Source organism: Helianthus annuus, chromosome 11 (genome assembly GCF_002127325.2).
Source record: "Helianthus annuus cultivar XRQ/B chromosome 11, HanXRQr2.0-SUNRISE, whole genome shotgun sequence".
Taxonomy (NCBI): Eukaryota; Viridiplantae; Streptophyta; class Magnoliopsida; order Asterales; family Asteraceae; genus Helianthus; species Helianthus annuus.
Genome location: NC_035443.2, coordinates 58,845,956 through 58,918,044, shown reverse-complemented (window position 1 = coordinate 58,918,044; position 72,089 = coordinate 58,845,956). Strand labels below are relative to the sequence as shown.

General features: G+C 37.4%; 2 protein-coding genes, 1 long non-coding RNA gene and 1 pseudogene across 19 annotated transcripts; 2 read left to right on the top strand and 2 right to left on the bottom strand.

Moving 5' to 3' along the window:
- Positions 1-37,554: 37,554 nt before the first annotated feature.
- LOC118483753 lies at positions 37,555-49,949 on the bottom strand. Of its 4 annotated transcripts, none has more exons than XR_004871352.1 (3): positions 49,843-49,949; positions 38,375-38,440; positions 37,555-37,762 (listed from the first exon to the last, which is right to left on the bottom strand). It is a non-coding gene; the product is annotated as an uncharacterized LOC118483753 (long non-coding RNA). The 4 variants fall into 4 exon arrangements; XR_004871354.1 differs by lacking the exon at positions 38,375-38,440 and adding an exon at positions 39,751-40,080 and having other exon boundaries at positions 49,843-49,943; XR_004871353.1 differs by lacking the exons at positions 37,555-37,762; positions 38,375-38,440 and adding an exon at positions 39,473-40,074.
- On the top strand, positions 39,880-43,661 carry LOC110918987 (annotated as a pseudogene).
- Positions 43,909-48,093, top strand: LOC110918985 (peroxisome biogenesis protein 6). Of its 12 annotated transcripts, none has more exons than XM_035979309.1 (9): positions 43,909-44,147; positions 44,240-44,364; positions 45,438-45,513; positions 45,575-45,650; positions 46,172-46,293; positions 46,488-46,629; positions 46,708-47,126; positions 47,442-47,554; positions 47,662-48,093. In XM_035979309.1, exons 2-7 carry the CDS (start codon positions 44,292-44,294, stop codon positions 46,798-46,800), a joined length of 582 nt encoding a protein of 193 aa, XP_035835202.1. In that variant the 5' UTR covers positions 43,909-44,147; positions 44,240-44,291; the 3' UTR covers positions 46,801-47,126; positions 47,442-47,554; positions 47,662-48,093. The 12 variants fall into 12 exon arrangements, 11 of the variants coding, with proteins under 11 accessions (XP_035835202.1, XP_035835205.1, XP_035835201.1 ...); XM_035979317.1 differs by adding an exon at positions 45,314-45,356 and having other exon boundaries at positions 43,911-44,147; positions 44,240-45,118; positions 46,708-47,554; XM_035979312.1 differs by lacking the exon at positions 47,442-47,554.
- A 13,195-nt stretch (positions 49,950-63,144) lies between the features above and the next one.
- On the bottom strand, positions 63,145-65,604 carry LOC110918398. 3 transcript variants are annotated; one of them, XM_035979306.1, is made up of 4 exons: positions 65,331-65,604; positions 64,496-64,830; positions 64,310-64,402; positions 63,145-63,387 (listed from the first exon to the last, which is right to left on the bottom strand). In XM_035979306.1, exons 1-3 carry the CDS (start codon positions 65,519-65,521, stop codon positions 64,311-64,313), a joined length of 618 nt encoding a protein of 205 aa, XP_035835199.1. In that variant the 5' UTR covers positions 65,522-65,604; the 3' UTR covers positions 63,145-63,387; position 64,310. The 3 variants fall into 3 exon arrangements, 2 of the variants coding, with proteins under 2 accessions (XP_035835199.1, XP_035835200.1); XR_002581275.2 differs by having other exon boundaries at positions 63,184-63,305; positions 64,205-64,402; positions 65,331-65,602; XM_035979307.1 differs by lacking the exon at positions 63,145-63,387 and adding an exon at positions 63,861-63,879.
- Between the last annotated feature and the right edge of the window lie 6,485 nt (positions 65,605-72,089).

Below are 72,089 nucleotides of genomic sequence, written 5' to 3'. Positions count from 1 at the left end.
GGTAATCGTCTTGGACTGCTTTTCACGTAAAATTAAAATAAGAATTATCTAATTGTGTGAAACAGTTTGATTGTGTTGATATGATCTTCTTACCAGTGATTCTCACAAAAATAGAGTGTTTATTGCTTTTGTCTTTACTTGCTTTCAGAAAATATAAAAATCCAAAAATAGTGTCTTTTTCTGTTTAAAATTCTTAACGTACGGAAAACTGTTATTCTTGGAGGAATTGTTACTAATAGGGGGAGACGGTGTTAGAAAGTGAGTTCAAACTTTCAAAATCAGACAGGTTCTTGTGTGTTGAACAAAAAGTTTTGCGTGTTGGTGATGAAATTGAAAATGCTTAATCTGTGATACAATTTAACTATCTCTTGAAAAATAATAATTTATTTAACTATGTTGAAAAATTCTTATGGTTTCTCGAGATGTTTGTTTTATAGTACACAGATTGAAGCAGTTTGTTGCTGAGAAGTTGCTGTGAAGATGAGAGTTTGATTGGATGCATGGTAGAACCTCCTTTCTACATTGCCGACAAAGTTGAAGAGTTTGAAGATTGCTGTGCAAATGCTGAACTGGAGTTTACTCAAGTGCTAACGTGTTGAAGATTTGGTGATTGGATGCATCAGCTTAGGGGGAGTCATCTTTTGCTGACAGAAGCTATTGAAGCTGAAGCTATCCAAAGACCAAAGACAGTGCAAGATTACTTGAAGATTGCAAGAAGACTGAAGACAAAAAACTGAAGACAAAGTTTTTATGAAGCTATTGTCAAGGGGGAGTTTGTTGCTGCATATTCTGTGACAACAACTTAGATTTGGTCTTTGGATATCTTGTAATTAGTTAAACGATAAACGGTTAGCGGGTTTAGCTTTGTATTAGTGAGATAATTGAGTTTGGGCTAAACTAAACCCAGTTTGGGTCTACGGGGACGAATTGGGCTTGTCCATGTAGGAAACCTTAGTCCAACTTGTAAACCTTGTGTTATATAAACAAGGTAAGACATTACGGTTTAGGTTAATCAGCCAAAAAACAGTTGCAAGAGATAATTCGTGAGAGCCTATACAGCTTGGACGAATTTGAGAGAGGATTAGGGTTTTAATTGATTGTAATACTTTGGTTTGATAATCAATAGAAAACCCGGATTGAAAGTGATTTGCTGTTTCTGTTCATCTACTTGTTTCTATTATATTCTGATCAAAAGGATTCCGCACTCTTGATTGGAAAGACAATTCTGTGAAGATCCATACATCAAGGGGACCTACACCTTTTTCTTCCGGGTACGACACATGGGAAGTTGTATAGACGCAACTTGAGAATGGAAGCGAAGTTGTTGTTGACTTTGTGCATGTACAATGTCATTCCGAGGCGGGGAGACAAGATGGAAGTTAGGTTTCAAGAGGTGCCGATCTTGTACATGATGATGCATGGTTCTCCCAAGGTTCCCTTCCGATTTCTAGTGTTGAACAACATCTGGTTGAGCAGAAATAGTGGAGAAAGAAAGATTGTGCCTCATTGCCGGTTGATCACGGCGTTGCTAAAGAAATATAGGGCAATTAAAGGTGATGAAAAAGGTTCTTACAAGAGGTTTAAACCATTTGACCTCAAGAATCTAGGGCCAGGTTGGATTTACACGGAATCGGAGAGGTATCATAAGTTGAAAACAAACGGGAGAAGGTGGAGGGCGTTGAAGGTGGATGCGAGACCGTTACGACCGGGCGAGGCCGATGAGCCCGAAACATCGGATGAAGAAGTGAGTGGTGATGACGACTACCGTGAAGACACATTCATGGTGGATGCTCAAATAGGGGGCGCTGGTCAGGCGGGAGTTCACGGAGCTGGTGTACAATCTGGTTATGTGGGGAGTGCATTTAATTATGCACAACAGGCCTATGATCCTTATTGGGCCCATTCGGGGAATATGGGCCAGATTATTGAACAGAGGCGGCCACCCACTTTTGGCGGATGGAGTGAACAAAACCAAATGCTCTTTGATCAACAAACTTTTATGGGTGCTAGCGTGGAAAGAGCTATCAAACGGAGCTATGAAAGAAATGAGCAATGGAACCGTGCTCATATGTATGCCCATGAGGAAGAAGTGAACAATCGCTACCTAGATGATCGCCAGAGACGCGTGCATGATCAGTGGCATGCGGGCCAACCACTTGAAGCGGATCCGCCTGTTGTGGACTATACCACATTGCCACCGTATAATGGTAGTGTGTCAGGCCCCACCCCACCATTGCATCATTCTTAGTGGGTGGATCCACACGCCATGAGTTATCAGCAGGCGCATCCAAGTAGTGATCAAGGTGGTAGCAGTAGCAGTGGAGCATTTGGTTTTGGCGAGTGGAATGATACGATGACATCCATCTTCGGGCCTCCACAGCCGAAGTACTACTAGCCAGGTCGTATCTTGCTCCTTTGTACATTTTTGTATATGTTATACTAGTATGTTTATGTCACGGTTGGGAGGTCGGGTGGTGTTTGATGTTGATATGTTTGCTGGGTTGTGAAAGTTGGTGGTGTTTTTAGTTATAAAATAAAATAAATAAATAAATAAATAAATAAATAAAATACAAAAAGAAACTTGGGATTTGAGAGTATTAGCGGAAGCTAATGTTGATTGGGTAAAAGCGATCCTTCCCTCAAAACCATACATTGGGACAATGTATCCCAAGTGTGGTGATGAGGGGAAAATTTTGAGAAATTTAAAAATTGTAAATCCAAGCGAAAATTGTCAAAATTTGAAAACTTGATGTTGTTCCACTTGACACACCAACACCCATTCCTAGTCTTTTCTTGGTGAGAATTTGAGCCACATATGATTGTTATTGATATTTCTTTGTTTGAGTGGCGGTGTGTGTAGTGTGTTAATAGAACTTGTGTGCGAATCCTTGTTAAATCCTAAAATTAGCATGCTTTTGAAAATGATAGGGGACTTTTAGGAAGCCTCGTCTAGATGTGTGAGAGTGCGGGATTGGTGGGTTGGACCTCATACTTTACATATATGAGCTTGGTATTGTGAGGGGTGGGGGTTTGGTCCTTAGGAAGCCATGTTTGAGCCTTAGACCATTCGGTTGTGACCCAAGCCTACTTCCTATTAAATTTTACCTATTGAGATGACCCGGTTTACGAAATTTAGTATGTAGTGTTGATGTTCTTGTATATATTATTGAAGTTTGATGTACTGAAAAAAAAAATTAGAAAAATACAAAAAGAAGAATTTAGTGTGTTAGTAGTTGAAAAGTGGATGATGTTTTGTATATAGTTGATGTTGCTTTGTTTAGTAGTAAAAATAAAAACCCGGTCAAATCAATTAGCTCTTTCATATGTATTCCACCATTTCCTACCGTTGCACCTAGCCCCGTTACAACCCGCAAGTCCCTTTGATTCATAAGCATGTTAGATGTTTGATAGGAGGAAACTTGATTTTTATACAAGCCTATTGTCGCGCACACACACACATGCATTGAGTGGTTTAGCATTATGTGTTAATATTTCTTGTCACCGAGAGTTTTGAAAGGGGTGTGTCTTGTGGTATGATTGAAAGTTAGTAGAAGGACGACAGATTTTAGTTTGGGTTGCATGATTGATCGCTTGTGTTTGTGAATAGTTTTTGAATGAGTTGCTTGGGACAAGCAATGGGTAAGTGTGGGGATGTGACGGGTGGTCCGTAGCACAACCCTTAAGTGCCTTTAAATGATTAAAATCCCATGCTATACACGGTTAATTGCTTGAACTTGATAACCACTAGATGTTTGGATATGCAGGTGTTAAAGTGTGCTAGATGCGGGTTTTAGGTGGTTTGGATGGATGCTAGAAGTTGGGGAGTCGAAGATTGGAAGAAAACAAGTTTTAATAGAGAAACAAGAAAGATAATATTACTCAGCGCCGTAACCTACGGCTACTGCCGTAGGCTACGGCACCCAACATATGCATGTGTACCCGTCGTAGATCAAAAGCAAGTCACCGTAAAGAAATGATAGGCGCCGTAAGTTACGGTGCCTGACGTAGCTTACGGCACCCTGTTGACTTTCTGGAACCTATTGACCGCCGTAAGCTACGGCACTTGGCGTAGCTTACAGCGTCGACCATTCCCAAATTGTAACTTACTCATTTAATGGTCATTTCATGAAGATTTATGGGGTCTTATCATTGTCAGTCGGTTACACCTGCATTGTGAATGAAAGTTGGAGCATTCTTGGAGACTTGGGATTGAAAAACACTATCTTAATCATTAGTTTGTATGCCTTGATCTTTATGAAAAATAGAACTTTTGTTATGATGTTGCTTCAAGCCATGAGTGGCTAAACACTTGATGATTGTCTTGGATTGAAGGTTTGATTCAGACATTTCATGTTTGATTTTTCTAATTTCTAGAATAACAATCTTTATCTTTATGATTTGTGTTTATGGTGTGTGATTGTTTGTTAGTAACTTGTTAATTCTTACGTTGAACTAATTAGAAACCATACGTTCTTGGTGCCGTTGGCAATCGAGATATCATGGGTATAGTTAGGCTTGGGTAAGGGTTGATTCATCATCAGGTAACAACCTCACGTTCTAGGAATCTGAGTACTTAGTTCCCTTTCATCACTGCAAGTAATCACACATGAGCTATGTCTATGTAGTTCTTTCTAGTGAAATGATAATATGAATGTCGCAGCAAACAGGAAATCTAGGATGGTCAATTGTCTCTAATTTTCTTACAACCAAAACTTCTCTTTTGCAATTTATTTAGTTAAATTTAGTTCTGAAACCAATTCTGTCACACCCCCAAAATCCACCTGCGGAGTATCACCGCTTAGGAGCGTGACTGACCAGGATCAAGCCACCAATCATATAGAACAATATATAGTAAAAGTAATTGCCATTAAACCAAACCAAATCCATATGAAAGGTGTTCCAAAACATAGGTAAGTTATCACTGTTTAGCGGAAGCGTATAAATAAAACCCATCATAATAAAGTATCAAATGTCATAAGTGTTTAACAAGACAATCATGATCCAAGCCCACAACGACCAGCTCCTCCCTGTGCAAGCTCCATGTATCTAACGACCTGCAAGGCATGTAACAGAGGATCAACAACTAGTTGAGCGAGTTCACAGAAAGTAAGCGCGTAATAGTAAGTTCGTGGGTAACATGTGGCTCTACTGGGCCGATAGTACGTTCTATTGGTGGGGGCTTCCCATGTTGTATAACCACTAGACTATTCGTAACCATAAGTGTTCTACATATCCCGAGAACAGTAATACGTACAAGTTTACGTAGGTTTTACGTAAGCAATCCTTCACAACCGAGGATAGGGGTACGCGGGGGTTTACGTAGGTTTTACGTAAGTTCCTGACCCAACAGAGGCAGTAGTGAGTATAAGTTCACGTAGGTTTTACGTGAGTGTCCTTCGCAACCTGAGGACAGTGAATAGCACAAGTATACGTAGGTTTTACGTATGTGTCCTGCACAACCGAGGACGATGGTATGGTAGTCTAGTAACAGTGTATGTACGAATCTAGTCAATCTCATTCCTTCAATCCCATTCCCAAGCCCTTGGGAATCCCATGCCTTAGTAAGGGTGTGAACTCACCTTGGTTTGCTTGGTATGCTATGTTATGTGTTCACAAGTAATCAGTCAAATCCTATTGCATGCACATGTAATAAATCAGTTCATGTTCGTAATGATACGCATGCAATCTATGTCATAACATGTACTTAAGCCATTATCACGTATCACGTAAGCAGATAAACAAAGTCGTGCAATTCATGTTTCATGTAAGTGTCATTTACCATTCGCACTATCATGGTTTTTCATATTATACTTGACGGGGTTAACATATGTAACGGAAGTGATAAACGAACAGGGTTAGTTAGGTAACAACGTTCACAACACATTAGAGTTACCTGCTTAACGAATTTACATCAATTTAACACAGTTAGAAAGGTTGACAGAGTTAAAACACTGATAGTGTTGCACACTTAACAACTTAACAACTTAACAGGCAACCACAAGTATTTAAAAGTTCGGATATAGGCCTTAACACTTAAAAAGTCGGACTAAGGGGCTCCCCCCCTTTAAATTCGGACAGGGGAGGCCCCCCTCAAATACTCGGACAACCTTGTCCTATGTCAAAAGTCGGAACATGGGGGGGTGGGGGTTAAAACTCGGACTAACTGACCAAAGGGTCACAAGGTCGGACAAGAGAGGGGGAGGGGCTCTAAAGTCGGACCACATGTGATGTTAACAAAACTCGGACCACATGTGGTGTTAGCAAAGCTCGGACTCCCTAACTCGGACCCTTTCTGTTGTTTAAAGGTCGGACAAAGTGGCATGGGTGAAAGCTCGGACCATAACCCCTAATAAAGGTCGGACTTAGGCTTCTCATTAAAGAAATTCGGACCATAACACATGTTTAAAAGTCGGACTTATATGCTTGTTATTTAAAAGTCGGGTTATGAGTCTCATGCATAGAGTTCGGACTTAATGTTTTCATTACAAAACTCAGACAAACATTTAAACAAATCTTCGGACTTTGAATCATTCTAAAACTCAGACATCAATCATGTGTGAATTCCATGAGACATTGCACAGAATCAATAGAATCAAATCAGTTACGTTCTTGATTTCATACGAACAGAAAACCCTAATAACAAACACTGGCAACCATTGTAATCCAATTATCAATCACAATTTTAGCATATCATGTACCTTGACAACAATCAAACCATTACACAACTAATCACCATCATATTTCAATAATCAGAATCAAATTAAAGCACAGAACCATCAAATCAAAGCTAGGGTTTACAAGTGTTCTAATAATCAAGAATTGATATAATCAAGCAATCAGGAACAACAACAAATCATTAATAATTACCTTGGATTGATTCTAGACAGAAAGAGGATAATCAAGCGTGATTAAGAACTTGTGATGATGAAGATTGATTTCCAGAGAGAACCAAAGAGAATGAAACTACGTGCTTTGCTTTGTGTGCAAATGATTAGTGAAAAGGGATTAGGGTTAAGTATCTCTAGGATTTCACTAATTACCCTCTACCTCCCTAAGTATCATATTTTACACATGTACACCATCTCATAACAATTTCATATTTTCACCACCAAGTTTATGCATTTAACAAATTTATCACAATTACACATAACCATGCATAATCACACAATGCACTTTATTGTATCAAAACGTTACAGTTCCATAGCCAATTAATTGTACAATTAAACAACTAGACAATACATGAACGTGCAATAAATGCGAAATAGGAACCTTGGAAGTTCGAGTTGTCACATTATCCCCAACTTAAAAGAAATTTCGTCCCGAAATTTGGTACGCACTCACTGTGGAAGCTAGGTAAGCTGTATTGTTCACTGGTTTTCCTGGGGTGTCACATCATCCCCCCGTTGATTTGGAATTTCGTCCCGAAATTCCGCAGTAGGAGCTTCAGCCTCAGTAGTAGTTGCATTGGTTTCGAATAACTGGGGGTACTTTTCTGTCATCTGGTCTTCGCGTTCCCAGGTGTACTCTGGGCCACGTTTGGAGTTCCAACGAACTCGAACAAGAGGAATTCTCTTGTTTTTGAGGACCTTAACATCCCGGTCCGTGATTTCAACTGGCTCCTCGACGAACTGCAACCGCTCGTCGATAGTGAGTTCCTTAAAAGGAATTATGAGGGTCTCATCTGACAGGCACTTCTTCAGATTCAACACGTGAAATACATTGTGAACTACACCGAGTTCAGCTGGTAGGTTTAGCTTGTAGGCCACTTTGCCTATTTTCTCAATGACCTCGAACGGTCCGACATACCGCGGATTTAGTTTGCCCCGTTTGCCAAAACGAACCACACCCTTCCAGGGTGAGACTTTAAGTAAAACCCGGTCCCCGACCTGAAATTCCAAAGGCTTCCTACGCTTGTCCGCGTAGGCTTTCTGACGGTCGCGTGCTGCCGCCATGCGTTGTCGTATCTGTGCAATCTTTTCCGTGGCGTCCACTACAATCTCTGGACCCGTGATCTGACTATCCCCCACCTCTGCCCAACAGAGAGGTGACCGGCATTTACGTCCGTACAATGCCTCGAATGGAGCGGCTTGTATGCTGGTGTGATAACTGTTATTATACGAAAACTCCACCAAAGGGAGATACTTTTCCCAGCCGTTGCCGAAATCAATAACACTTGCCCGAAGCATGTCTTCAAGAGTTTGGATCGTTCGCTCAGACTGCCCATCCGTCTGAGGGTGATACGCTGTGCTCATGTCTAACCGTGAGCCGAAAGATTTATGCATCGCTTGCCATAGCTCTGACGTGAATCGTGCATCCCGATCCGAAATGATGGAGGTGGGCACCCCGTGCCTCGAAACAACTTCTTTAAGATAGACGTCTGCGAGAGTGGAGAACTTATCCGTTTCCTTTATGGCCAGGAAGTGTGCAGACTTGGTGAGTCGATCCACGATCACCCATATGGTATCATTCCCACGCTGGGATCTGGGTAGGCCTGTAACAAAATCCATGGAAATTTCTTCCCATTTCCATTGCGGTATCTTGGGCTGCTGAAGTAGGCCCGCTGGCTTCTGATACTCCACTTTGACTTTTGCACACGTCAAACATTTGCCGACGTAAGTTGCTATGTGGGCCTTCATGCTAGGCCACCAATATGTAGTTCTGATGTCGTGATACATTTTATCCGAACCTGGATGTATCGAGTAGCGAGACTTATGAGCTTCATCCATCACAAGTTCTCGTAAACCGCCGTATAGTGGGACCCAAATGCGTCCTGTTACATAGTAGGCGCCGTCTTCCTTTTGTTCTAATTGTTGCCTTGAGCCGCGTAAGGCTTCAGCCTTTACGTTTTCTGGTTTCAATGCTCCCACCTGAGCATCTCGTATTTGTGCAGGAAGATCAGACTGAATAGTGAGCTGCAAAGCTCGTACCCGCCTAGGTAAAGTATCTTTTCGACTGAGAGCGTCAGCCACAACATTGGCTTTGCCTGGATGGTACTTGATGGTGCATTCGTAATCATTAAGCAGCTCGACCCATCGTCGTTGACGCATATTCAATTCCTTCTGCTTGAAGATATGCTCGAGACTCCTGTGATCGGTGTAAATTGTGCACTTGGTACCGTACAGGTAATGTCGCCATATCTTAAGCGCGAAAACAACAGCTCCCAGCTCTAAATCGTGCGTCGTGTAGTTCCGTTCATGAACTTTGAGTTGACGAGAAGCGTAGGCAATAACTTTATCCCGCTGCATCAATACACAACCAAGCCCCTGTATCGATGCGTCACAATAGACCACAAAATCATCTGTGCCCTCTGGCAATGAGAGAATAGGTGCGCTGCATAACCTATCCTTTAGGTACTGGAAAGCGGTTTCCTGGGAATCTCCCCAACGGTAGGTGACACCTTTCTGTGTCAGTAGCGTAAGCGGCTGTGCGATCTTAGAAAAGTCTTTGATGAATCGTCTGTATTACCCCGCCAAACCCAAGAATTGGCGTATTTCCGTTGGTGTACGCGGTGCAGGCCAGTTCCTGATCGAATCTACCTTGGATGGATCGACATGAATCCCATCCATGTTCACCACATGGCCTAAGAAGTGGACTTCACGAAGCCAGAAGTCGCATTTTGAAAACTTGGCGTACAATTGTTCCTTTCGAAGAAGTTCCAAGATAAGACGTAAATGCTGCTCGTGTTCCTCCTGACTCTTGGAGTAGATCAGAATGTCGTCAATGAAAACAATGACGAACTTGTCAAGATAGGGTTTGCACACCCTGTTCATAAGATCCATGAAAACTGCAGGCGCGTTCGTAAGCCCAAATGGCATGACTAGAAACTCGTAGTGACCGTAGCGAGTTCTGAATGCTGTTTTGGAGACGTCCTCATCCCGGACTCTCAGCTGATGATACCCTGACCTTAGATCAATCTTGGAGTAGTAACTCGACCCTTGCAACTGGTCGAATAAGTCGTCAATGCGTGGAAGAGGATAACGGTTCTTCACTGTGACCTTGTTCAGTTCGCGGTAGTCTATGCACATCCTGAAAGTGCCATCCTTCTTTTTCACGAATAATACTGGAGCTCCCCAAGGCGAAGAGCTTGGTCGAATAAAGCCCTTATCCAAGAGCTCTTGTAGTTGCTTAGACAGTTCCTCCAGTTCAGTTGGAGCTAAACGATACGGTGCGCGGGCTATTGGTGCTGCTCCTGGAGCTAGTTCAACTTGAAACTCGACCTGGCGATGAGGCGGTAGACCAGGTAAATCTTCAGGAAACACTTGAGGGAATTCGCGTACAACTGGAATATCCTCTATTCTTTTCTCTGTCGTCGATGCATCAGTAACAAGTGCCAAAATGGCAGTATGCCCCTTTCGTAAACATTTCTGAGCCTTCAAGAAAGAGATAATGCCAACCACTGCACCACTCTTGTCGCCTTGAACTTCAAGAGGTTCTTTACCCGAACGAGGAATACGAATGATCTTCTCCTTACATAAGATCTCTGCTTGCTGCTTGGACAACCAATCCATGCCGATGACGATGTCGAAACTACCCAGAACTATTGGAATAAGATCAATTGAGAAGGCCTGACCCGCTAGAACGATGTTACAACCCTTGACTACATGCGTGGCTTCTACACTTTTACCATTTGCTAGTTCTACGACATGTTTGGTGTTTAGGGGTGTTGGTGTACGTTTTAACAATTTACTCATTTTCAAAGACATATAACTCGTATCCGCACCCGAATCAAACAAAACAGTAACATAAATATCGTCGAGAAGAAACTTACCCATAACTGCGTTGGGATCATTTCTGGCATCACCCTACCCCAACACAAATGCACGACCCCTTGCTTCATTGCCGTTGTTGTTCCCACCGTTGTTGTTGTTGTTGCCATTTCCCTGATTGTTATTATTGTTGTTGTTCTGGTTCCTGTTTAGCTGAGGACAGTGCCTTTTGAAGTGCCCTTCTGCGCCGCAATGAAAACACCCCTTGTTGCCCTGTTGCTGATTCTGCTGTGCTTGTGGCTGCTGCTGATTCTGGTTCGCAGGCCGAGGGCTTCTACAATCTTTGGCCTCATGACCCATCTTGAGGCATCTTTGACAGCGACCCTTGTTACACTGGCCACTGTGGTGTCTGTTGCAGTTGTTACACTTTGGGAGGTTCCCTCGATATCCGCCCTGCCTGTGGCTACCTGAAGAGTGCTGACTGGGACTCTGATAACTGTCAGTCTTTCGCTGCTGAACCTGTGACTGAACTAAAGCTGATCCCTTGCTAGAATCCCCATCCCATTTTCTCTTGTTGTCACTGGGAGTAGCAAGTGTAGCAGAAGTAGTAACGGTAGCAGCAGCGCTGATACGTTTAGGCAGTCTGTTCTGATCCACTGCCTGATCTGTGATGCGATGAGCGAGGCGTTGAATAGCCTGGATGTTGTCAAGATTAGCCGATGTCACATGGCTCTGAATCTCTGGCGCCAAACCTTTGAGATACAACTCAATGCGCTTGATTAGAGGGTCCACCATAGTTGGGCACAGCACAGCCAACTCGTTTGACCTCTTGGTATAAGCTTCAATTTCTGACCCAGTCATTTTCAAATGATAAAGTTCATCTTCCAGCTTATGAATGTCTTCCCGAGTGCAGTATTCCCTTTTGATCAGTTCCTTGAAATCATTCCAAGGGGTGGCGTTAGCAGCTGCCAACCCTAAGATCTGCACTTGTGCGTTCCACCAAGTTAGAGCGATCCCCTTTAAAGTACCAGTGGCATATTTCACCCTGCGAGCCTCAGGGCATTCACACATCTCGAACACCGACTCGAGCTTTTCAAACCAGTGGAGGAGTCCAACCGCTCCCTCCGTGCCACTAAACGTGCTAGGATGACAATCCATGAAGTTCTTGAAGGTACACACAGGTTGCTGAACGTGTTGACCTAATGTGTAAGAACAGAATGAGGTTAAACATAAGAGTTGGTTAGGAACATAGGATCTAAAGATCCTACGTTGAGTTACGACTGCAGGGTATACCTCCTGCGTTTGCAGCTGCAAGTGCCGCAGCAACTTGTTCATTGATAAGAGTCGTCAACTGGGCTTGGGTCAAATTAATTCGTCCGGCCATTGATCTTCACATCAAAGGCAACATAAGTGAGAAAGGTTCGCGAATAATGCGATGACAGAAGAGTGTAAGCACACAGGTGTTCTCATGCAATAACAAGTAGTGAGCAATGTAATCTAAGCATACTACGAGCAAAGTTCTATGCAATTCTAGCATGTAGGCAATAAACATAAACCTTATTACCTAGGATGTTGAGTCTTGCACGTGGAGCAAAGCGTCGTTGTGGATCGTTGAGAGCACTGTTCTGGTTATAGTCTGGTTTTAATAAAAACGTTTTCCCATATTAAAACCAAGTTCTCTATAACCAATGGCTCTGATACCAATCTGTCACACCCCCAAAATCCACCTGCGGAGTATCACCGCTTAGGAGCGTGACTGACCAGGATCAAGCCACCAATCATATAGAACAATATATAGTAAAAGTAATTGCCATTAAACCAAACCAAATCCATATGAAAGGTGTTCCAAAACATAGGTAAGTTATCACTGTTTAGCGGAAGCGTATAAATAAAACCCATCATAATAAAGTATCAAATGTCATAAGTGTTTAACAAGACAATCACGATCCAAGCCCACAACGACCAGCTCCTCCCTGTGCAAGCTCCATGTATCTAATGACCTGCAAGGCATGTAACAGAGGATCAACAACTAGTTGAGCGAGTTCACAGAAAGTAAGCGCGTAATAGTAAGTTCGTGGGTAACATGTGGCTCTACTGGGCCGATAGTACGTTCTATTGGTGGGGGCTTCCCATGTTGTATAACCACTAGACTATTCGTAACCATAAGTGTTCTACATATCCCGAGAACAGTAATACGTACAAGTTTACGTAGGTTTTACGTAAGCAATCCTTCACAACCGAGGATAGGGGTACGCGGGGGTTTACGTAGGTTTTACGTAAGTTCCTGACCCAACCGAGGAAGTAGTGAGTATAAGTTCACGTAGGTTTTACGTGAGTGTCCTTCGCAACCTGAGGACAGTGGATAGCACAAGTATACGTAGGTTTTACGTATGTGTCCTGCACAACCGAGGACGATGGTATGGTAGTCTAGTAACAGTGTATGTACAATCTAGTCAATCTCATTCCTTCAATCCCATTCCCAAGCCCTTGGGAATCCCATGCCTTAGTAAGGGTGTGAACTCACCTTGGTTTGCTCGGTATGCTATGTTATGTGTTCACAAGTAATCAGTCAAATCCTATTGCATGCACATGTATTAAATCAGTTCATGTTTGTAATGATACGCATGCAATCTATGTCATAACATGTACTTAAGCCATTATCACGTATCACGTAAGCAGATAAACAAAGTCGTGCAATTCATGTTTCATGTAAGTGTCATTTACCATTCGCACTATCATGGTTTTTCATATTATACTTGACGGGGTTAACATATGTAACGGAAGTGATAAACGAACAGGGTTAGTTAGGTAACAACGTTCACAACACATTAGAGTTACCTGCTTAACGAAGTTACATCAATTTAACACAGTTAGAAAGGTTGACAAAGTTAAAACACTGATAGTGTTGCACACTTAACAACTTAACAGGCAACCACAAGTATTTAAAAGTTCGGATATAGGCCTTAACACTTAAAAAGTCAGACTAAGGGGCACCCCCCCCCCCTTTAAATTCGGACAGGGGAGGCCCCCCCTCAAATACTCGGACAACCTTGTCCTATGTCAAAAGTCGGAACATGGGGTGGTGGGGGTTAAAACTCGGACTAACTGACCAAAGGGTCACAAGGTCGGACAAGAGAGGGGGAGGGGCTCTAAAGTCGGACCACATGTGATGTTAACAAAACTCGGACCACATGTGGTGTTAGCAAAGCTCGGACTCCCTAACTCGGACCCTTTATGTTGTTTAAAGGTCGGACAAAGTGGCATGGGTGAAAGCTCGGACCATAACCCCTAATAAAGGTCGGACTTAGGCTTCTCATTAAAGAAATTCGGACCATAACACATGTTTAAAAGTTGGACTTATATGCTTGTTATTTAAAAGTCGGATTATGAGTCTCATGCATAGAGTTCGGACTTAATGTTTTCATTACAAAAGTCAGACAAACATTTAAACAATTCTTCAGACTTTGAATAATTCTAAAACTCAGACATCAATCATGTGTGAATTCCATGAGACATTGCACAGAATCAATAGAATCAAATCAGTTACGTTCTTGATTTCATACGAACAGAAAACCCTAATAACAAACACTGGCAACCATTGTAATCCAATTATCAATCACAATTCTAGCATATCATGTACCTTGACAACAATCAAACCATTACACAACTAATCACCATCATATTTCAATAATCAGAATCAAATTAAAGCACGGAACCATCAAATCAAAGCGAGGGTTTACAAGTGTTCTAATAATCAAGAATTGATATAATCAAGCAATCAGGAACAACAACAAATCATTAATAATTACCTTGGATTGATTCTAGACAGAAAGAGGATAATCAAGCGTGATTAAGAACTTGTGATGATGAAGATTGATTTCCAGAGAGAACCAAAGAGAATGAAACTACGTGATTTGCTTTGTGTGCAAATGATTAGTGAAAAGGGATTAGGGTTAAGTATCTCTAGGATTTCACTAATTACCCTCTACCTCCCTAAGTATCATATTTTACACATGTACACCATCTCATAACAATTTCATATTTTCACCACCAAGTTTATGCATTTAACAAATTTATCACAATTACACATAACCATGCATAATCACACAATGCACTTTATTGTATCAAAACGTTACAGTTCCATAGCCAATTATTTGTACAATTAAACAACTAGACAATACATGAACGTGCAATAAATGCGAAATAGGAACCTTGGAAGTTCGAGTTGTCACAAATTCACTCAAATCAACTCTTGAATTTTACTTTACTTGCAAATTAGTTTAAGTTAGATAATCTTCTAAATAACACATATTCCACAAACTCCCTGTGTTCGATACCCACTTACCACTAACTATTTAGTTTTATTTGGATTAAATTTGATTGTGACCACGACACCACGTCAGGGATTTTAGATGTTCACCACTTGTGAACTTATTTTACAAAAATATTTGCTTACAATATTTTCTTGTTTTACTATACTTACTACGCCTATCTTGTTACTAAAATAGTGTAGGTTTAACAAAGGTCGTAATCCTTCAAAAATCATCTTCTATTCTTGGTTTATTTAGGAAAACCATTTGTAAACCTCGAATCCATACGATCATCAACTCACTTTCTTCACTTATTTTTCAAGAAATCATTTTGTTACAAGTTTATGTTGAAACATGGAGGTGATTCTTTTATGTAGATCACTAATCACCTCCTAACTTGTTAACTTAAGTTTTTAACCTTACTTTAACAAGTTCAACCATGATGGTCAACATCATACTACTAGTAATCATCAAGTAAACAACAACAACATCAAAACAACTTTATTTCATCAAGATTTCATCATTATGTTAGCTTTATGTTCAAGATTTAAGTTCATGATCTTCTAGTGTTCATAAGTTTCATCAAGATATAACTATTAACCACCATAAACATAAAGTAAATGAGAGTTAACAAGAGGCTTACAACTAGCTTAAAGCTAGGGAAGAAACACTAGAGAAAATGAGTGGATAAAAGCACACGAGAGAGGTCCTTGATGATCCGTGAGTTCCACACTTCGTGATTCACCTTTGTGCACCTTGTAGTAAGCTTGGAATTGATGAACAAGAATCGAAAGTGGTGAGTGTATATAGGGGGTGTTTCGGCCGAGTGCTATGGAGAGGGGAGAAGGACTTTTGTGATGGTGATTTGTTGAAGATGATAAGTGATTTATAATCTTCATGATCTAATGTCCAATGGGTAAGATGTTCCATAAGTACACTACATAGTCATAACATAATCCCAAGAGAGATTATGGAGGATTTGCAAAAGATTGATGTAATCTTGTGGGGGCCATGCTTGGGTGAGCCAAAAATTAGGCAAAAGGGGGGGGTTAAATGTAAAGTTGGATGGTAAAAGTTAAGTAGTAGGGTGTCAATTGTAAGTGTCTTGTGTTTAAGTGTGTACCATGTATTATGTAGTGTGTTTAACTGTTCGGGGACCATGACTAGCTCATAAAAAGTGAAACAATGTGGTTAATAGTATTTTTGTGTTCCGGGTAATGTCCGGTTGTTCGGTTAGATACCGTTCCGTTAAAGTGCTAAGTTATTCCATATAGTGTCCTATATATATATATATATATCTTTTTGTAACACTTTTAATTCTCAACACTTAGGAAAGCATGCAGGACCATTTAGTCAATTTTCTACACAAGACTAGTATGTTAACAACCACATGTAAGTATGACGCAGTAATCAGAAAGCAGTTAAGTAATTCAGCACAAACATCAAGCACTTTAATTAACATTAATCAATCGTACGGATACATGTAATTATGAGGGTTGTCACAGTCTCATACGTTGATTTACTCATCGAGACATTGTTGGCATATGTGGACCCCGCCAAAAGAACAGATGATAGAAAGCCAAAATAATCTGCAATCATCTGATCATCATAACAATGTTTGAAGACATACTCCTCCCAATGGCAAAGGCATCAACATCTGCTACAACCAAAGGTCTGGTAAAAGCTAAAGTCTGTTGAAGAACAAAGTCTGCTGATTCACAAGGTCTGCCAAAGTAAACCACTGATGAAGACTAAAGTTTGCCGATAGCAAAGGACTGATCACCCTATATCTGAAGAAGACAAAGTCTGATGAAGAAGGTCTGCTGAGGCTCAACAGATGATAAGGCTCAACAGATGATGAATCAACAGATGTTGTATATCAGAGTTTACAATGTAACAGTGTTTTAGTTATAGCAGAGGTTAGAGTTTGTTAGAAGTTATTAGATGTCATTGTCTAGGTGACATCAGCATAAGATTCCTCAGCGGTTTGATTGTACTATAAATAGAACGGTGCATGTACTATTTTATTCATCACTTCACCTTGACATTTTGTACGAGCAAATAAGAGTGATCTTAGGCTAAGGGGGGGTTTGTAATTCATGCATATGTGAATAGTTGTAATTGCAATAATTCAGTTAAAAGTATCATGATGAAAGCAAATCTCTCATTGTTTTTGATTTAAAGTTTATTATCATTCCGCTGCACTATTTCCATATTTTTTATCTTCTTACATCATTCATCTTAAACACTCACAAACAATTCAAACTCGGATCCTAACATATGGTATCAGAGCTTTGGTCAATCAAATTTGATTTAACAATCAATTTGATAAAAAAGATCAGCTCATTTCACTAATAACGTTTGTTCGTAGGTATTGAAAAACAGAGTAAAAAGTTTATTCACGTTCAAAGTCATTTAAACAAAAAACTTTGTAAAACGATCAAAATGTCTCAAAACACACAAGATACTCATATTACTGGCACCCTGTATAAACCATCTATGCTTATCAGGTATGAGTATAATATCTGGCATCGTAGGATGGGTCATGTACTTGCACAGAAAAACATCGGATGCTGGAAATTGGTTATCTTCGGACCACATGTTCTGATGGTATCGAGTGCAGAAGATCCCAAGCTCCATGTACACAAGAAACCTGAAAATTACTTCGAACAGGATTTTCATAAAATTGAGTTTGATGCCAACGCATTCAGCATTGTTGCTACGACACTACCCAATGACATCTATGCTGGCCTGTTACATTGTAACAGTGCTAAGGAGTTATGGGATGCACTAAAAGAGCAATTCGGTGGTACAGAAGAGGTCATTGAGAACAACAGAGAGGTTTTGAACCAATAACATGAAACATTTTGTCATATCAAAGGAGAGTCATTAACCCAACAGTTTGAAAGGTTTAGTTGTCTGATTAGTGAGTTAAAACTGGTAAACGTTGAGTATGCTAATTCAACTTTGAATAGTAGATTTCTTAGATCACTACCAGAAAAATGGGACACTATAGCCTTTGTTACTAGAAATTCTGTTGGTTTTAAGGAGATTAGTTTGACTTAGCTTCATGGTAGGCTCCTCACTTATGAGAGAGATCTTAACTAGAAAAAGAAGCTACGGGAGTTAGGAAAGGTGGCCGGTGACTATACTTTTGGTAGCACATCACTTTTTGGTCAGGAAGAAACATCTAGTGGTAGTAAGGATCAGAGTTATGATCATTTTATTGACATAACATCTGGTGGAGCATTCAACTCTGATTCTTACTCACCTAACTATGCTTTTACAGCAAATGGGGAATACCAGGTTTCTGACAACTTGTCCTTTGAATTAAATGACCTTCAATATTTTGACCCCACAGATCTGGAAGAAATGGACATTTTATATCAACTAGCCTTGTTGAGTGTGAGAACAAGCAAGTTTTACAAAAGAACTGGTGGTAAGTTTCCAGGGTTGCATGGGACTTTAAAAGTTTGGTTGGATAAATCAAAGATAAAGTGTTATAAGTGTAATAGGTTTGGTTACTTTGCTAGAGAATGTAGGAGCCAAACCAGTGGTCCTATAGTTACACACCCAAGTCCAAGACCTCAAAACACCCAAAACATTGTCCATTATTCCCAATATACCGTTGCACCTCACATGCAAAGCACTGCTCACTTTGCACACCCTGTAAATACTGTTCATGTCCAGTATGTCCAAACCACTTTTCCTCAAATCCAATATGTTGAAGACCCAATACCTTAGGTCCAAGTGCAACCTGCACCACAAGCTGCACAAACATCTGCTCAGGCAGAGGCCAGCCAACAGAGCTTCTTTACACAAGGCTTTGTTGATTGGAGCAGCTTACCTAAGGATTTAACTTATGAAAACTTTGCTCTAGTTGCGAATTCTGATAAGAAACCTGATGAATTATGTTTTATAGCACTAGAAACAATACAAGAAGCACTTGAACCAGAGTAAGTGGAGTCCAAATCTGAGGTGGTAAGTGAGAATGCTGAAACATCTGTTTCAAAAGAAAAAGTTGGTGAAGAGCTGTTAGAAGAAAAGGTTGTTGAACAGCTGTTGGAACCTCTGGCAGACCCATGGGATTCCAGTGTATGTGATGGTGAATGTGATTGTGCCATGATGGCTGCTGCTAAGGTATGACCTCAAGTCCTCAAAGACTTCTGTTCAAATAAATGAATTATTGTTTTTGCTAACATCAAAGAGGTGAATGAAAACCTTAGAAACAAGATTTTAAATGATGAAGTACAATTTGAGAAAACGTTTAAAGAGTTAAAATCCAAATTGTTTGAAAAAGAAAATGAAATCAACAGTCTAAAACATGAATCAAGCATAACGAAAGATCAACTCCAAACAATGGTAGAAAAATACCAGAGTTGCAAAAAAGGAGCTTGAGTCTACCCAAATCACTTGTAAAAAATGGATAGAATCTAGTAAAGATTATGAGTTGATGCTTGAGAAGCAGATCAAAAGTAATGTGAAATTTTGCATCTGGTTTAGAAAAAAATGACCAAGTTTCTAAAAACACTGCTGTAAATGAATTTGGCTTAGTTGAAATCATTCCCACAAATTTGGCTGGTCAAGAAATAAAAGTCACAGATCTTGATGGCAAGAAAATTATTTTGGAAAAATCAGAGGGATCTTCAACTTTTGAGAAAATTGAAAAATATCAATTCAAACCCACCTGGTCTGATGAGTGTGACATTCTTGAAAATTTCAAGCCAATGGACTTCTCAATAACTGAAGGTGTCAAAGCACCCAAATTTAAAATCGTTCCCTTGAAAGACCTTCCAGCAGAGGTTATAACCTCTGTTGAAAAGGAGGCTGAAAAAGGGAAGAAGAAAGAGAAAGTCAAAAACCTGTTTTGTGATTTCTGTGAAAAGAAGAATCATGTCACTAAAAACTGTTTTCTTCTAAAAGCATATGATATTAACAAAACAAGTGTGATTGTGCCTGCTCCCCATTGCACAATCTGTGGGAAAAAGAACCATAAAACTCAAGAGTGTGTTTATCTCAAAACTTTTGAAATTAAAAGAAAAGAGTATAAAGCAAAAACACTTGATAGTCCACAAAAATCAACAACCAAAAGTCAACAGACCTTTGTCCCTGTTAAAACACTTGTTACAAAATAGCTAAATGCAACCTTTGTTCCTAGAGAGGTTCAAGTAACATATGCCCCACCTGCAAACCAATTCCCAAGGGGATATGGTCAACCACTGTACTAAAAGGTCCCAAATGGTTATGAAGCCTACAAAAGGCCATCAAAACAAAAAATGAATAGGCATCCTTATTGTTACCATCATTTGATATGAAATGGTCCCCAGCAGATGTTACAAAAATCTATCCAAACCACTGACAATTCTCCTGGACTTGAGGCAGACATGTCTGTGACCCCATCCAAAGCCATCTTGGCTTTGGAGACTCACCTAAACTAATTTGTTACTTGATGTGCAGGGAGCTTATGCATGCTTAGATAGTTTATGGTATGTAGATAGTGGAGGCTCCAGGCACATGATAGGATGTAGAGCCCTACTCAAAGATTTCAAAAAACATAGAGGGGGTGATACATCTTTTGGTAACAATTCAAAGGGGAAGGTGTTGGCGTCAGTGATTGTTCAGGCTGGGAAACTGAAGTTTGAAAATGTCAATCTTATTGACAATCTTAAATTTAATCTTAGTAGTGTGTCTCAAATGAGTGACAAGGGCTATGGGTCATTCTTCACTAAGGAAACTTGTAAAATTGTTGGGCCAGAAGTGGTTAAAAAGATTGACGAAATCATTGCCGGGAATAAAACACAACTTGTTTCTCAAAGCAGTGGCAATGTGTATGTGGTTGATATGTTAAAGGATAATCCAATGTCTAATTCCTGTCTGTTCTCAGCTGCCTCTACCAAAGAGACATAACTATGGCACAGGAGACTTGGACGCAGAAATCTTAAAACAATCACCACACTCTCAAAACAAGGCCTTGTCAGAGGCCTTCCACCAAAACTTTTTACTTGTGATAAGCATTGTGTTTTCTTCTTAAAAGGTAAAAAACATAAAAGTTCATACAAGTCCATTGAAGAGTCTAAAATAAGCCAGTGTTTACAATTGTTGCACATGGACTTGTTTGGCCTTGTAAAAATCATGAGTCTGAAAAAGAAAAGATATTGTCTTGTTATTGTTGATGATTTTTTAAGGTTTACATGGACTTACTTTTTGCACTCCAAAGATGATACTGTAGGTATTTTGCAGGACTTTGTGAAACAAGTTGAAAAGAAATTTGATATGCCAGTAAAAGTCTTTAGGAGTGACAATGGAACAGAGTTTAGAAACAAGGAGTTGGATGAGTCCTGTGTGTCCAAAGGGATTGTAAGGCAGTACAACATCCCAAGAACACCAGATCACAAAGTGGGGTAGTTGAAAGGAAAAATAGAACATTGATTGAAGCTGCCAGAACAATGCTTGCAGACTCAAGTTTACCCTTAACCTTTTGGGCAGAGGTTGTAAATACTGCTTGCTATGTGCAGAACAGAGTTTTAATCAACCCTAGACATCCAAAGACTTCCTATGAAACTATGTTCAAGATCAAACCACTGATCTCATATTTCAAAATCTTTGGCTACCCATGCTTCATTTTAAATCTAAAAGACTCAATTTCAAAATTTGCAGCCAAAGTGGATTGTGGTTATTTTCTGGGATACTCAACCACTACCAAGGCCTACATAATGTTTAACACAAGGACTAGGTGTGTGGAAGAGACCTTGAACGTAAAGTTCAATGAACTTTCTTCATTAAAAATCGCAGCAAATCCTACTGAACTGTTTGACCTATATAAATTTACATTTGAAGATGTTTCTGTCAAGATTAACCCTGTAGGTACACCACAATCTTTCCCTCAAGATCATGGAATTGACATAGTGATTCCACAATACAAAGTCACTTCCAGCACCAGAGAAGCAGATGTTCAAAACAGATGCCAAAACTCTGCCACTGCTGCATCAACAATTGTTGATCAAACCTCTGCCACTTCATCAAGTCCAACCTCTGTTGACAGAAGTCCATTATCTGTGGATAAAAGTCGACACAGTTTCACACCCATTCCTCCTATTCCTCCACCTCCATCTGCAACAGATGTTGGCTCTTCAAAGTTACCAACAGATGTTAGCCCAGATGATTCACATCTGCAGCCCTCCCACTCATTGCCATTGTTCCATACAAGGGTGATCTAGTCTTCCTTGAATATCATCCACCAGATCAAGTTATTGGCTACATCAGTGCAGGGGTTCTCACAAGAACTCAATCCCAAAACATCTGTCTTTTTGCTGGCTTTCTATCAGTCATCCAACTAGTCAAGTACCAGGAGGCACTAAAAGACAACATTTGGGTAGAAGCTATGTAAGAGGAGCTCCAACAGTTTAAAAGACAACAAGTATGGGAACGTGTACCACTGCCAAAGGATGTATGTCCAATTGGCACAAAGTGGGTCTTCAAAAACAAAACTGATGAAAGGGGCATTGTTGTAAAAAAACAAAGCCAGGCTTGTGGTTCAAGGTTTTAGACAAGAAGAAGGCATTGATTATGATGAAACCTTTGCTCCTGTAGCAAGACTTGAGGCCATCAGATTGTTGTTAGCCTTTGTTGTCAACCACAACATCAAGGTGTACCAAATGGATATAAATGTGCATTTATGTATCGAAAGATTCAAGAAGAGGTATATGTTTGTCAATGTCCTGATTTTGAAGATGCCATTTATCTTGATCATGTCTACAAGCTCAACAAAGCTTTATATAGCTTGAAGCAAGCACCTAGAGCCTGACAGTGACTTTGCTGGATGCAATACCACAAGAAAGTCCACATCAGGAGGCTGCCAATTTCTAGGCAATTTCTTTGTGTCTTGGAAAAGCAAAAAGCAAGCAACTATTTCCACATCCACTGTTGAAGCTGAATACGTTGCTGCTGCAAGCTGTACAGCCCAACTTTTGTGGCTTCAAAATCAATTACTAGATTTTGGTGTAACAGCTCTAAAGATGTTGGTCCTAACCTCTGATGTCTATCCACTAATAGACTAAAATCAGCCACTATTCATTTCACTGTTCCCAACCTCTGTTGTTGCCCAGCAGTGGTTTCCAAACAACTAGCTCCATTTCCACAATAGAGGTTACCACGTGGACAGATGTTAGCCATCAGATCTTTGTAACTGCTGCCACGTCAGCATTCATTTTTTCCACCTATATAAACCCTGTTTCATCCCCAATCAGAGCTTTATTTCCGTCTCGAATTCAAAATTCTCAAAAGCGGTTTCCATTATCTTCTTCTTCAAAAGCTACTTACTTTCTTCTCCGATCATGGATCAGTCGATCAAAAATCCCCACAACTATCTTCCCATCTTTGAGAAAATAGACAAAAATACTTCATTTCATTCAAAACTTGATGTTCTAACATCATCAAAATACAAAGCAATTCTTACTGCCAACTGTGACAACCCGCAACTTCAGGTTACTACTTTAACCTAACCATAGTTAATTTAGACGTACATTTATAGCACTACATTTAATTAGGGTTAGTTAAATGAGTCTACTTTGGTAATTCGGAGAATTACCGGAATACACATGATAATCTCGAATGCTGGTGGCTAACACGAATAATAATTATAAACGGACGGTTTATACAAAACTTATGTGTTGCATGACAAATACGTGAATTATATGCCTTGATTGTAAATTACAAGTTGTTGTGTGCTTTGTGTGAAAGCTACATAGATAGTTAGGGGTGCGTTTTGGATAACTTAGAAACTTTAATAAAACTCCTCGTAACCCTGAACCTCTCATAATTCCATCATACGACAGTTTTATCTTTTCTCTAATCATCATCTCCAATCATTCCTCTAATCATTTGGCTACACCAAGTTCTCCAATCTTTGATCTTTCAACTTTTCAAGAATAATCTTTACATCGAATCATAGGTAAGTGTTTATGATTATACGTTGTTGTTCTTGTTTACTTGATTTCATGCAAACCTTTGTCCTCCAAACAATGGCCCTATGTTTACTTGTATATGCTTGAATGATTGTGTTTAGTGAATGAATGTACATTGTTAATGTGTATTAGAATGTCGTTGATATGATAGAATTGCCAAACTGTGTTGATGATTTGTAACATCTGCTGTTTATTGTGGATTAGGGTTTTGATCGTAGGAATTGTTTCATAGAATAGGAAATGTGATGTTGATCATTCTGTGCATTTGATTGTCCTGGAATAAATGTCAGACTTTGTGAAGTCACAAAGTCCGAGTTTATCATATGTCAGGATTTGTAAAAAATAAGGAGTCAGGGTTTACAAAAGAGAATATATTGTCCGAACTTCTTTATATATTCAGGGTTTACAAAATAATAATAATAATAATAATAATAATAATAATAATAATAATAGTATGGTCCAAATTTTTATAAGTTTCCGAACTTATTTACATACTAGTGGAGACATCAGGGTTTATTAAATAAAGGGAGTCCGGGTTTTTTTATGAGTTTCATAGGGTCCGATTTTAATGAAAGAAAAAGGAAGTCAGGAATTACTTTCATTATGTCCGAGTATAGAGGTTTCTCTATGTCCGAACATATGTTAGTATTTAGTCCGAACATAGACTAATAATACTAATAGTGGGCCGAGTATAAAGTCGGATCTTGAAGTGTTCCGAATTAAATGAAAAAGTTTCCAATTGACTTTGGATAAAATTGCATGTTCAGACTATATGTTCATGGTCCGAACTTCTTTTTGTATACAAGGAGCTTAATGCTGAGTTTAAGGGTAATAGATGGGTCCGGCTTTGTCTAATTAAATATGGCCGCATATATATGTATGAATATATGGCTGCACATTAATGAACATATGTTCTGAATTTGGGGAATTAATTATGGCCGCATATATATGTCTGAATATATGGCTACATATATTAATGAATATATGTTGGTTAAAGGGTCCGAATATATATATATATATATATATATATATATATATATATATATATATATATATATATATATATATATATATATACACACACACATAAATAAGGGCTTTCGGAATTAATATATACATATTGAGGACTGAGCTTAATTATAAATGGACTTCATGTCCGAATTATTTTATTGGGGATAGTGGTCTGAGTTTATCACTTATATTATGAACATATGTGAATACATGGTCTAATTTATGGAGCAAAACTCCCGAACTAAAGAACATTATAGTTAAACTTGATTTTGAGGATATAAAATAAGGGTCCCAAACCTAAAAGTGCATGTTGATAATAAATTATAAAACCTGCCAACCACCTTTGAAATAAAAAAAGACCAGGTGGGCCGAGTATGTTATAATTCTTTGGGGTCGAGTGTGTTAGGAAGGCCTAACTTTACAATTATGTGACACATAATACCCAAATTATACATGATGTATGTTAAACTTGATCACACTGGACACTTTGTTTGGACACTTAGGGTATTGCATGGCCCTATAAACATACATACTTACATTGATTGTACATTAGGTCGTGTGTAATGGGCCTAACATTTATCTAATGCTAGAAGCACATTAACATATACCGAGCAAACTAAGGTGAGTTTACTACTCTTTCACATACGTCCCGGGGGACAAACAGACTATTATTCCTGGGAGGAATATTTTTTAAACTATTATTCCTAGGAGGAATACTTTTTTTTTTATGTTGTAGTTTAAATTTGATGTTGGTTAATAAACTCAAACTCTATCATGAAAGTCCCTACTTACATACCGAGCTAGTTGCCTGGGAGGCAACGGGGCATTAGTTGATAGCGCTATTAGGCCTGACAAACCTCACACCATGCTGGGAGCCGTACGTGAACTAATGACCTTAAACACTTTGATCAATGATGATAGACATTGATGAGGGCACAATAAACAGAACAGTCAAACGGTACCGAGTTTATTATTCGTAACATGTCTTTAAACTAAACACTTATATGATTTATGTTAAACAAAACTGTGAACTCGCCAACTTTATGTTGACACACTTTTTCTGCATGCTTGCATGACATCACGGAATGGAACTTGCAGTCTGGGGAGCCAGAGTTTTCATGGGTCGTGTCACTTGAGGAAACATTTAACGTTTTTGCTTATATTTTCTAAACAAAATGATGTTGGTTGGTTGAACGATAATTTATGCTTCCATTGTATGTATACTTGTTTGAATCAGACGTTTCTGAAATGCACTTTTCATGTTGAATAAGATTATGTGTTTATTATTTACAGTTAGTTCAATGTGATTAGTGGCTAGATCCTGGTACATCACACGCCTCGCGGTGAGATCCGCATGTGGTATTTTGGGGGTGTGACACCAATGCTCCAATCTATCAAGAAATACTCTGAGATTTATGGGTTAATGCTTGTAGGATCGATTACGGACCCGAACGAGTCGTTCAGAAGAGTTTATGCTCAATACGAAAGGCGGAAACAGTCATATTGAGGTCAATTCAGCAAGATATGCTCATTAACAGTCGTTTTGATTGATTTGATGACAATTTACAGCGAGACGACACTTCGGCAGCAGTTCGGCACTGAAACCGGAATTGTTACAACTGATTTCGCTTGAATGGTATATATAGGCATCTAATTCCGTTTGAAATGGTTCCAAGCGAAATTAGATTCCAAGCAGAATCTAATTCCGCACGAAATTACAAGCATGTCTCATTCAAGTGAAATTACCCTTTCAAGTGGAATTACATATATTCTCGAACTACGTGCCCTGATCTAACATTCTAAATACAAGACTCGATACAAGACGAAGTCGACAGACGCATCGACCAACAGACTCCCCCTCGAATGTTGACGAGTCATCAGTGTCGAGTCTTCAAAGTCTTCAGTCTTTATCAGTCTTCAGGCTCTCTTTTGAAGTATCTGACATTGTAAAGCATCCTTAAATCTTTCTCTCTTCTCTTCTCTATCAGCACCAACAAATTCTCCTCGAACAATCTCTCCTCGGATGTTGATCTTCAACGAATCAGGATCGTAAACTGGCTCTCAAGCTTTCCTCTAATCCTCTTGATCAGATCTCTTGATTCCTTAAGTTCATCAGCATCATCAACTTGCGTGAATATCAGGCTTCCAGAAACATAACCTGGCTCTTAACATCTACAGACTCCCCCTATCGATTAGAAGGGATCGCAGTCTGGATCCTGACCTGGTTCACACTCTGCTCAGGATCAAAATCTGGCTCTTTCTAAACACAGAATCCTCAGGAATCAGAACCTGGCTCTTCTCAGATTTGATACCTGCACAATCTCTAGCACACAATAAATTTCACAATTTTAAAATTTGACAAATTTATATCACTGCTTACCACTTGTAGAAACAAACTTAATCAAAGAATGATTTTTACATTTGAAAAACTTCTGATCAACACTTGTAAGCACACACACACAAACTTCCCCTCACAAAATGATCATCATGTTTAGCACTTGGAATTTTGAAAATCAGCTCTTCAACACCAGTTGTCGAAAATCTTTTTGTATTTTTCAAAAATTTATGCTAAAACACACTCAAAATCTTTTTGGGATTTTTGAATAAAATGAAATGCAGTAAAGAAATATTTACAGACAATATTTTTGTGAGTTTGTGTAAGAGGATCATATCAGTTTTTGAGATAAATCACTAACACCGTTAAGCTTTGTACATTTTAAGTTCTAAACAATTCACCTAGATTGTCAGTATACTAGTCCACTTAAATTTTCACACAAAGTTCAACTGTTTCGAGATATAAGATTAGTATTTTAAACACTTAAACTTATTCGCGTGTCCTACCACTTGAATATACTCCCGTATCCAGATCCCAATATTCAGTCTTACATGTGAGTATACCTAGATGATATCTGTTAAAGGGTTAAATGCGAAACCGTGAGAGCTTAGGTCAGAACTTCCGTTCAGCAGAGAGATGACGGTTCGACTTTTGGTGTGTTCCCTTTAGAGAATCTTTTCTTCAACAGTACATGATTAGCATTTTTCAATGTTTCATCATTTTTTGTACTGAGGGCTAGCTATATTTCAAGCAAATGCAAAGTATTATACGAGGACTAGGCCATTGCTTCCGCAAAATCAGAAGTCCCGGGATAATACCCCAGATATCACTGAGTATAAAGACCTAGTATCTCAGAAAGAGGGACCTTTCAAACAAGATTTCGAGGGTTACCCATATATCCAAGAAATGTTCCCCATAATATAAGCAAGTTTGAATTTTATGTTTATATCTCGAAAACAATCTACTAAATGTGCAAAAACCTACTGACACATCCGCAGTAAGATTGTTTATCACATTTTTGACTTTCCAATTCTTTAGCATGTAGTGATAGTCTACTGATGCACTATCATTTCCTCTTTTCACAACCAAACTCGTTTTCAATTTTATCATGTTTTTGTCTTTTTCAAATTTTCTAATGTTTTTGGATTTTCTGAAATTTCTTACTCCCCCTAAAATTCAAAAAACATTTAAAGAATCTTTAAAACAAACTGTACAAGAAACTGACAACTGTTGAATTGCCTCATTTCGCCATTCATTTGGCATAAACAATCAGAACTCCCCCTCACAACAAACTATTTTCCCATTAAGATTTCAAAACACTTAAGTTTGTTTTAATCAAAATGTTTTTTTTTTCCGGAAAATAAGTTTTGTTGATTTTACCACTTGTAGGTTGGGGATCAATTCATCACATTGTTCTCAACCACTTGCAGGTTTACAAACCAATCATACTATTTGTAGAAAATCAAGTACAACTTAATGTCCCTGATTTACCGCTTGTAGATCAAACCAATTACCACTTGTAGGTATGCACAATCAAATGTGATACAAAGAATGATGTTGATTCATGCTCCATTCTTACCAACCTGGGAGCTCCGGCAAGTCAGGTTTTTAATCAAAAAAATATATCCACCCAAGCCTGACCAGCCTTGGGTGATACCGAGTTACCAACACTCAGTTTCTTACCTACCATATTCTTCTCATAGAACTCTTTAACCCCTTTGACTTTTCTGTCAACCATTTTTCCAAAGATATGTTTCACTTTGGGGTTAAAGACCTTTTCAACATCAAAAACCTTTTTATCAGAATAAAATTGGTTTGAAATTTCAACTTTACCAATTTTCTTCTTAAAATTTTCAGCCCGAAGTGGTGGAAAATTCACATCATCTACAGTCGGTACTGATTTTTTACCTTTTTCCTCAACCTATGGCTCATCTGACTTTGTGGAATCATATTCATCGCCAGAAGATAGCTCCTCTGATTTTGATGAATCAGAATCATTTCTAGAACTATCATCAGACTTCTTAACAACCCATTTCTGGTTGTCAAGGTTTCCTCTTCTCTTATAAAACCTGTTTGAACATTCACCAATTTCAAATTTTGAATTTTTGAAAAGTTTAGTTCTCTCAATTGGTGGTTCAAACTCAACAACTTTTTCTTTCAGTTTAGAAACCCCCTGTTTGGTTTGATTTGCCTGTGAACATTTTATGGCAATATGACCACTTATTCGACATTTAAAACAGATTCGAGTTTCCTTTTTCTGATCAACAGTCTGCATCTCTTCTTGCCTTTCGCAAGGAAATCTCTGTTTGACTGCTTTCTGAACAACTTTTCTTTTTCTTCTTCAGAAGCTGTACCTGAAACAAATATCATTTTTGATTTAAAATCTCGAACATATTTTTCATTTTTATGATTTTCTGGTGGAATAAAACCTAATCCTTTCTTTTTGAAATTACCGTTATGGTTTGGTTTCTTTCGATAACCAGAACCAGAACTGTAACCTTTTTTCTTGTTTTCTCGTTGTTGGACTCTTGAGGTGTATTTTTTAGGTTTATCAGAAAGATTTACATCTTTTATTTCAGAAATATTAATTTCTGTTAGTTTGAAAACCTTTTTTTATCATTTCAGATTTGACACCTCTTATTGGAAATTCCTTATCAGAATATAATTTGTCGGAATCATTCAATGTATATGCAACTTTGAATGTTTCGTCATTCAAATTAGATTTTGATAGAAGAAATTCTTTATTGTAAACTCTTTTGCCCTGTTTGATGGTTTGACTCGGAGTGCTTGACTCAGACTTTGACTCGGACATAGACTCCGACTTTGACTCCTCGGTTTCATCGTTATCTAACACATGATCCACCACTTTCTTCATCAATTGAGATTGTTGATCAGTGTCAGACGATGTAAACGTTACATCAATATTTTCTGGCAGATTAACTGATGACTCCGACTCCCATTGTAAGTTTGTTGCCTTTTCGACTCTTTCTGAATTTGGATTTCTTGGCGAATATCCATTTTCAAGCGGGGGTGGACACTTGTTGTAACCGACACCTTGTTTCTTACCAGATGTCTTTACTTTAGTATCCTTCTTCATTTCTTTCTTCTTTTCAGGAGTCTTTTCTTCAGAAACCTTCTGTTCTTCAGTTACTTTATCATCCTCAAATGCCTTCATGCCTTCTACAGTTGGATAAATCCTGTCAATGACATAAGAAGTACATGAGTAACTTTTTAAAAATCGATTAACTCTTTCTGTTTCAATTCTTTGATTTTCCAGTTTTTGTTCCAAAACTGCACACTTCTCAATATAATTATTCACAACTTTCTGCTTTGTCATGAATGCTCCTTGAAGTGTCTTCATTGTTGTTGCCTGTTCATCACTGGATTCATTGTATTGATTCATAGCTTTGTTCAGTACATCATAGGACTCCTTCAATCTGTTCAAGTTGTGAATCAACATACTGTTTTGTTTCTTTACAGCTTCACAGTTTTCACAAATCACCGGACTATTTTTCGCGCCAGCTTCTGCATCAACCTTGAACTTTGGAACTTCCTTAACCTTTCTCTTCACCACTGGAACCTCTTCATCATCACTGCTGACTAGTTTTTTTAACTTTCTTCTTTTACTTTTTAGCTTTCTCATCTTCACTATCACTTTCTTCCATCATTTTCAAATGTTTTTCCATCCTTTTTGCATAATACTCATTATCATCATCACTGTCTTCTTCAACTCGAGCAACAAAAGCATTGTGATTTGAAGCTTTGTTTGGATCATAATCATCCCAATTGAAATTTGCCCAGCTAAAACCTTCTGGAAACTTTTCATCATCTTGATTGATTAGGCATGCTTTATTGTCGGCTGGAATATATTTGTCCCAGCTGAAATTTTCTTGATTCACCAAACATGCTCTCTTTGATGATTCTTCAATCTCCTTCCTGCCATGAGCAGTTTGCATTTGTTGTTGATGTGGTTGTTGAGCAACTTGATGATAAATCGATTTCCGATAGTAATCGTTATTTCCAAAAGGATTTTGAGCTCCACTTGCTTCGCGATTCGTGCACTCCCTCTTAAATTGTCTTTTTTCCCTGCAACGAAAACAAGTAACTTTAGATTTATCAAAACCCAAATTAGAAACACATGCATCACGGAAGTCATCTCTTCCTGTGATCTGTTTGAATTTCTCAGCTCGTCTCAACACACTAGCCAAACACCATTTTATATCCATCAATTCCATCTCTTCATCGTCAATTTGATCGTAATCCTCTTTGGTCAACATTGGATTCCCCATCCTTCCTGCAACGAGACTACCATAAGATTCCAACACAGTTCCCAACAAAGACATGTGACTTTTTGCAACCTCTTCAGAATACTCCTGATCATTTTCAAGATTCAATACAATGTTGCATTGTAGCTTCTTGCCATTCTTGGTTGCTGAAATGTTTGGATCAAATGATGGATATGGTGAAAAACTTGTGTTGCTGTTTGATCCTTTGGATGAACTTCCTGATGAACTCTTTGCATTGAACGCAGTTTCAACTTTTGGTGACATGTTGGTGGTTTTGTCATTCAACCCTGCTTTGTAATAAAGCCCAATGTCTTGTTCACCATCAAAATCTTTCATTCTTGAAATTTTTCTTTGTTGCATCTCTTGAGCTTCAATTTTTTCAATGAACTTGCGCAGAGTCAGACTGCTAAACCCTTTCTTGTTCCTTAGCATCATGAGATATGTGCCCCAAGTCTCGTGTGGCAACGCATCAGCTAGTTTTTCAATCAACTCCTCATTATCTTTAGTGATGCTCAATCTCTTCATGTTCATTAACAAATTGCAATATCTTTCAATGATTTGTTTTGTGCTTTCATTTTTCAAACCACGAAACAGATCAAACTCTTTCTTCAAAAGTGACTTTTTGTTTTTAACCATCTCTTCACTTCCAACAAACTTTGATTTTAAAGCTTTCCAAATCGAATAAGCACTTCCATTATGTTGCAATAAAACCAAGATATCTTCTTTCACAGCTTGTTGTAGTAGACTCAACATCATTTTTTCATTTTTGTTTCTTTTTATCATCAGCACTCATATCTTTGATAGCAATCTCCTCTTCATCGTCATTCGTCGGTCTAACATATTTCGTCTCAACGCATTCCCAAGCATCCAAATAATTTGCTTGAACCCAGTTTTCAAAACGTCCTTCCCAACCTTTATACTCCTCAATGTTCATGAGCTTAGGCGGTTTTTGCATAGTCCCTGTTTTATTTTCCAACATTGTCTGCTGAGAAACAGTAATCGGGGTAGCAAAGGTGTTATAAAATTCATCTTCCATGTTTCAGTTTTTCAAATATCCTAAAACAGTTATGTTCAAACGAAATTACTTTCAAATGGAATTCCTTTCAAATGGAAATACCCAGTTCAAACGGAATTAAACTTTGGAACGAAATTACCCTAATTTCGTTTGAAATCAACACCTTTTCAAACGGAATTGTAATTCCTTGCAAATTACCAAACGGAATTACCCAACTGAAACGAAATCACTAATTTCGTTTAAAACTGCTCAAACGGAATCACAATCTGGAACGGAATTAGCTAATTCCGTGTGAGATTTCAAATGGAATTAACTTCTGAAACGAGATTACCCTCTAGTTCCGTGCGGAATTACGCTGATGTCATCATCTCGAAGCGAAATTTGTCAAATTGATCAAGTTTTAAGCCGTTTTTTGTTCTGAAACTTTCTAGGGTTTGTTAATACACAAATGCGCACATGATGTGAAAAATTCAAGACATTTTGATCGTGAAATCAAGTTTAATTTGAGAAAGAAGGTGTAGAAATCAGAATTTGCAGCTGAATTGGTATGAACTCTTCCTCCTGAGCTCTGATACCACTTGTAGGATCGATTACGGACCTGAACGAGTCTTTCAGAAGAGTTTATGCTCAATACGAAAGGCGGAAATAGTCATATTAAGGTCAAATCAGCAAGATATACTCATTAACTGTCGTTTTGATTGATTTGATGACAATTTACAGTGAGACGACACTTCGGCAGCAGTTCGGCACTGAAACCAGAATTGTTACAACTGATTTCGCTTGAACGGTATACATAGGCATCTAATTCCGTTTGAAATGGTTCCAAGCGAAATTAGATTCCAAGCGGAATCTAATTCCGCACGGAATTACAAGCATGTCTCATTCAAGCGGAATTACCCTTTCAAGCGGAATTACATATATTCTCGAACTACGTGCCCTGATCTAACATTCTAAATACAAGACTCGATATAAGACGAAGTCGACAGACGCATGCACCAACAATGCTGAAATACAATCACAAAAGAAAGAGCCCTATGCTATAAAATCCAAAGTCAGAGATACATTCGTTCAAATTTCCCCATCTTCCATATCCACAACGTTTACATTGAACGATCTGGCAGGTAAGACCACCTTTGAAAAACAAGACCGTTACTTAGAGTTCATTGAAAGAGGGTATGAAGGTCAATTAAAGGGAGTTACTATTTTTAAACCAAACTTCCCTACTCCAATGAAATTCTTTTTCCATACTATTTTAATTTGTCTCTCTGCTAAGACCACTGCATTTAATGAGATATCTTTAAAAATCCAGTACTTGGGATATGCAATTTTATCAAAATCTAACTACAATTTATCGTAAGCACTATTTTCTGATTTGATCACAATTGTGAAGAATGTTAAAAAGTGTGCTAATAATGCTTTCATGTACCCAAGACTTCTAAGCTACTACTTACAACAACAAGTGTCACAAAAAGATTTTCAAAAAGGTGTAGCTTTTCAAATAAATAGTCTTACAAGTGAAACTTTTTCCAGACTTATGGATAAAGAGTCAAAAGTTACCAAAACACAAACAAAGGGGGATGAGCCTACTTTAGATGCATCCACATCTGTTGCTTAAACCTCTGTTGTTGAGCCCACTACTCCTGGTGATTATGACACCACATCCGGTGTTATGAAACCCACACCAGCCAAACCCAAAAAGAAACCTTCCATCTCCAAAAAGCCCACCAAAACACAAAAACATAAAACAGGTCGTCTGGAAGATGAGATCCCAGAGGTTAACCCTGTGACAACACAAATGTCACTTGAAACCACTACGGCTACTTTCTCACAACAGTTGGAAAGATCTCCACCCAAACAAACTCCTCATGAATCCTCACAAAAGGATCATGTTGTAAGCACAGGGACATCACACCAAAAAGCAAAACTTTCATTTGAAAATATGCTTAAAACCCCTCTCCCAGGGTAATGCCGCTTTCCACTCCACAACCCTCTCCCCAAATTCCACCCACTATTATACCTCTGTTTAAGGCAATTGAAATTCAGACAAGAATCGGTCCCTCTCATTCACCCATTATTGAGAGTACACTCCCATAAATGACCGAGTCTGAACAACTTCAATCTGCTATCCTATAAACAGTTGAGGAGGCTACACCCCTTGAGTTTCAAGAAACTCTTGGTGGTAGTTCAAGTGGAGCAGCCACTACAACTGGTGAACCCATTGGTTATCAGTTGGACAGTCGTTAAATCATCAAGACTCCCTTGAAGGCAACAACTGTTGAGGCTACAACTGTAACCTCTACTCTAGTTGGAAGTCCCCATTACCAAGACAAAGGGGAATTTGTTTATGATGATTAGGATACTTCTCCTATTATCAAAACAAATAAAACTACCACATGTAGGGATTCGGATGATCCTATTAAATTAGGTGATGAATTTAGATACAAAGAATTGACGGATAGAATGACCTTCATGGAAAAATCTTTGAATGAAATAAAAGACACGATGAGGCAGATGATGGAGCATTCTCAAAGTCAGCTTAGCACTCAGCAAATTGCCAATGAGTTGTGGAAATCTGTGCAACCTATCATCCAAGCTCAAAAGAATTTGGCTGACATCAACCATAACACCCACATGGAACTCATCAGAAATATGATTGAGGCTAGGTACAAAGTCACATAAGCAGACATAAACGCCATCCGGGAACATTTGGTCAAAACAACCGGCTATGCCCCTGCAACAGTCCTTCATGATGATGATGAGGATGATGCCAAAAAGGGTGAGAAAGATTCATTGAGAAAGTTGTAGCCTGATTCAAAAGCAAAACCAAAACCAAAGGTGCAACAAAAGCCAGAGTCTGCTCAATCAAAATCTTCTACAAAAGCATCAGAGTCTAGAAAAGAAAAAGGATTGATGAGACCCTTAATAAGAAAGCTGAATAGATTGCTTTGGAAAAGCAGAAGAAGCAAGATACAAAAGAAACTAAAGCTTCCAGTTTGATAAAGCAAGAACATGATGAGTAGAAGAAAAAGGAGAATGTTGGTACTTCACAAAGAATTAAATCTATAAGAAATAGACAACCAATTTCCACCACTCCTAAAACCTCTGCTAAACCTGCTAAAACTGTATCCTCTGCTAAACCCACAACCACTGTTGCACCCAAAACCACTGAACCTAAAGCCAAACCTTCACCATAACAACCACCACAAACGAAGCAAAAGAAAGCTTCACCACCATCATCAACAATTCACCCAACAGATGCTGGTACAACAAATGTATCAGCAGATGTTAGCTAAACAACTATTGAAACACCAGTTGTTTCAGCAGTTGTTAGGCAAACCTCTACCATGTTCATTTTCTCTACACCACCAACAACACAACCACTTCCAACACCACAAAGATTCCCTACACATCCACCTTCACCACCAAAATGTACACCATCACCAAAACTCAAGTTCACACGCAAGAGAAAAACTCATGTTGTGTTAGAAGATGATGAGGAGATTCAATCACCAATCCCTTTATCATCTGTTCCCATTCAACCTACACCACTTTCATCATTTCCACTCAAAAAATCCACTTCATCCCTTCCACCTGCTCCACAACCATCAATCATTCCCTTGGCGACTCAGTATCCTCTGGAAGTGCACACTGTCAAAGGTGAAATTGAATCATTTTTCACAACAGAGGATGCCTCACAAAGATCCTTCCCATCTCTTTATGGATATAGAAAGCCTAGAAACTTAGATGAATATCTGAAGTTGAAAGAAAAACAGGCTGAGAACATAGCAAAAGAGAACAGCAAAGGCATGGATGACATGAAGTATCAGCGTATCATGTCACATGAACTTAGCAAAGTCAGAAAACTTGAGGACTTTGCTAAAGACCTGAGCAAATCCATGTCTGAGAAGTCAATCACTGCTAAGTTTGACAAGGAACTAAGGGATGACTACATTGACCAGATCATAGCTCACAAACCTTACAAGGTAACCAGAGCTCAATTTAAAGACTGGTCATCTGATACTCTTAGGGAAGAAATTGAAAGAATTACTAAAATGCTCAATGATCCTTCAGTGAAGCCTACTCCACCTGATTGGGAAAAAGGCAAACAAGTTAATCCAGATAAGGCATTCAAGCTCAAAAGAATGAGAGTAGAGCTTGTGGCTGCAAGTTATGGTACAACTAGATCCATTGCCAGATGGTCTGAATCCAAGATAGTTGAGACCTACAAAAGGCTGGAACAACTTAGAGCCAAAGATCCCACAGTTCCCCAAAAGCCAGTATATCCTCCAACAGTTGTCATCCCTCAACAAACTTCCAAAAAGTTGCCCTTAGCATCTTCTTTATCTGCAACTGCCTTAAGACAAGTAAAAAGGCAAAAGCAGACTGATGTGGAAGATGAGCAAAAGTTTGAAAACCTCAAAAAAGAGGGAATAAGATGCCAGCTTGATTTTCACATAGATCCTGCTGCTGACTTACTTGCTGCTCAACCGAAAGAAACACTTGCTAAGCTAGTCAGTAGGCCACAATCACCAAACTCATCTTCAATAAGTCTTGTCCTAAGAAAACTTTCTCATCCAAAAATTCTAAAGTGGAAGTCAGCCTCAGACACCCACGAATTGGCTCTGCTCAGATCAGATGGTAGTGTCCAAAAGCTTAAAAGGGAGAATACATATGGTCTAGATGCATATGATCTCCAAGATCTGTTGGAACTTGAACTTTAAAGGGATTTTAAAGACAGGTACTCCCTGAACTTTGAACTACAATTCAAAGGGCGAATCAGGGAGATATTGATGAGAAATAAAGATCAGCAATAGAGATGGGTTTTGGCATCATCTGTTCTTGTCACACCCCCAAAATACCACTCGCGGAAACACCGCAGGGCGTGTGACGTACCAGGATCTTAGCCACCAATCACATTGAACTTAATAAGATAAAATAAAACTTTCATTTATTTAAAATAAATGTTACAATACAAGAGTTATTATCCAGCGGAAGCATATTACAATTTGTTATGAGTTCCATAAAACAGGTGTTTAAAAACCATCAGACATGTCTTGTCTTGTGATTCCTTGTAACTTAACCCATGACCACTCCAGCATCCCAGACAGCAAGTTCCAACAATATGTACCTAAAAGCCTGCAAGGCATGTAACAACGAATCAACAACAAAGTTGAGCGAGTTCACAGTTGGTTGTCCATTTTAAAGTTGTTCCAAAAACCATAAGTTCTTTTGAAAACCAGTAGTTAATCAGTTTCTTGTTTCCCAAACCATAACCAGTGGGGGCTTCCCCATGTTAACCACTAGACCCGTTACCAAATCGACCACTGACTGAAGTAAGTTGGTGCCCTAACGTCAATGTCTATCATCATTGACTAGTGCCCAGATCCATTAGTTCACGCCCGTCCTCTGCGGCATGGTGTGAGGCTTGTCAAACCTAAATAGCGCTATCTAACTAATGACCCGCTCGCCATTAGCCCGGCGATTAAGTCGATATAAAAATGAGGGACTTCATGATAGAGTTTTTGGTCTAGTATTAGTGTTGTCATCCTTCAATAAAGAGGATGTGGTACGTGTTCCAAACCAAGAGATCACGCAGGCTCCGATTAAATCATTAGTACATGTTGTCACGCTTCAATAAAGAGGATGTGGTACGTGTTCCAAACCAGGAGGTCATGCAGTTTCCGTTTAAATCCTTTACCCATTCCCTACCACTGGGAATCCCATGCCTTGTAGAAAGTGTGAACTCACCTTAGATTAGCTCGGCAGATTAAGTTATGGAAAGAAATACGTGAGGTGGAACCAGTCAATCACGTCCTAACATGATTACCGTTTAAGGGTTAGTGGGTGTGCTCACACGGAAACACGAATCCTACACGTTTCTAGCACGTAGCACATTTTATCATAAAATACCAATATCATGCATGCATTTATCACGACATAGCTTAGCGACAACACAAGTGTCACAAAAGACTTAAAATACTCTTCAGTAAATATTCAGCCATATAGTGCATTTTCGGCAGTTTTCGGATTGTTATCCGGAATAGTTCGTGTACAACAAAATTCAAAAAAAATTACATAATGTGTTAAACGATCCAAATATAATTGTGTCAAAATCTCGGGATCCAATTCATCACCAGTTATTTTATAAAATTCATTTACCGGGCTGCAATCAGATTCGTCACTTTCTTACTGCAGTCCACGGAAAAATTAATTTAAAATTCATCGTAAGTCCGAATGACGAAATTCCAGTTGGAGAAATACAACGACATCAGTGACCATCTACAGTACAAATTTCATAGCAAAACTCCTATTACGCAGCAAGTTATGGCCCAAAACATATGACCCATTTACTGCAGATTTTCGCAGCTTCAGTGTTTGTTCGTAAATAATTCGTTAAACATATCAAACAGTATCGAAAAATTATGATTCCAGTGCCATATGATTTGTATTTCAAAATAACACGTTATAGACTCGAGAAATTCCAGTTTTCAACATGTTACGACCCGGTTACAGCCAACTGAATTTGGCTGTAAACAGCAAACAGCTTTCTGTTTTCACTATCCGATCCCGCAAACGACTATCAAGCGAACCCGCGATACATAATCGTTAATCACAGCAGGTTATAAGTTGTTTGTATCATGTTTATTATGCTAAACGACCAAGAGTTTAAACCCGACTCCACATAAATTTGTCTATGCAAACATATTCGATGACACCAAACCCCCACATAGCACAATAATTTATCATCTTTACCATCTAATCATAATCAACAATTCCTCACTAACCAAAAATCAGATCAATTTATTTTGTCCTTTGCAAGTCTTTATAATTAAATACCAATCATGCTTATCATAACAATTAAGAAACCAAACTGTTACTACTTTTGATCCATGTGAATTCCCAATTCTAATAAAATCATAAACAACAACTACCAATATTTTCGTGTTTCAAGTTGGATCAATTTAGGGCATTCATGCCATCGTCATCCATCATCATTGAATCATCTATATATATTAATAAATGAGATGATTTGGGCTATGTGGCATGTGATGGTGGAGGTTTTTTGCTGATGTGGCATGTTATGGTGGAGTAGATTGTGATTTTAGGAGGGAATGAGTTCTAACCATTGTGAAGGCGGGATCCGTTTAGTATTTGGGTCGGAATCTGAGTTGAGTCAAGCATGACGGATCCTTTATATTTCATTTTTCTTATTCTTCTTTCACACTCATCGACATTCTGCACAACCCTAAAACCAAAGCCGTTCATCTTGATCTTGGTTCAATAATCCTTCGTCAATCCAAGGTGATTTGTGAAGAAATCATTCTTTCCATAAATCTGTAAATGTGCTTCTGCTTCAATCCATCTTCTTCCACTCATGTTTGATCATCCAAGGTATGCTTTAGGGTTTTAAAAGAATCATTCGTTTTCGACACTAGAAACACGATCATCTGTTTCTGACATATAATATTCTCATTCTCATCTATTCATTAATAATCTCGATTGAAATCTTGAAACTTTATGATATAACAAACTCATCTTCCTATCCATTACATATTATATAATTAAACTTTCCTAAGTTTCCCACCTTCAATATTACCGCCCCAATCTATATCTTTATGAGATACAGTCACACACCATCATTTTATTAGTTTATTATTCAAAGATCTAAAATGGCTGCTAAAGATTGCAACTTGGAGTACTTCAGAGGTCTTTGACAGTCTTTAATGGCTTAAAATGCCTAAAGTTTTCTGGGATTTGAAGTTTAGATTGATATATAGAGAGTAAGTTGTTAAAGTTGTAATCTTTTTATGTTATGTATTATTCATAATAGCTGAAAAAGATTGGTGCTTTTTAGTTTTTTTTTTTTTTCTTTTTGGGTTTCTGAGGGTCTTTAAGGGCTGAAAATGGCTAAATTTTTATGGGATTTGAAGTTTAGATTGATATATATAGAGTAAGTTTGTTCAAAGCTGTAATCTTTCTTTGTTATGTAATCATAATAGTTGAAAAGATTGGTGCTTTTTTCGGGTTTTTTTGACTCAATACAGTATGTTGTTTAATTTGTAGTCTTTTTCTATTATCTGATCATAATAGTTGAAAAAGATTGGTTTTTTTTTTGTTTTTTTTACTCATACACACAGACTAAGTTGTTCAAGTTGTAATCTTTTTCTGTTATCTAATCACAATAGTTGATAAAGATTGGTGCTTTTTTGGGATTGTTTTGATGTCAATCAAACTAATTCATTCACACATTTTAGGCATCTTCAATATCAAACACCAAACAAGCACAGAAGTTAGGAGAGAAAATAAAGGAGATTTTTGTGAAATTTAAGTCATGATTTGAAATTTAAGAGTTTGTCCTTATCAATTCACGTTAATGGTTCTTTCTTGTGATTATTATGGTTTGACACTGATGTTTTCACGTTTTTTTTCCAGATTCATGTTAAGCGATTCCATATACATTGAAAGAGAAACAATCTATTTTGGTTTAAGGTATGATCTTCAACAAAATCTTCAATGATTCTGTAATTGATTTATTGTTTCCTGTTTCCCTTTTTTTGTGATTGTAGGGGTTTTGTTAGATTTTCTAAGTTGTTGACTTAATTGAATGGTTTGACAAGTTGACTTCATCATGTAATAATATGTATGGCTTATTTGCTATATTGGATTGCAATAGAGATATCAAACGTGCTTTTTATCCATTCGTTACAGATTAGTGGTGATATTTTTTATAATGGATACAAACTAGAAGAATTTGTTCCCTAGAGAACTGCTGCCTATATAAGTCAAAATGATTTGCATATTCTCGAGATGACTATTGGGGAAACACTTGATTTCTCATCCCGTTTTCAGGTATGTCTGCTCACTTGCACACACGCAACAAAATCGCATAGTTTTGTATTCCATTCCAAGTGACGATGGCTTATGAGCTAATTCAAAATCATTTAATTCTCTAAAGAGATTATGATGGAGGTTAACAGAAGGGAGAAAGAAGGAGGGATTATTCCAGATCCAGATATAGACACTTTTATTAAGGTAATGTACTTATATGATTTGAATTGATTATGTAAGCCTATGGGATCTTATTCCTACAAAGCAAGCTTACAAGTTGGGTTTTTGCAGTCAATTATAATCGCTTTATCCATAGAATCCTTTATTTGTCATATTAAAGGGTTATTTTATGATTAAGTTACTAGTTGAGCCAAACGCCCCAGTATTTCATTTTTTCATGGGACAAAGAGAGTATGTGTTTTCTGGGTTCTTGATAATGGTTTCAAATGAATAGTGGAGAAGAGAAGTTGCTTTTGTTGGGTTTGATGTTGCAATACAAATGGATATTTTTGCTGAAAAAATGTCATTTGGCGTATCGGGGGTTAATCCTCAGAGAAGAGAAGAGTTGAGCTAATTAAGGTAGGTCCCATTCTTCACTATTTCTTATATAGGGGACCCACATTATGGAACGAATCTTCGGTTTCGGCTTTAATCAAACGTCGAGGTGATCTGATTATTTTTGTAAAGGAGTATATAAGAAAATGAAAAGAGCCAGTGCTGTTTTTTCAATTTAGACATCCGTGTTTTAATTTGAACTTTTCTGCAGAAATTTAAGAATCCATCTCTACATTGACGTTGTAGATGAGTCTGTATCAGTTTCACTGTACACTTTGTATATTTCGCTAATTAAAAATTAAGGATGATTAAAAGTTTGGGTGCGGATTAGATATCGATCTGTCAATAACATTTCAGGTTTTAGATATTGATATGTCATGGAGGATGCATAAGGTCTCTGATGGACAGCGAAGAAGAGTGCAAATATGCATGGGCCTTCTAAAGGAATTCAAGGTATTACAAATAAGTTGATAATATTTATTGGGTCCATGAGATTTTATTTTATATTTTTCACTAAATGGTAAATTTGATAGTCGGTCAATTGTCGGTTCATGTGATGAAGTCTTAGATTCCAATTTCTTTTCTTTTCTACTAACATTAACCATTTGCTTTTCGAGTTTGTTTTTATACGTTTTTTATTATATTAATCGTGTGGGACTAACTCATCTGTATAGGTTCTTCTTCTTGATGAAATTACGGTTGACCTAGATGTACTTGCTAGGGCTGATCTTTTGACTTTCCTAAAAAAGAAATGTGAAGAGCGCGGTGCTACTATTATATATGCTACACACATTATTTGATGGCCTTGAGAATTCGCCTTTACGCATTGTAAGCTTTTAATCATTATCCATTTATTTTAAGTCCACTATGCTATCATGGTAACAAAGTTATAATCTTTATTTTAGGTTTATGTTGCTCATGGGAAGTTGCAGTTAGCATCGACTATGGAAGAGGTCAAAAAGATGAGCAACCTATCTTTAATGGTCAGTTTCACTTGGTTCACATGTCAACTTGGCTACAAAATAAATTGTATTACCAATTTTAGTTAACATTTATGTACACGTGTCTGATAACCCCATGTTAGTTTCAAGCTTGAGAAATAATATATTGACCTAAAAAGTCACGTCAACACAGCTTCTTTGTATTTACAAAGAACAGTAGAGCAATGGCTGAGGAAAGAAAGAGACGAGGAGAGAAAGTGAAGGAAAGAGCGAAAAGCAAACGGACTTCCAGAATTTGATAGGCGTGTTGATGGCACAAGGGTAACTGGGGACCCGGTTCGTGTGGTCAACAACGGTTGGGCTGCTGGTAGGCTGAATTCCACAGTTGTCGGTGAAGAGAATTTCGTGTATAGTTCAAACATGGTTATTAGACAATAGTCAAAATTGAACTCCAAGACACTATCAAACATCAGTGAATCTTAGTATGAAGGTCTGTAAAATGGTACCGGGTTACTGGTACCAAATTTCTGAACCGACATAATTTTCGGCAGAACCAAAGTTGTTCATCTTGATCTTGGTTCAATAATCCTTATGAGAAGATGCGACGAGAAGCAGAAGCACATGTGTGTAATTTGTAAATTAAAATTTTTGGAACTCAATTTTGGTCCAATATATAATATTAAAATTTAATAGATTGAAGTTGTTGAACATCAGCCTATCAAACTTTAACTTCAGACCTTTGGGTGCTTTAATCATTGTTGATTTCTTTGAGATAGGTTCGATTGTTACTGGTTGTGGTGATGAAATCGGATCCACTTTACGCTTTTAATTTTTGGTGGCTATGATGATGAAAACGCCATCTGAACCAGTTTGGCGACAATTACAAGAGCATTATAAAGATTTCAGAAGTCTTTCATCTTTTTTGTAAATACTTTATACTCCTATAAAGGTATTATGTTTAAAGCTTTTGTATCTTCTGGTTAATCATTAAACTTGATTAGCACCTTGTGATTTAAGGTTTATCAATCCTGTAAAAGCGGTTCTGGGTCATTCATATGGAGACGTTGAGTGCATTAGATGAGTAGTCGCATGACATGAGTCACAAGACGATGAGTAACGACAGAAAACAAAAGCAAAGTTAAAGCCAAACGGGCTGCACACAAGATTTTCTTAGATGTGGCCAAGGCTGGCTCCAAGTATGTTCTTATATCCCTTTAAAAACACATTTACTCATGGTTTACGATCATGTCACATGAATGAGATTATAGGATGGGAAGTTTGTTTACAGACTCATCTATCTTAGCGATCTGATGGGGTTTTTGAGATAAGATGAAGCTGTGATGACCACATCTCTTCTGGAAGGATCACTAGGAGATGAAAAGTTAGTAAAAAGGGTTTTGAAGACTTTAGGTGGTAAGAACTTAAACCAGAAATTAAGCCTAAAATCCAATGATCACTTGACTACAATTTGCTCACACTTGCATTTTTATTCAATTTTTTAGGTTAATACATTAAGAGAATGAAAAGCAATGCCGATTTCTCATTTGTTTATATAGTTTTTATGTTGTGTTTCATTAAAGAGTAAAATGCCATTTTCGTCCTTGAGGTTTGTCAAGTTTCGCGACTATCGTCCATAGGTTTGTTTTTCCGCATCCTTGATCAAAAAGGTTTGAAATCTTGCCATTTTCATCTGGATCGTTAACTCCATCCAATTTTTCTCCATTAAGTTAGGGGTATTTCCATCTTTTTTTGTTAACTTAAAGGGCAATTCGGTCATTTTAATGTTATGTACAAGCATTTAGCATAACGTACAAGTATTTGAAAGACCAAATTGCCCTTTAAGTTAACAAAAAAGATGAACATACCCCTGACTTACCGGAGAAAAACGGATGGATTTAACAGGCCGGATGAGATTGGCAAGATTTGAAACCTTTTGGATCCAGATATAGAAAAACAAACCTTTGGACGAAAACCGCAAAACTGGCCAAACCTCAGGGACGAAAATGGCATTTTACGCTTTATTAAATTTCAACCGCTTTTTTTAGGATTTGTTTGTAATAGGAGCAAGCAACAGGCCAGATCTTATAGATGCGGCACTTCTAAGGCTTGGTCGGTTTGATAAGCTACTTTATGTTGGCGTCACTACAGACCCGTCTTATAGGGAAAGGTTATATTTTTTTTTCTAAACCACTGTTATTGTTTGTATGTTCCATAAATAGTGCAATATGACTTTACATGTCCATTGAATTTTTTAATTCTTTCTCAATGTTTTTTTGTGGGTTTGTAGAAGAAATTTGTGGATACAATGCAACACCATGACATGTTTGTTTATGTGATACTTGACCATTTTCTTTATTTTTAGGGTATTGAAAGCATTGGCCCGTAAATTTAAATTACACGATGAAGTATCTCTTTATTCAATAGCCAAGAAATCTCCACCACCAATATCTTCCACCGTGATTCTCATCAGATATGTTAATATGTAGGATTTGGGGGTTTCCAGCCAGAGGTGCTTCTGATGATTCTGATTCTGGGGGAGTTATGGACCGTGTCGTTTCTCAGGTATCACTGTTTAATATATATTAGAGTTATGACCCGCCCATCTTGACATTCATTTTGTCAGTGAATTCTCGTGTGGGTTTTGTGGTATCACTTACCATATGCTTGCAGAGATTGATGGCCTGAATGATTCTTCCCAAGTATGCCACTTTATAATACCGATTTCTCATTTGTTTATATAGTTTTTATGCTGCGTTTTATTAAAGAGTAAAATGCCATTTTCGTCCTTGAGGTTTGTCAAGTTTTGCGACTTTCGTCCAAAGGTTTGTTTTTCCGCATCTTGATCCAAAAGGTTTGAAATCTTGCCATTTTCATCTGGATTGTTAACTCCATCCATTTTTTCTGCGTTAAGTTAGGGGTATTTCCATTTTTTTGTTAACTTAAAGGGCAATTCGGTCTTTATAATTTTATGTACAAGCATTTAGTATAATGTACAAGTATTCAAAAGACCAAATTGCCCTTTAAGTTAACCAAAAGAAGAAAATACCCCTAATTTAATGGAGAAAAATAGATGGAGTTAACGAGCCGGATGAATTGACAAGATTTCAAACCTTTTGGATCCAGATGCAGAAAAACAAACCTTTGGACGAAAACCGCAAAACTGGCCAAACCTCAGGGACGAAAATGACATTTTATCTTTATTAAATTTCAACTTTTTTAGGATTTATTTATAATAGGAGCAAGCAACAGACCAGATCTAATAGATGCATCACTTCTAAGCCCTGGTCGGTTTGATAAGCTACTTTATGTTGGCGTCGCTACAGATCCGCCTTATAGAGAAAGGTTATATTTTTTTCTAAACCACTCTTATAGTTTGTATGTTCAATAAATAATGCAATATGACTTTACATATCCATTGAATTTTTTAATTCTTTTTCAGTTTTTTTTTGTGGGGGTGTAGAAGAAATTTGTGGATACAATGCAGCACCATGACATGTTTGTTTATCTGATACTTGACCATTTTCTTTATTTTTTAGGGTATTGAAAGCATTGACCCGTAAATTTAGAGTCAAAGACGTATCTCTTTATTCAATAGCCAAGAAATGTCCACCAAAGTTTACGGGCGCAGATATATATGCATTTTGTGTAGACGTTTGGTTCCATGCTGCAAAGCGCAAGGTTAGACTAATTACTTGAATTTAAGTTTCTTTTATATTAAGTATATAGCTAAGTTTCCTGTTTTGTTAATCTTCATAGGTTTTAGCCACCGATGCAGATCCAACTAACTTGAAGGATGACGTTGATTCTGTGGTTGTGGAATATGAAGATTTTGTTACGACAAGTTTATGAATTAATTTATCATCAATTTAAACAGATTTCATATCAACTTTTTGAGTTGGTTCATGGGTGACGCATATTTCCGATACAATATTATGTCATACAAAATTAGTGTTATTAATACTTGGGTTGGATAATGAGTCAAAACATGATCGATTTAAACATGTCATTTATGGTACTGGTCAGAACACGCGGGTTGGGTTGGGATGACCCAAATCACTTTTGTGTCCCAGTTTTGAACAATTCAGTAAAGGAATGAATGTTCTAACTATGATTAACAGACATTGCCAATACTACGGATTCAATCGGTTCATACTATCATGGATGTTATTGAAAAGGTAAGAGCTTCATTAATTTTTAGTTTTCTTTTTTGACTTTCTTTATTAGTCCTGAAGTTTCTTTGTGTCATTTGTAAAGCGCTTTTAACTCCACAAGCATTCTCACTCTTTATGCGATCAAAAGTTGTCGTCATATCATCCGTGTTTTATAACATAGTCTGACATCAAAATCGGCATTATTTTAGAAAAATGGCATTATAAACAACTAAAATTTTTAAAGAAAGCAAAAAAATATTTTACAACCAGTACAAAATAGCTCGACCTATGGGGAGTCGAACTATCTACTGTAGTAAAATGTTTCGCCTGATGTCCCAGCTGTAGAAGCCAAACCTGTCTTGGAACAAGAGGTTTTAGATGTTCCACCTATTCCACCAGTTGTTGGTCAACCTGATGAGTACGAATTTACATGGCATCTCACTTTTCGTTTTGTACGTTTCTCATTATCTAATTGCCTTAATATAATATTATTGAATGTTCTAAAGTTTTTATGTGTATTAATAATTGAACTGGTTTCTTTTATGGAATTGTAATGCAGCGGTTCCCAAAGGCCTTTGCCACAAATGTGGATTTATCTGTCCTTGATGAAATGACAGTTCAAACTGAAGACGGCTTTTCAATGACTTTGGAGATGCGGGAAGAAACTGCACATGGCAGGATTAGGTATGCGTTAAGAGGATGGGAAAACTTTATGTTGCAAGCTGCTTTGGAGAATGGAGGTTAGTTCATGCTTCGTTATCATAGGAATCTCAACAGGTTGCTGATTGCTAACCCCAACGTTTAGGGAATGTATGTTTTGTCGATAATATATGTAGTGAACAATTATGCCGGTAGTAATCATGTTTAAAGTTTTTTTGTCGTCGTACAATGTTTGGACATAATTGGCGATTATTATGTCTCTACCATGTATTTTGTGTGACACCATTTTGGAACATTTATAAGTATATAGTTATGGTAGTGCTGAGATTAATTTTTACGAGTATCATTTCAGTCCTTACAAATCCCAACTTCGGTGAGATAGTAGTGATGAGGTAATGTTTTATTTTAATTTTGAATTGAAGTCTCATTACTTATGTGTGGGAATTAGTTGTTTGAAGGCCGTTTACGATGATATGATGTTGGATGGTGTAAAACCATAAAAAGATATGTTTTGTGTATTGAGTGCCGATAGTATGAAAGGCGTCCGTTTGCAGGATTGTTTCCTATTTTGTGACCGAATAAATACATGGGTTTGATTTCTGATTAGTGATACAGAAAAGTCGATAGGTGATTTTTTAGTTGATAACTATTCATCATATCTTATTAAGCTAATGTTTAGAAAATCATTTCATGTCATATCCCTCTTAGAGTCTTGGTTGTTAAAGCTTAACTACTCTCATCTACTTAAAACCTTCTAAATTACTCGATATAAAAGCTTAACTACTCTTTAACAATATAGTTTTTATGAATGATATGTAAAATTAGTATGTGGACAAAAAGGGTGGTGTGGGATCGGCCTAAATGTTTGACCCGTATTAAAAGGATACTCATTCGTAATGTAGAACTGACACAAAATGTATTTCAAATATATGGTCTAGAAGTGGTAGATTCATCACCCAAAAGATAACTGTGTGATAATCTTAGAAGAAACAATTGACAAGGAATAGAGGAAAAGAAAAATCATTGGCGTTCCTCTGTATTTGGTGAGGTAAATCAATTTCATTGTGTTTTCATGTTTGTGATTGTATTTGATTGGGAGTTTTGGGATGCCATCGGTTATTAATCAAGTCTAGGGATTCCGTTTTATTAAATCTTTTCATGAAAGTTGCAAGCTTTGAATATTAATTTTGGTCAAATTTAAGGTGTGTCATTATTTAATGATTAGATTTTAGAAGAACCAGATAGGGTTTTGTAACATATGTTAAAATAGGAAAAATGTTGGTTGTAAGTTTGAGAAAAAGGGAAGCATCAGTTAGTCCTTAGTGATTTGTCTCTAAATTAATCTTTTTTTGAATGAAAATTGCAAGGCAAGCTACATTTGTGTAATTTCTATACCTGAGGCAATGTGGTTACGCCTTGGCTCTCAACTCATCACGATCAAACATTATTCTTTAAGCTATGATATAGAACGATTATAAAACAACTTTGTTTTTGTCAGTATTACATTTTATAACTGTTTAATTTTACAGACTTTGTTATCATTCATTAATCTACCTTATTCATCATGCGATTTTCATTTATTAATATATATGTATATTTATTTTTTTTAGAAAAATAGATTCACAACCCGTGAGTATTCACGGGTGATAACCTAGTACGTTTATTAATAATATTCAGACAATTACTAGTAGGCCACAACATCGACTAGCACCCACACTTTATGATTAAATCAAGCAATTTCCTAATTAATTCAAGATACCTATCTCGATCATTATTATAATATTTCCACTAATCCACTGCCTAGTTCTAGAACCGTATGATCACCGCTTGTTTAATGATTTGTACGAACACCGTTTTCGTCAATACTTTTATTAGTATGCAAGCCTAGTTCCTCACGCCAGATCATGAAAATCCCACCTCACAGTTTACTATCATTGTTGTTCATCAACAATCTATTAACATGCAACTCTAATTATCACTTATCATGCAAGAAACAGTTTAACATACATCACCTTTACCACAAACGAGCACATGCTTTTTGTATTGATTAATACTAAATGGACTAAAGTGAAACACTAACCAAGTTAGATGATGGAATTTATGGTCGCCAGGGACAAGGAACTTCAAGGTAGGGGTAGGAGGCTGACGTCGCAGGGAAAAAGGAAGGCTAGGGTTTTGAAGTTCTTGTGTAATTGTGAATTATGAGAAACCACACTCAAAGGTGTGTGCGTATATGCATGAGGGGACGGGCCGAGCCCAGCTTAGCGTCGAGAAGGGATTGGGCCGAGAGCCCAAAATATCTAAATAGTAGTGTACGGTTACAAGTAGAGTGTGCGGTCCGAAAGTTTTTGTGTGATCCGAGATGAAGTGTGTGACTAAGGGTTCCCCACCAAATCATGTGTTCACAAACATGCACATGATATCAAACACGTACTCTTAAACAAATACATTCACATATAATATTGCACCTATCACATAAAAACAATTCATAAACGTTCAATATAAAACAACTTATCGCATAGTGTACATATAGGTTACATTAGGGTACGACGAAAGGTTCTAAAATACGAGTTGTCACATCATCCCCAAGTTATAAGAAATTTCGTCCCGAAATTTAGCACGTAGTTACTGAGGAAGCTAGTTAGGTTGCGTGGTTTCCTGGTTTTCCCGGGGTGTCACAGTTCTAGGGGGAGATTGTTGGCTCATGTGGACCCCACCAAAAGAACAGATGATAGAAAGCCAAAATAATCTGCAATCATATGATCATCAATAATAGTGCTTGAAGACATACTCCTCCCAATGGAAAAGGCATCAACATCTGCTACAACTAAAGGTCTGCTAAAAGCAAAAGTCTGTTGAAGAACAAAGTCTGCTGATTCACAAGGTCTTCCAAAGTAAACCACTAATGAAGACTAAAGTCTGCTGATAGTAAAGGTCTGATCACCCTATGTCTGAAGAAGACAAAGTCTGATGAAGAAGGTCTGCTGAGGCTCAACAGATGATAAGGCTCAACAGATGATGAATCAACAGATGTTGTATATCAGAGTTTACAATGTAAGAGTGTTTTAGTTATAACAGAGGTTAGAGTTTGTTAGAAGTTGTTAGATGTCATTTTCTAGGTGACGTCAGCATAAGATCCTCAGTGGTGATTGTACTATAAATAGAACATTGCATCTACTGTTCTGTTCATCACTTCACCTTGACATTTTGTTTGAGCAAATCAGAGTGATCTTAGGCTGAGGGGGAGTTTTTAATTCATGCATACGTGAATAGTTGTAATTGCAATCATCCAGTTAAAAGTATCATGATGAAAGGAAATCTCTCATTGTTTGTGATTTAAAGTTTACTATCATTCCGCTGCACTATTTCCATATTTGTTATCTTCTTACATCATTCATCTTAAACACTCACAAACAATTCAAACTCGGATCCTAATAAACATAGTTCTTACATAAGAGAAATTCATTTAAACATTGCAGTGGAACAATCAAGTCTAAGCATTCATACAAAGAAGGTAAACATTGTCTAAAACAAAACATGGTGTTCACAAAGAAATTTAACATGCATTACAATATAACATGGCATAATATAACATATAATACGTAGGACCACCGTATCAATCACAGTATAGTTTACGTAACACAACACATAGTAAAGTCATTATAGTATCTGTGGACACTAGCAGTCAATTAGTGACTATCTATAATATATGTTTATTGATCATGTGTAGTGTAAACACGTATAAGGTTAACAGACCTTCCCTATGTATACTTCCTTTATATATAAATGCATACACGGTTCGCAGACCTTCCCTATGTTAACTCTTTACCATTCCATTCAGCTTTTGTCGGGCAATGGTCCTTGTTATTTCATTCCAAGTGTTGCGTAGGACCCATTACCCTAATGATAACACATACAATGTTTGCCAACCTTCTCTATGTTTGCATCATGACCTTCTTTTGTACATTTTCTATACCTTTAGTAAACTAACACCCATTCATTACTTTACTATTTCATAAGCATTATATCAGTCGTGTTTTCGTTTGATTATACAACTATTTCATATTTCATTTATTAATCTTTCGTGTTATCATAACATTTAACATTTTATTTAGACGTATATTAAGTATGCACATAGCCCTAAAAAAGTAAGAGTAAGAGGATCTAGAAGCTCACCTACAATACACAGGTTTAAGTCTCATCAAACTGAAGGATCCCGACACCCGGAGTCCTAAGTCAAAACTAGTTAACATACAAGCGCATAGTCAACATTGCGCTCCAATGTCCGTGCGTAAACTAGGATTACCCACAAAGTAAGTCTATGCAAACCCTATACCCATGCGCAAACTCAAGTGATGCACATAGTATAGTTCTACTTAGACACAAGTGTAATCTACTGAGCACAAAAGTCTACGGTGCAAAGCCAAGTGTAAAGCACACTTTGCTCATGCGCAAAGTAACGTGATAATGGGGTGCGTTTAGTACATGTTCGACGAAGGAACCGTAGATCTAAAGTTTAATGATGGATGTGATGATTTTGGTATGAAAAGTAGGCATGTAAACGAACTGAACGTTCATGAACTTGTTCGACGGGAAGTTCGTTTATGTTCATTTATATAATAAACAAACGAACACGAACAATTTGTTCGTTTAATTAAATGAACGAACATAAACACACCCCGTGTTCGTTCATTAATGTTCGTGAACATTCGTTTATGTTCGTTCATTTATGTTCGTGAACGTTTGTTTATGTTTGTTTCAATTTTAGTAAATACATCAATAGTTATATTTAAATGAATGTTAGCTTTTCTAACTACTTATATAAATATAACTAATTAGTAATTAAGTTTTCTAGTAAAAAAATGAATCTTAAACTTTTTCTTAGATCGTAACTGATAACTTACTTAATATTTATATAACAACCTACTTAATTTTAACATCTATGAACCCAAATTTAGATGTGTTTTCGGATAAACTATAATATATTAGACTTGTTTGTTTGTGTTCACTAATATTAAATTGTGTTTGTTTATATTTTTTCAATCACGTTCATTTGTGTTCATTTTTGTTCAATCATGTTAATTTATGTTTGTTTATGTTCGTTTGTGTTCGTTTAGGCTTTAAACGAACGAACATAAACGAACACGAACATGACCGATTTCTTAATGAACAAACACGAACAAAAAAATGTGTTCAATTACATGTTCTTGTTCGGTTAAAGTTAAATGAACGAACACAAACATACCTATGTTCGTCATCATTCGGTTCGTTTACAGGCCTAATGAAAAGCATCAAGTTTTAGACTTTATGATTCCATACTACATGATATACAATCCCACAAAGTCTCATGCATAACCTGTCACACCCCAACCGATGGCGGAAACATCAGAGTGCGACGAATGAGATTGCTCGAGACTTCATAACACTATTGTGACAATATTTAATTCAAAACCAATTTCATTTCATAACAATAATTGTCAAGTTACAACGTAGGAAATCAAAGTACAACATTGAAAAGATAAAGTACATCAAAATTCAACAACAATACGATAACAAAATCTAGTATTTCAAAATGCGTTTCTAAGTCTTCCCTACTAGATTTCATCAATGTCAACATCATCAACATGCAACATGTTTAAAAGTATAGTTCAACACACAAGGTATTTGCGAGTACACAAGTTTTATAATAGCATAAGTATATAAAAAACGAATCCTTATGGCAAAAATAGTTAACTAGATTAATGTAACATGGCATGCAATTTAACAAGTCAATCCTCTGATTACCGCATGAATTAAAGACTTAACATGACGACGGGTGGTGCGTTACTCCTATAGCGCTATACATGTTAAGGGGAGACTCATATGAAGTTAATGACAAGCGAATCACATAAGAATGTTCCAAGAATACAAATCAAGTATCACGTATTTAAGCATGTATAATGGATTGTTTTTGTTTGCATAAAGTATAAGTGTGATTGTGTGTAATTTAATAAGTTAAACATATTGCACCCAAAAGTGTAAAGCGTAAAAAGGGCGTTCAAGTGTACTCACAGTTTTGCTAATCTTCGTTAGTTAAATCCCGCGAGTGTTGAGTTGTTGACGAGAGCTGGAACACCGAGGTTACCCTACAGGTGGGTATAAAAGTATGATTAAAACAGAAGGTATATTCTGTCCAGGCACTTGTCACGACACTGAGTTTCTGTGACTTCACAGGTCCTGATTTGGCCGTCAGAATCAGTAATGAGGAACGTGGAAACAGAATAAAGGAAACCGAAACAACACAAACTGCTCGGGCGAATGAACAGTTCGCACGACAGAGAACCTTTCGCGCAAAAGGGATTACCTTTCGTGCGACTGGGATTTGTTTGGTGCCAACTGAACCTCGTTCGAACGTTTTAACCATTAATCGGTTATGTTTGTGAGTGCAGTTAAGTAATTAGTTATAGATATAGTATAGTAACAGTCCAGAATGTCAAAGAGTTCATAGAAGTCATGCATGGAGGTATTAACCTCGTTATAGTTCACCAAAGCACAAGTTAGTTAACTAAGTTAACAAACCAGTTGGTCATGAATACAGAATGTAAAAGATAGAAATTAAATAACCAAACAACCGAACAAGAACAACCTGGGTGTGCCGTCTCAACATGGAAGGAATTAACCAAGTATTGGAGGCTGGACGGGATTAACTTATTCTAGGTCTAGGAGATTGTTTGGGTGTTCGTTTTACAGGTTCAAATTAGATGGTGGAACTAGATTAGAAGCCAAGGCTTCCACAGTTCACACACTGTTTTCTCAGAATCGTCCATATCATGATTGAAGATCTGATTATGTTAGGACCGGTTTGACTCCGAAACGATTGCGTAATCGAACGTGTGACATGCGGAATCCGTACACGAACGTGAGCTAACACACGAGACGTAATCTAAACTGTGATTCTATTGATAAATCTGAAAACGTATAGCACCTGAATCACAAACAATGAACTTTCTCTCTCTAGCTTCTCTCTCTAACCTCTAGCTCTCCAAGTTCCAAAAGTTCTAAATGAGAACCCTAAAGGTTCTATTTATAGGCCAAGGAGTTTAATGAGGAATCTCATTAATTACAATTATGCCACCTTGCCTTTTTGACTAACTATCACTAAAATAACAATATAACTCCCATTTTCTTCGGTTTCTACTACGGACTAGATTGACGGAGGCGATAGACAGATAATGCATTAACAGACTCCCCCTTGGATATTGCTGTAGTCAATCCGTAGTCAACTCGTAGCATCTTTTCTTTCTCTCTCTCTTTGAGTCTTCTTGAAGCTTTAACACGTCTTTAGCAACAAGACTCCCCCTTGCTTAAACAGAATCCCGGTGGATCTGACTTCAGCTTCAGCTTCCCCTTTTGGTAAACTCTTCAGGCTCCTCCTTTCGTCAAGCTTCCGTGCTTTGGGATCGACACCTTGCTTTCCGGCTACAAGCTCTTCCAGAAATGATATCTGGCTCTGTGTATGCTTTCATTTTCGTTGAGCTCGTCTTCAGACTCCCCCTTAGACTCAGCTCTTGGGATCGTAGTCTGGATCTTTCCTTTAATCCTCAAACATTCATAAGTAACAATATTTTCGAAATCATTAAACATGTTCTCTAATACACTCCCCCTGTCAACAAACTTCATAGTTTTGACAACATTAACAAATCAGATCGTAAACTATCTCTATTACAAAGATTTTAACAATCTACACATCCAAATCCCTCTCAGTTAATCAATCAAGTTCAAATTAATGACCTTGAAGATATTCACAAACTGTTTTTGAAGTTTTTCTAGAAATTTCAAGTTTCAAATTAATGAACTTGTTTTATTTTCAGAAACACAATCAGCTTACTTAGATTTTGAAACTCAGCAACTCAGACATCGGTTTATCGAAAATAAAGCAAAAATCAAAATCTTTTTGTATTTTCTGAAAATATAAAGCAGCAAAGAAATATATACAAACATATTTACAGATAATATTTTTGTTTGAGTATGCGTCAGAGGATCATATCAGTTTTTGACAAATCACAAGTACCGTTGAGCTTAAATTCACATTAAGAATTAAACAATTCACTTAGATTATCGATATACTGATCCATCTTAAATTTTCATACAAATTTCAACTGATTCAGGATACGATTTAAATGTTTTAAGAACTTAAACTCATTCATGTGTCCCACCTCTTGAATATACTCCCGTATCCAGAATCCCAGATATTCAGTCTTACAGGTGAGTATACCACAGATGATATCTGTAAGGGGTTAGATGCGAAACCGTGAGAGCTCAGGTCAGAACTTCCGTTCAGCAGAGAGATGACGGCTCGACTTTTGGTGTGTCCCCTTTAGAGGATCTTTTAATTACAACAGCAGCGACTATCAATTTTATTGTTTCATCAGCTTGCTGAGGGCGATGCTATGTTTCAAGCATTTTGCAGAAAGTATTATTCGGGGACTAGGTCAGTACTTCCATACAGCAGAAGTCCCGGAATAATACCCCAGATATCACTGAGTATAAAGACCTAGTATCTCAGAATATGGGACCTTTCAAACGAGATTTCAGGGGTTACCTATATATCCAAGTAGTGTTCCCCACGAAATAAGCAAAGTGTTTGAATTTAGGTTTATATCCCGAAAAGTTTACTAAGTGTATAAAAACCTATCGGCATATCATCAGTGAGACTGTTTAACACTATTCAATCATTACAATTCTTTAGCATACTGTAACTGTCTACTGATGTACTATCATTTCCTCTTTTTACGCAAAACTCAAATTTTTGAATTTTATCATGTTTTTGACTTTTTCAAATTTTCTAATGTTTTTGTATTTTCTGACAATATTTCTCCCCCTAAAATGCAAAATCATTAAAAGAAATTTGACAAACCGATACTGATAGCTTTGTCTCGCCATCCATTTTCTGCATCTCATGCTCTGTTTTGCAGAAAATATAACGTACCCCCATGATTTACAACCCATTGATTTTGACAGTTAGAAAACCGTTCTTCAACCTGTGACAGTAATCATGCTTGTTCAGCCGTGAGGGTTTCGGCGTAGTCACTCAACACTTATTCAAAGCAAACTAACATCAAACATCGCAATCATCAACCAAACAAACAAATAACAAACAAGCAAACAACAATCATCAAACACAATTCAAATTTATACAAAACAACAAACAAACTCCCTGTCTGACCAAAACCAGGGATCTTCAACCTCTTCCTGTGCAACACTCTCACAATCTTCATCAGCATTCAGCACCTGCACATTCAAACTTTATCAAATACTCAAACAATTTGACATAAAAAAATTTCAATCAATAAAGATGTCAATTCATGCTTCGCGATAAAGAAAGCTCCGGCAATTCCAACCGCTTAATCAAACATTGTGTCCACCCAGGCCTCAGCAGCCTTAGGTGTAACCTTGATTCTAGCAACCTGAATTTTAAAGTTTTCAGCCTTGAGCGGTGGAAAATTTGCATCATAGGCAACCAAAACTAAATCCTCAGACGTTTTCACCTCAGAAGTTGAACTTATTGTTTCAGTTTTTGGTTTCCAAATTTGTTTCTGTTTCTCATCTTTTATCAAATCAACACGTTTCTTAACCGACCACACTTGACCTCCCAGAGTACCTCTTTTGTAAAAATTTGTTTCTTTCTGAACCTTTTGAGTTTGAACAACATTTTTAGGTTTCCAAATCTCTTGAGGTTTTGTCACACCAACCGATGTTTTCCGACTCCATGATGTTCTCATTTTAGATGTGTGAGAATGCCAACTCTGTCTTAAATTGAACATGTTCGGGTTTGATTTCCAATTTTGATTTGAAGCAAACTTGTTTGTGTTAAACCTCCAAGTTTGTCTCGAATCAAATCTGGTTGACCTTGGTTTCTCATTCCCAGATTTCTATTTTTCAACATCAACAGACTTTAGATTTTGACACTTCCGTACAACATGTCCAATTTGATCACATTTAAAACAAACTTTCTTTTACACATCTTTTGGCTGTTGTTGTTTCTTTTTCATGGCCTCAAACTCTGCATTAGATTGTTTTCCAATTTTGAATTTTTCTTCTTCGGTGAAGCTTTTTCCTTGAACAAAAGTCATTTTTGTCTGAAAATCGGACCTTTCAGTTCTGTTTCGATTATGTTTCTTCTTATACCCCAAACAAGAGTTCATGTTTTTCTTCTTAGAACCAGGTTTGTTATAAGACCCTTTGAAACCTTTACCAGCAAACTTCGACATTTCAGACTTCTCAATTTCAACCATCTTGAAAACTTTGTCAATTTTCTCTGAAATCACATTCTGAATCGGGAAAATAACATCTAAGAATAGTTTGTCCGATCCAATCATGGTATAAACCAATCCTTTTGAATCATCATTCAAATTCTTCTCGGATTTTGTATCTTTCAGATATCCATCATAAAGATTTCCTTCATCTTCATCCTGTGATTCAGACTTACCTTTTGTAAACTCATCTTTCAAAACACTATCAACCAACTTACTCACCACCTCTGAATCATTAGCATCATCAGTTTTGGTGTAAATCACATCGATACTTTCAGGTAATTGGTCAGCTATGTTCAAACCCTTTGCCACCTTTTCCTCATCATAAAAAGTATAATTGTCTCTCAATGGTGGTGGTACCTGATGAAACTCTGAACCAATACCCTTTTTACAATTATTAGTATCTTTGTCATTTGGTATGATATTGAAAATGCGTTCGAGAATGTACAAAGATTTATGATAACTTTGAAGTTTTGTAACAATCTTTTCTTTCTCAGCCAAGACTTGTTTAAGATTAGCAATTTCATCAACACGCTTGTTTAATTCAATTTGCTTTTCTTTAAACTGTCTTTCATACATTTCTTTGGTTGTTAAAGTTTCAGACAATCTTTGATCAAAACTTTTGACTTGGCTCTTCAAAGTATCATAAGCTTCTTGTACTCTCTGACTTGACCATTTTAAAGAATCATACTGTTTTTGTAACTCTAGAAACTTAGATTCTTTCTCAATGCAATCAACACATTTTGTGTCACATTTTTCTTTCAAAACCTTATTTTCTTTTTCAAAATCATGACATTTCTGTGTTAATTTCTCAACTTTTAATTTTAAACTTTGCTCTGTGTCAATCCTTTCTTTACATTTCAATTTTAAAGCATTTTCAAGTTTATTCATTTCATTATCTTTTGTTTTTATTATTTCTTCTTTTTCAGTACAGGCTTTGCACTTTTCAATGCAATTCCTGCACTTGTTTTCCTTTTCTACAACCAATTCAACATTTGATAATTCAGAAAATTTTATTACCACAGTGATTGACACCTCGGCGTGCTCAGCTGCCTTTGTCTCCTGTATCTTCTCAACTTTTTCTTCCATCTCTTTCGGCTTCTGTTCTTCCTCAGCTTTTTGATTCTCTTCACCAGCAAGCTTTGCAATAGTCTTTACTTCTTCAATCATCTTCTTCAACTCTTCTTCTTTTCTCTTATTCATCTCTACCACCTTCGGTAGACTTGCTTCAAAGACTTCTCTCAACTTGTTCATCAACTCTGGCAGATAGCTTTTATCAGAAAGCCTTTTTGTGTTGAAAGTACGCTCACTTGGAAACACATTAGTTACAGCATCAAAATCAACTTTTGACGGATCTACCACTGGATTACCCTGTGGATCCAAGTAACACTCCAACTCTTCATTCCATCTCTTGGCTCTCTGTGCTTCTTGAAATGGTTCATACAGCTTGCCAATCTCCCATCTTGCACTGTCTCTTCTCCACCTGGTATCATGATCATTATTTGCCATGTCTTGAAATTCTTGAAATACCTGAATCACAAAATCAAACAAACACAATTAGTACAATCAATATCAAATAAACTGTAATAGACTGACACTCGATCGACGTGAAATGATTCGGACACGAAAAAGTTCACTTTCGAGCCAAATATAACACTCGGGCGAAATCAGATTATAACCAAGTATCCCCTTATGATCGAAATCAAGGAATACACTATGAGCGAAACAATCTTTGATACTTTGACTTCAAGTGTGTTGTCTAACCAGATTACACGTTGACTTTTTGACCACAATTAATAAAAGCCAATCTCACTTGCAACCTTGCACTAACCATTCACATGAGAATCTGATTTTAATCAAATAAAGTGGCCGACAACCTTATCAACTACATATGCAATCCTTGAATCAAATCACGTGCAATAACACTCTTCAATTAAAGTAGCTGTCAATAACACTTCATGGATCTTGGGCCGAGAGCTTTGAACAATAAACACAATCACATGAGCTGACAGCACTTCACAAACATTGGACCATATATTTTTTACAAAGCTGATTGGGTCAATTTTATGAACACTTTGATTGGACCAAAGTTCTACCACAAGCTGACAACATTAAACCATTTCAATACTTGATTGGGCCGTGAACTCCACTAAGATGATTGGACCTCAAACTACTAATCCTAATAGCTGATTGGGCCAATGTATTAAACACTTAGTAAAATATGATCAAACCGATTCACTAGGCTGATATATTCAAATCACATGCACATGGAATGGGCCGATTAAGATGGCTGACACAATTGACTTTAAATGTTGATTGATGTGTGCACTTTCAAACGAGAAATTTCAAAAGTGGACCCTCAAACGGAAACCCTTTCAAACGTGATGTCACTTTCAAACTGACTGCTTTCAAACGGAAGTCATTTTTCAAATGTGAACTACTTTCAAACTATATTTCAAACGGAACACTTCAAACGGTAATCAATTTTCAAACGGAGAACTGCTTCAACCGGCCAGTTCAAATGATAGTGTCATTTTCAAACAAGAGAAGCCAATTTTCAAACGGAATAGGTTGTTTCAAACGACAGTTCAAACGGAAGCCTAGTTTCAAACGGAATCTCGCTGTTTCAAACGAGCTTCGGACCTAAAAACTCGAATTTCTCCTAATTGGCGAGGAGTTTGAATCTGAAATTTGGTAGGATTGTAGATCAGATGTTTACGCACAACATATCCAAAATTCAGCTGAAACGGACTGTGAAAACCTGTTCGATTTGACAAAAATCAGTAAAAACCGTGAAAAATATGAAAAAGATGAAGAAATAGATGAAAATTGGATCTGAATCTGATGTAATCCTGTGCGAAATCGTGTGATAGATCAGTGCAATCGAGCTCCTGCTCTGATACCACTTGTAGGACCGGTTTGACTCCGAAACGATTGCGTAATCGAACGTGTGGCGTGCGGAATCCGTACACGAACGTGAGCTAACACACGAGACGTAATCTAAACTGTGATTCTATTGATAAATCTGAAAACGTATAGCACCTGAATCACAAACAATGAACTTTCTCTCTCTAGCTTCTCTCTCTAACCTCTAGCTCTCCAAGTTCCAAAAGTTCTAAATGAGAACCCTAAAGGTTCTATTTATAGGCCAAGGAGTTTAATGAGGAATCTCATTAATTACAATTATGCCACCTTGCCTTTTTGACTAACTATCACTAAAATAACAATATAACTCCCGTTTTCTTCGGTTTCTGCTACGGACTAGATTGACGGAGGCGATAGACAGATAATGCATTAACAGATTAACATTCAGCACTTAGAAAATGTCGGAACAAGGTGAAATCAGAACCTTTCATGCGAAAGGGTGGTCCTGTCGCATGAAGGGTGACTCCTTTCGTGCGATTCGACTGACCATTCGTGCGAGAGGCTCTGTTTCGAGGTAAAAACAGTTCGGTTTTGTTTGAACTGTTCACCTTCTTGGCTGGAATCGATCCTAACACTAACCCACAACTATGAACATATCTTGTGAGCTTGGTGAGTCCCTTATTTAGCCAAGTTTAGTAACAGAAGGTTTATTTTATAAAAAAATTTGAAAGATTAACTTCACTTATTCAGCTTGGTCCTCATTATTGAGAGTTATAATAAGATTGCCAAGCAAGTCTGTATAACCAAGTGAAGAGATATGAAGAATCGTGTAAAACTTAGGAAAGTAGAATAAATTAAGTGAAATCATGATGTTTGTGAGTTGTAAACTCACTTAGAATAGTTCTGGAAGTAGCTCAGCTCAAATGTGCGATTTCGGTAAGTGGGAGAGAATTTCGAAGTTGTGGAAGGTGAGAAATGAGGGTGTGGGTGCGTATTTATAGGCTGGGAGTTAGTTAGAACGAATGGGATTTCGGGCGACAGGGTCCTTTCGTGCGGAAGGGGAGCCTTTCGCACGAGAGGGGTATTCCCTATTGCACGAAGATTCAAGTTTGTTGATTTCGCGTGTCTTGTCGGTTTTAAGAGTTTTAAACGTGTAAGTGCAATCCATAAGTGTAAAGTATGAATAAATGAATATAAATGAATTTTGCATGTATAAACACATATGGATTTGCGTATAATTGTATCAAGTATGCACGTATAATGAATGTATAACAAGTATTTATGAATTATGTATAACAAGATGTCTAAAAAGATCAAGCTTTTATTATGATTCAAGTCTCGGATTACAGTGATTGGAAATAAAAGACGAACACAAAGAGAATACAAGTTTCTAAAAATAGAAATACAAACAAACTCTCTAAATAAGGAAAGTTACAAAAAGCGAGGCGTTACATAACCATCCGCTAAAACTTGAGCTTCAAGTGAAAAACCATACATTAATCGAAATTCCTCCCGAAACCGAACCAAAACAACCTTGAAACATCTTGAACAAGGCATTCAAGTGAAGATCAACACACCACTGTTATTCTTAGAAAAACTGTAGCTAGAACGGAGAGCGTAGTCAATCCGATTTCTCTTTTACCCCTTCTCTCTCTAACAACTATGGTGAAGATGATGTAAATGGAGAGGTTTGCCATGCTCCCATTCACATATTAGAGTTTTATGATACTATTACCATAATGCCCCTCCTTGGGCCTTAGCAAAAATCAATAACTAGTGGGGTGTTACATTTGGATATCATTTTACATTTAGACATGAGTGAGTAGACTAATTTGTTACTTGTTATTTGTTATGTTGATTTGTTAGTACAAAGTGATTTTAGACTTGTTTTGTGGTTATTTTGTTACTTGTAAGACTTGATTTAGGCTGATTTATTAGTATAACACTTGCTTTAGGCAGATTTTTAGACTAATTTTATCCATGTCAAGTCAAAATAAAAAATACGAATCATGTTGTTCGAAAAGAAAAATATAAACATTTAACAATTATTGGATAACAAAAAGGGGTCATTTCTAAAATTCATTAATATAATGCTCACAACAATCTTAATGAACCTACGAATGTTGAAAATGAATATATGAATGTTGAGGATGAACAAACAAATGCTGAAAATGAACATATGAATATTAGAAATTAGCTAATTAAATATGCATGTATTATCCAAGTAAGTGAAATAATATTACTTAACTATCCAAAATAGACAATGTTAGAACAATATTATCCAAGTAATTTTACACAAAACATAATGAAATAAACTTGAAGAGCATTATTGAATCCATGTAATCTTGGGTACCTCTTTGGTCATTCTTTCACTTTTATTATATAACTAGGATTGCGACCCGCTGCAATGCGGCGGGAATTCTTTAGTTATTACTAAGTCAATATAGGACCGGCACATTATGTTAAACCTGTCAAACGGGGAAAAATAGACGATGTAAAAACGTTCACCCACACACGCACGTTGCGTCATGTTAACTCGTAAAATTTAGAACGAAACGTAAAAATGTTAAAACAAAGACGCACGTTGCGATGTGTTAAGTCACAAAATTTAGAACCAAGCATAAAACAAAAATTTTGCGGAAAATGAAAACTATAAAGGACCAAAGTTGAAGGTAAAAAAAGTTATGTGGATAGATTGCAAAAGATAAAAAGTTTTGGGTTAAAAGTAATTTATGAAATACTTTTGGGTGAAAAGTAAAAAAAAAATCAATTTTTTTTGGAAAACCCCCAAAGCCAACGTTACGACAATCATATGCATAACCATTTTTTCTTTGAAAACCTCCCAAAGCACACCCCGCGTTGCGGCGGGGCGTAAAACGGTGTCAAATAGTGCTAATGCCACACAACCGTCATCGACCACCAACATTGACTCGACCTAGGATATGCGTGTTGTGACGAACCTGTCAAACATGGAAAAATAAAGGTACAAACGTTGAACCACACATGCACGTTGCGTTGTATTAACTCGAAAAATTTAGAACTATACGTAAAACAAAAATTTGCGAAAGATGAAAAGTATAAGTGACAAAAGTTGTGAAGTTAAATTGTAAATAATGAAAAATTTTGGGTTAAAGTTAAAAAAACAAATTATGTAGGGTTAAAATTGTAAAAGATAAAAACATTTGGGTTAAAAGTAAAAAATCTACCTTTTTTTTTTTAAAACACCCAAAGCACAATGTACAAGTGATGATGCACAAAAAAGTTGTAAACTTATATATGGAATAATTACATACAAAAGGTTGCTCCCAATTTAAAGATACACCTAATACAAAAATTCACTAAAGGCCATGGTAGACTAAACAAGCATCAATTCAACTCCCATGAATTTACCTTAAAAAGAGATACCCATCATGTCTATCAAGAAATTGTCCATCATTAAGCCCTCATCTTCTCCACAAAAGTAATTCTTGGATCTTGTTTCATCTGCATTTTCATTAACATCCCAATTTAAATATGTAAGATATTATGTTTCCTTATATGAACAAACATCACATAATCATAAGCTTTTAACTATACCGTAGAAGGGGGATTCGACGCGGTTGACTTGAGGAACGGGTGCGCTCTTCTTGAGGGGGCATGAGGAGATGGGAAGCACAGGGAGAACATGGCAATTGCATATCTCAATCATGTAACCATCTGGATCATGGAAGAAGAGCTGGTTCACCTCCACACCGCCTTCTTTTACAACCGCGGTCACATATTCGATTCCCATTTCCTCGAGTTTCTTGATTATGAGATCCATATTTGTGCATTGAAACGAAATGTGGTTGTCTTTTGGATTGATCACTGCTTTCTTTGCTGGAGTTGACTCCATTTCTAACAAATGGATTCCAATCCCATGGTTAAACAACCTGTTTCCAATCAAATCATCAAGAATTGTGAGCCGATATTCTCAAAAGGAACTAATACTCAAATTAAGTTTAGGTTAAAACTAACAAACAAATGCACCCAGTACAATCCCACTCATAGAATAGATCGAGTTTAAAATCTTGAACACAACTTTAATTGATAGATCCCTAAGCAGGGATGGTTTAAACCGTTTATATCGACCACTGTCCAAACGGATCTACTCGTCAAGCAGGTTGGTTGTTTAATGGTTTGGTTGTAGCCGAAAGGTTAAACTTGAAACTGGCCGTATAAACCGAAGCGACAGTTTACCCTTTACATTTATGTATATGATATTATATTATTAGAACATTTTTATCACTTAATTTTTTTGTATACCTAACCAACCCTTCGGGTTTGTTTTTCTGTTTGTCAAAACAATATTAGCAGATCCGTCAAAATTAGCTGAACCGGACCATGAACACCCCTACGCATAACTACTGGAAAAATAGCAAGTGATGCTCACCAAGCGCCTTCGAAATCGAAGGAGGAAGGGCGTCGGATGAGAACGAATCCAAGAACATCGGTGTAGAACTTGACGGATGTACGAACAGATCTGCAGATAAATGAGACGTGATTGAGAGATAGAAGAGGCAACTGCTGCGTTGAAGATGATTCTTTGGCCATGATCTGATGATTAACTGCCTGATTTGCCATTAATTAAGCAGAAAGCAAAGGTAAAAGGGTATTGATAACTGGAGTGGTGAGTGCATCCAGATCTGCTGAAAAGATCACTTACTTATAGAAAAGAATGGGGAGCTATAGATACAGGTTGTAATCAGTAGAAAATCTAGAAATATACGACCCACGTGTTTTTAATGTGTACATTGTTTACACGGTTTGTCGTTTGATATTTTTTCTTATATTGAAAAGATAAAATTTTATCACTAGTATACAATTCATATATATAGTTATGAGACACGTGCCCATGGTCTTATAGCCTAGTGGCATTTTGGTGGTGGGATAAAGCTTTGGGATCAATAGGTCCTGGGTTCGATTCCCACAAGGGGGTTTTCTCATGTTTATTGGGTTTCCTCCTGAATTGGTGTGGCGTTATGCCTAGTGGAGATGGATATGATCGGGTGGTTCCTCTGGTGGCACGATGATACTCCAATGGTCCGTCAGTGATCCAAATTTGCCGTTCAAAAAAAAAAAAAGTTATGAGACACGTGATTATCTACTTGTGTTTCCACATTAACCTACGAATTTTGTTCGACAATGATTAAAAAAACATAAAACACATTAAGGATAGGTTAATCAAATATGAGTATCTTAAAAGATGGATTTTCCTCAGTAATGTAATAAATGATATGTAAATCTATTTGAATATCCGTTTTTTAACGAAAAATTTCTTTTAATCCTTGTAATTTGTGAGACTTAACTCAAGACCTCCTGCTTCTAAACTAAAGTATTTAATGGTTATCCTTTTATCAATGGACCACCACTCCATTCGTTATCTATTTGAATATTTACCATGTAATCAGTGGCGGATTCAAGATTTTTTTTCTACCGGGTTCCTTTTTGTAGATTTTCACTAATTCTCACTATTTTTTTTTCCAAATCGTATAAGGTTTCCACTAATCTTTTTCATTTTTTTTCCAAACAAAGTGGGTTCCTAGGAACCCCCAAAAACCCCCCTTAGATCCGCCACTATATGTAATAATAGATATTTGAATATTTATTATTTATAATATACCCATGACCTTGTAACAAAGACATATTTTCGTTTGCTAATGATAAGTTATATACGAATTAGATCCGAGTATATAGCTTTATAGAAATAGATTAGTATCTACTTTTTATATTTGTGTAGCTTTAAAAAATTTGTATCTTTTAATAATACAAGATACATGAATTAGATCCGAATATTTACTTTTCATACTCATGTAAACCTGTGTGGTCTTAAAAAAATTGTATATGCTAATAATACAACATACATGAATTAGATTTGAGTATCTATTTTTCGTACTATTACAAGAAAATGAAGCAAATGCAACCCTAGAAAAGTGTTGCATTAGGCCTTGAAAAGGTTGCATTAGGCGTAATGCAACAGTGGGGGCTGCATTAGAAGTAGTTGCATTAGACCTAATGCAACCTTTTAAAGGCATAATGCAACCTTTTTTGAAAGCATTGCGTTTAGTATTAAAATGCAACCTTTTTAGATTCTGATGCAACTTTTTAACCTTTAAAATGCAACTTTTATTATAATTAGTTACTGAAATGCAACCATTTATGCACTCAAATACAACTGGTTGCACTGAAATGCAACTTTAATATTTACTTAAATGCAACCTTGTTTATATTCAAATGGAACTTTTTAGCATAGTTGTTTAAAACACTATAATTGATATTTATATGCATTAGTATATCAATTACACAAAAACAATAATAACATAGATATTGAAGAGAATCTTATGGTGTACTTTAACATGTCCAAATTCAAAAAGACCAATGTCGTCAACAAAAATTTGTCAATTACAATCACAAAGAGTGACAAAAACTAGATCCATAAGCTATGCTAACAACTAGATCCATCAGCTGAAACTCTCGACCCTCAATAAGTAGTTGTCCAATAAGCTTTCGCAACTTCGTTGGTTGTCACTATCTTTTTGCATAGCTTCTAACTCACACTCTTTTCTTTCATGTCCTCATCAATATTTTATCGCATTTGAAACAACTGGATTTTCTCAACTTCAACGCTCACTTTTTATTACAAAAATAAAATGATCCCTACCAAAACGAGTCTAATGTAATACAAAATTACTAAGAAATACTATAACCAAACCAAATATCACCCCTACCAAAACGAGTCTAATGTAATACAAAATTAAAATGTTGTGATATTAAAATAAAAACTTACAATTTTCCTTCTTATGTCATTATATGTATTAACATAAACATGTCCCTTTGCACTCTTACATGCACATTCAAACATTTTATTAAAAGCAAGTAAGGGTGGGCGGAGTGCTATCGGGGAGTGGTTGCGGGGTGTTGGGTTGCCGCACGGGAAGGGGATGCCGGTGTTGGAGCGGTGAGCGGGGAGGGGTGTAGGTGGTGAGTAGTCACCGATGTAGGAAGAGAAGATAAAGAGAAGAGATGGGGGGTTAATGGTGGGTCCCAACCCCTTTCAACCAATCACACTTTTTTTAAAAAAAATTGTTTATCACTCTCCATGTGTAAGCACCGCTAGTGATTGAGTGCAAAATGGAGAGTGAAGGGGGGGAGTTGCCTTGGCATAAGATTGTTAGAAATTTGTGAAAATAGCACTTTTCACAAATATAGTAAAATGCATTTTTCCTAATTTTGGACTACAAATAAATATAAGAAACTGAGTGGATTTTATATATTTATTTGTGCCTTTGTGTTCTATGTTGGAAGAGTTTCGCAACGAACTAAACCACGTCCAAAACGGAGCTAAGATGAATGAGATATCGATGCTCAAAGTTTGATGTTTGAAACATTAAATGCTGAAAAATTGGGAAAATGGCACCTTGTCCCACATAGTAGGAGAGTTGAAACTTAAAGGGGTATTTAAGTGGGAACACTTCATCCTTATTGTTTCATGGAAGCACACACTAGTGTAATTGCAAAAGGTGCGGAGCACTCTAACTCGCAATCGCACACGCGCGTGCGTGGCGTGGGCGATGGGCGCAATGTGGCAGGTAGACCTTGGAGGGTGACGTGGTAGCGATGCGCGAGTATATGTGGCGCATAGCGCGTGGGGGCGAACCAGAATGAGCTAATACGGCGCGACTGTGTGGCGCTGGTGGCTGGCGCACGCGCGCAAGGATGGTGCAGACCTGCTAGCGTGCGCACGTATGAGGTGTGCAAGCCCCCTCACGCACAAAAGTGTGCCAAAATGGCGCACGCGCGCATGAGTTGTACAGACATGCAAGCGCATAAAAGTGAGCCAAAGTGGCGCACATGCGCATGAGCGTGTAGATGGCGTGCGCGCACCACTCTATTTCTCGCGCGTGCGCAGAAGCTTTCAGGCATTAATGACTGAGCGGTTTTGACTGAGAATTAAATGACGAATTAAAGTGTATTTATAAATAATAAAATATGAAGCGTCTTAGAAATAGTTCCGGTTTCTAGGGAAACCTTACCTACATCCGTCGGTTCCACCGCTTCTCTATCTTCTTTCTCTCTTCATTGCCGATTTCCCCCTCCGATTATTTTCCTGGTAGAGAAACAAAGAAGGAAAGCAACATACTAGGGTGAGAAAGAGAGAGACGGGGATTGTCTTCTCCGATAAGGGTGGTCGTGGCAAGATGATGGTGGTTAATAGCGGCAACGGCCGCCTCCAGGGGATGCCAAACGCCATGGTGACATTAAAACACAAATCTGGTAGATAAAGGAGAGAATCTGGAGGTAGGCACGGTGGACCAGCAGCGGAGCGTAGAGTCTGATAACGCAGAAGGCGGTGGTTGATGCCATGCCCCCGGCAGCAGCGGCGAGCGGAGATCGCGATGTTTTGGAGTAGAATAGGTGGCACTGAAGGTTCACGAGCACTGTCGGAGACCTGGTTGCATGATCGTTGTATCAAGGGATGGTGGATTGACTTTTCGAAGAAGTCGGCTAGGGTTCCGGCGAGATTCCGGTAACCCGGTTCAGGTTCGCATGTCTCAGCCCATATTATCTCAGTGTAAATATCATAATTAAAAACAAAAAATCATGTTTATGAAGATTTTCTTTGAGACCAAGGTTATATAAATTTTTGGATTCAGTTCGTGTGTCTTGCACCCTATTATCTAAAGAAAATATATCGTTTGAATATATGTTTAATTAGATGACTTTTTACTATGGTTCAATTCTATAGTTTGAATATGAAAAGTCAAAATCCGGTTACAGGTAACTAATTTGAGCTATCTCTTCCCCATTCAATATGCTGATGAAACCTAAAATTTATGTAGCAAATTGTCAAGTATAAACATTACCAGGACTAGGACTAGGACTGGTGGTTTTACCATTAGATTTTGAAAGTTTGGAGAGATTAAACCAATTATACTTTATTTTTGTGGGTGCTATCTATAGTAGTTTGCAGTGAATTAAACCGAAGTAAAAGTGTAGTGGAATGTTTTGGGTCGGGGAACAGGACCATGTTTTCGGTGGACAATAAATTATAAGCAAACTTTTACATTAAATTTTTGTTTTTGCTTTTGCTTCTCTAATGATACTTTCTTTTGGTGTCTCTCTCTTAATCACACAAGAATTCATAGCTTTTATGTCCTAATATGGAGTACGATTGTGTTCTGTTTTCCGTTACTGTACCAATTAGCCACTAACAGAAGATCATAAGTAATGGAACTCCGTTACTATACCAATTAGTCACTAACAGAAGATCATAAGTAATGGAACTGGAATGTTACAATGTGATAATAATGTCATATGAGATTGGGGCTAGGTTAGAGTGTTAGGTAATACAGAGGAAAAAATGGAAATGGCAAGTTTGAACATGGTTCTAGCACCACAAGAAGAATGAAGAGATATCCGTGAAGTTGGTAAGGTAAGAGTAAAATTGCAACTCCAAAAGCGAATATGTTTGCATAGAGAACAATAGACGGAGAAGATTCCTACTGCGAAAGCTTTGGCAAATAGAGGCATACCAATTCAAAATTCACTATGTACGTTATGTGGACCGGTTGACGAGTAGTGCTGGTCAGATACCCGTTCGCAGACATGGTCTGGCAGCAACTATTCTGCTGGATGAAAGTCCAGACAGGCAGCCGGTTTGACTTGGTGGGTAGGTGAAAATTATACATGTGGTGTATCTCTTAGCGCTTTGGATGGTATGGTGTTGGAGAAATCAGAAGAAATTCCAGGGCATCGATTTACAAGGTTGTTGAAGAAATAAAGCAAACGACGTTCGATTGTTTAAGGCATAGATCAAGATTCACAAGCTTAACATGGGAGGAATGGAGAAGATTTGATCTAATTCTATAGATTAGAGTGTGGAATGTAATGTCATGATGGTGCTGTACAATTTGGCTACTATGGCAACTTGCTGTTTGGTTATATTTGAATAAGATCTCCATTGACCTTTAAAAATAAATAGGCTTACATTTTGCATTTAATTATATTTTTTGATAAAAACCAAAGAGTAATAGGGATAAAACTGAATTCTCATTGTTTCATTACAATATATAGATAAACAAAACTGTAAACCCTAAAGCCTATAACTAATGGGTTGGGCCTAAAATGTCTGGTTTACAACACTCCCCCTCAGACATTTAGAATTACACACAGTTTAACAACATACTTCAGGATGATGTTAAACAGGTACTTCAGGACCTGAATAAATAAACTGATACTACTGGATCAGCCATGCTGCCTCATTAAAAACCTTACTAAGAAAACCCAGTGGGACAAAACTTAGTTAAGGGAAAAAGAGTACAGCGTGCATAATTCTCCCCTTGAATTCAACAAACATCTTTCAATCTACGAAGACCGATCTTGTGTGATAGCTGCTCGAAACTGCTTCTGGGTAAAGATTTGTGAACAGGTCAGCTAGATTTTCGCTTGACTTAATCTGGCGAACATCAATTTCCCCTTCCTTTTGCAAGTCATATGTTGAGAAAAATTTTGGTGAAATGTGCTTTGTTCGATCACCCTTGATATAACCTTCTCTGATCTGAGCTATGCAAGCAGCATTGTCTTCATAAATAATTGTCGGCTCCTTCTTGATCTGTTCTAATCCGCGTGCTTCTTGTATGTGATTAATCATTGATCTCAACCACACGCATTCTCGACCAACATCATATAGTGCTATCAATTCGGCATGATTTGATGATGTTGCTGTAAGTGTTTGCTTAGTTGACTTCCAAGAAATTGTTGTGCCGCCGTATGTGAATACATTACATGTCTGAGATTTTGCTTTGTGAGGATCTGATAGATATCCGGCATCAGCATACCCAACAAGCTGGGACTTTTGATCTTTCTGATAGAAAAGACCTAAGTCTTGTGTCCCGTAAATATATCGGAATATATGTTTTACCCCATTCCAGTGTCTACGTGTTGGATTCGAACTGTATCTCGCTAGTACATATACTGCAAATGCAAAGTCAGATCTTGTGTTATTTGCGAGATACATAAGGGCACCGATCACGCTTAAGTACGGTACTTCTGGACCAAGTACATCTTCGCCTTCTTCTTGGGGGCGATAAGGATCCTTGTGTGGATCTAGCGGTCGGACAACCATAGGTACGCTAAACGGATGTGCTTTATC

What these genes read in the sequence shown, in the direction of transcription:
- LOC110918398 (XM_035979306.1), bottom strand. Translation starts at nt 65,521, where the DNA reads ATGGCAAATCAGGCAGTTAATCATCAGATCATGGCCAAAGAATCATCT. An exon ending in TTCGATTTCGAAGGCGCTTG is followed by an intron (nt 64,831 to 65,330) that starts GTGAGCATCACT and finishes GATTGGAAACAG; the next exon opens with GTTGTTTAACCATGGGATTG. An exon ending in CGTCGAATCCCCCTTCTACG is followed by an intron (nt 64,403 to 64,495) that starts GTATAGTTAAAA and finishes ATGAAAATGCAG; the next exon opens with ATGAAACAAGATCCAAGAAT.
- LOC110918985 (XM_035979312.1), top strand. Translation starts at nt 44,292, where the DNA reads ATGACCACATCTCTTCTGGAAGGATCACTAGGAGATGAAAAGTTAGTA. An exon ending in TGGACCGTGTCGTTTCTCAG is followed by an intron (nt 45,514 to 45,574) that starts GTATCACTGTTT and finishes TCATTTTGTCAG; the next exon opens with TGAATTCTCGTGTGGGTTTT. An exon ending in GATCCGCCTTATAGAGAAAG is followed by an intron (nt 46,294 to 46,487) that starts GTTATATTTTTT and finishes TTTATTTTTTAG; the next exon opens with GGTATTGAAAGCATTGACCC.